Source organism: Equus asinus, chromosome 3, assembly GCF_041296235.1.
Source record: "Equus asinus isolate D_3611 breed Donkey chromosome 3, EquAss-T2T_v2, whole genome shotgun sequence".
Taxonomy (NCBI): Eukaryota; Metazoa; Chordata; class Mammalia; order Perissodactyla; family Equidae; genus Equus; species Equus asinus.
This window is the reverse complement of record NC_091792.1, coordinates 17,892,594-17,964,682: the sequence shown is the minus strand read 5'-3', so window position 1 is coordinate 17,964,682 and position 72,089 is coordinate 17,892,594. Positions and strand designations below refer to the sequence as shown.

The following is a 72,089-nucleotide window of genomic DNA, read 5'->3' as shown; positions in this document are numbered from 1 at the left end:
GTCATGTTTTCTGATCCACGTTGCTCAGTACGTTGAAGATGAGCTTCAATTCAAATTATTCCTCTAACCCCTAGCCCTCCCTTTTACTTTATTTATCACATTTTATTGCTGCCCCGCTGGAACTCTGTTATATTAACACCAAAGCTTTCCTCAAACTAAAGTCATATTTAAGCAATAATATAACCACTATTTTTTACCAGAAGACCCAAGTAAGGTGCCCTCGGAAACCATCCAATGTGTTTACTGGAAACATCTTTTTGAGGGTAGAACAAGTTACAAGTACATTACCATAGTTTTCCTGATGGAGACCACAGCAACAATTTCTCTCATGTATTGAAATTAGGAACCATTCCTTGCACTTTACCAGGAACACAGTGAGACTTCATCTCTTGAGCACTCTGACCTGTATACCTGATCATGTTCCTTTTTTTTCACATAGCTGTTTAGATGGCTTTGAGAGAGACACATGTTCCACTTCTAGAACAAGTACAGACTTTCATGACCTGTTCTTCATGCATCTCATCCTGCTGCATTGTATTTTTCTATTCTACCACAACCCCATGCCTCAATTCTCTCATCTTTTTTAACCATGTTTTGCCCTGTAGACACTTTTGTCAAGCTCCATTACAACTTTCTAGAATACAACAGCATATGTCAATTATATTAATTAAAGAAATTTAACAAAGGAACTTCTGAGGGAAGATCCCTGACTGAGCAGGAACAAAGAACATTAAACTGTGGTTACATCAACACTTCAAAATGTAAAAAGCAGTAAGTAGAAAAAATACAACTCCAAAAGGACACTCAAATTCGTGGGGAAATTCACACCAAACTCCTTAGTTTTTTGAAAACTTCATGATGTCTAGATCAGGAATTGGTGGGCTAAATCTAAATAAAGTTTTATTGGAAACCAGCTACAGTCATTCATTTACATATTGTCCACAGCTGCTTTCAGCCTAAAATGGCAGAGTTGAGGAGTTGTGACAGAGAGCATCTGGCCTACACATCCTAAAATATTTACTCTCTGGCCTCTTAAAGGAAAATTTTGCTGACCTCTGGTCTAGATGATTGTGTTAAACCTGCTGAGTTATTTTCAGCCGATAAGTGTTACACCTGTATAGTGCCACCTATGGAGAGAGAGCCCAGGAGGCCCAAGCTGGAAATGTATTATAGCATATCTGCTAAAGAAATTCCTGACTCTGGTTTCTCCATCAGTATTAATTACAACACAGTCCTCTAGGGTCAAACATACCTAATCATCAGGGACAGTTATTTATTTTAGAGAATGTGTGCAAACATAATTCACATATCTATCTTTGTGGGGTGAACACCTAGACAATATATAATAGATTTGTTATGGAACAAAACAATTTCCCTGTACATGGAGAAAATGTCCAATTTTCCTAGTGGACTTACACATTATACAGTTCATATTCTTATACTTAAAAAATAAAAAGTGAATTAAATTTGTCAGGAGACCAAAAATCCCCTAGTAGAAACAAAACGGATAACCTCTGTTTTGATCAGTTTAATCCAACTACATAGCTCACAAAAGTAAAGGCAGCTTTTTCCACCCATATCACATGTGTCTGTCTGCCTGTTTGGGAAAGGGCTGTGAAACCTAAGGGGAGTTATTATGTTACTGATGAAAAGCTCCAATCTGTAACACATATGTGCATTTCGGTATGTAGTATCTGCTTATTTTCATTAAATTGCATTAAATACTTCAATGTGTAGCAGAGTCATCTTCCTTAGGAAGCATATACGTGTGGAATTCTTTGTGGTATCCTTGGGAATCCCTTTACCATGTATCCATAGCATTCTGCCCCTACAGGGCTCATTTCTTCCTGTCCCCTGGTATATTTATTAAGATGGGGGAATTTTTCCTTTCTTACTCTTAAGATTTTGCTCTTGTCCCTAAGCTACTGTTTTTGAACTGAAAGAAAAGGCAAGGGACAATATATTTGAGGAAACAATATAACACTACTAGAAATTACAGCATATCTATTTTCTTACTTAAAGGCAAAAACAGAAGTTTTCTCTCATTTTTCCTTCCAAACTACTGGACTTTAGACCTAAGCTAAAGCTTGAAGTAGCAGAACAAAGCAAGCTGATATTTTCCAAGCTGGGACAATTTCACCATTCATACATATTCACCAGAGTAGGTATATGGGAATGAATCACCACTTTTTTACAAACTTCTATTCTCCGATACAAGGCATCCAAGTCTATACATGAACTTTAAAAGAAAGAGTTGACTTTAAAATTTCTTCTTTCAATGTACTTTGCTATGTTATTCCTGGAAAAATAAGTGCAAATGTACCTCAACATTTAAATATTATTTTATAAATATGCTTCTGCAAGCATCTGATAACATACAGGGGTTTTTCTCTTCACTTTTTCTGGTTAACTATCCACCTTTGTAATCACTTTGACCGCAGTGTGCAGATTGTAGATGCTAAGCAAGATTTCTTTTCAATCAAACTGAATGTCACATCCCCAAATCTATCTTATTTCTAAGTTTTTCATTTTGCTAGCTAAAAGTCATCATCACATTAATTTTGACGGCAAATAACTCATTTTTTGAGATATAAAAACCAAAGATACAAGCTGTTATTTATTTTTTGAATGCAGAAAAACAAGTAAGATGTCAAAAAAACAATTCTAGATGAACTTCAATCATTGCTTATTAATTTCAAACCAAACATATGGAAGGTTTTTGCTTCTTAGAAAGAACAAAAAATTGAGGAGGAGGGCATATGGCATACTATGGCTCATAGGAAGAATCAAGAAACTATCTGTAACTCTGGAAATCAAACACCTGTAGAGTTTGATTGCTTTCTCTCATCTGGATGAGTCATTATAACAAGAAAACTCACACTTACAGTTTAAAATCTTGTGTTTACACTCATCCAAGGATGGCTGCAGCTCTGTGGCTTCCCACCCCAGGTGTGGGGATCTCAGGAACGTGGCAAAGATGGCAGTCGCAGCATTAACCTGTAGGCACTCGTTAGTACCTCACCTTCTGGTTTTCTCTGCCCCACTTTTGGAGCAGGAGAATGCATGAGACAGCAGGAGAGGGAAGAATTTCCTTCCAAGTCTAGGTGCTTGTAGATATTCTGATGCAAATCAGCAATTCTTAGGAAGTTTAAGTGGAAGAAGTGAAATATGTAGTATTAAAATGATATTTGTTTTTTTTATAGGTTTAATTCTCCTAAAATAACTCACCTTTGTAAAATAGATAATTGAGAATTTGTTGTCAAGAGTAATGATAATGATAATTAATAGCATAATAATACAACATATGTCAGGCACTATTCTAAGCAATTTATGCATAATTAATTTGTTTAATCTTCAACACTTCACAAGTCCGAGGCAAGGAAAGGTTAAATAATTTGTCTAAGGTCACAGAGAAAGGATAAATAATCTCTATCCAGATCCAAACCATCTCCCCAAGCTCATATGAAAATAAATACGTATGTACCTTGAGGTCTCAGATTTTTATCAACATCCTTCTAGCATGAGCATTAAGCACAGGTTCTTTCATGAAAGAGCTACTCAAAAAGGAGTCGCATCGTTGAATGATTCCCATCTTATTTGAGAGGCTGTAGACTACAACGGTTAAAAGCACCAATTCTTCAGCTAAGATTTCGAATCCTGGATTAGTGGACTTGAAAGTTACAAAATCTCTGTACCTCAGTTTCCTATTCTGTTCTGTGGAGAAAACCATAGTACCTACTTCATAGAATCATTGTGATGATTCTACAAACTAATATGCATACAGTGCTTAGAATAGTGCCTGGCACACAGGAAGCACTATATAAATGTAATTGATGATTATGATTATAACTGTTATGAGTTGAATTGCATCCCCCCAAAAGATATGTTGAATCCTAAGCCCAATGAATGTGATTCTACTTGGAAATAGGATCTTTGTGGATGTAATCACGCTGAGATGAGGGCATACTGGGTTAAGGTGGTCCCTAAACCCAATACGGGTGTCCTTATAAGGAGAGAGCGATTGCAGATACAGAGGGACAGGGAAGAAGGCCAGGTGTTGTCAGAGGGAGAGACTGGAGTTATGTTGCCACAAGTAAGAAATGCCAAGGTTTGCAAGCCAGAAATTAGGAAGAGGCAAGGAAGGATTCTTCTGTTCAGAGGGAGCGTGGCCCTGCAAACACATTGATTTTGGACTTCACTCCAGAACTGTGAAGAATATTACTATTATTATTATATTATTATTATTACTTACTCTCAAGTGAAAGTTTATTAATTCAGTGTTATTACATCACATATCAGTCTATTAACTATTTCGCGTTAGACATCAAACTAATCTCAAATTATATGGCTTAAAATAGATTTATTTAAGCATGGTCTACTCATTATAAGCCTTGTCTGTCTTAGAATCAGAATGTAATATTTGGAAGGGAAAATGGAGTTTCTGAATTGAAAGTTGCTCACACAAGTCCTCTATGGATGTGTGTCCTCTAGAGAAGTATTTTGTTTCTGGTTCTCACATCACGTGTCACAAATGGCGATTATCAGGGTCTATCACTACGAGAAACCACCCGAAGAATTAAACTAATAGGAATTCAACACATATTTCTGGAGGTTAATGCCATTTTGAGATCTGGAAATTCATTTTATTACTTGGTTTATTCTGGTTAAATTATTTTAAAGATTTAGTCTCTTATCCACGTAGCAAGAATGTGTTTTCTGCTGTTCATTCCCAGGGCAAAGGCAATGAACAGTCCTGGCACAGCTTATCACTTTTGTTGAATTGTAATATGGTAAATTAAATATTGTGATTTAAATTGGACTACCAGATGAGATGACTTCATGCATTCCAGACCTGAGAATGAGTTCATGTTCTCTTTTCAGGCCATGACAAAAGAAAAGTATTTCATCGACGTGGAAGAATATGGAGAAATAAACTACTTTAATATTACAGAGCAGAGGTTGCTAGCTGTATCCTTCTGTTATGTTTGAACCGGTATATGCTTTGGGGATGAATTTGTCTGTCACTTAGTCTCTCGTAAGAAAAAACACACATTGCAATTCTCAGTTGGTCATTACACTAAGCAAGATACATGGTATGAAAACAGCTGGAATAAGAAAAAAATGATGGAAACATGCATATGAGTGTTTTGCATTCCCATTATAAGCTCTATTTCTTTGAATTAAGCCTTTAACATTAACACCATTATATCAAAATTTTAATTCTTGGAAAGCTGAGAAAGATAATTTGCACATGTGTGTATACTGTGTGTATTTGTGTGTACATGTTATCGGGTCTTTCTAAAATCAATATTATAAGTTGATTTGTGCTATCTAGAGAAAAGCTCTAATTCAATCTGAGAACAATGCAATGTTTTCTTTTTTAATAAAAGGTGGAATATTACTCTCATTTTTCCTCAGACATCAATTCAGATTTCATAATAATGATAAACCATTTGAAAATAAATCAGGCAGATTAAACTCTTCAGAAATTAATGTTGCAAAAAATGTCTAAAAATCAATATATATAAAATCGTGTAAATCTAAGGATAAACATGCTCACTATTTTCTGATTTATTTTTAAATATAAATAGGTCATATTTCAAGACATAATGAGAATAACAGCTAAACTCTTAATTTGGTTTTGCCAACCACCACAATTCCTTACATCATTCTCCTCTCTTCTTACTCTTTACGAATCCACTCTTCCACAATGAATAGAGAAATGGCATCCATCAATTCGCTTATCCATTCATTCATACTAAACCATTTATTAAGTTCCGATATGTGCAAGGCATTAGGGAAAATGAGTAAAATAGGATACCAGAGGGAACTGGTGTTGATTCAACAGGTATTACAGGAGCAGACAAGATCATCCGTCTACATGGAACAGATGATTCTGCTTCCCTGGGTGGTTTAGCTTTGACCCAGGTGGTCTTCACCTGGCCATCTCTTCTCTCAAAGCTATTCTCCCTCTGGAGTTCCCAGATCTGGGAAACAAGGCAGAGACACACCTCCCACATTGTGAAGGAGATGTACAGACTACTGTGAGCTACAACAGCAGAAAACGCTACCAAGCACACCTCTAGTGACTTTTTAGGAAAACCACAAATAAGAAATTGCAGTAGTCTCAAGCATCTAGAATTTGGATCTTTGATCAAAGTTACAAATAATTTCCTCTTTTACTCCTTCTATTTTAGATAGCTTGCATATTGGTCCGTAGAGGATCTTGTGATCTCAAGCTGGTCTTATTAACTAATCGGAAATTTAGGTCTCTAGGGATTGAAGACTTAGTGCTTTTCACTTTTAAAGGAAGATTATAGTAAGTCAGGGTGTAAATTTTAAACGATTTTTAGTCTAAAAGGTCATATTAGTTTTCTAGGACTACCATAACAAAGTACTACAGACTGGGTGGCTGATACAATAGAAATTTATTTTCTCGCGCTTCTGGTGGCTGGAAGTCCAAGATCAGCATGTGGCCAGGTGTGGTTTCTCCTGAGGCCTGTCTCCTTGGCTCGCACACAGTCACCTTCTCCCTGCGTCCTCGCATGGTTGTCCCTCTGACTTTGTTGTCTGTGTCCTAGTCTCTTCTAACAAATACACCAGTCACTCGTGCTGGATTAGGACCCACCCTGATGACCTCTTTTAAACTAAATTGTCTCTTTAAAGTCTCTATCTCCAAATACAGTCCCATTCTGAGGTACTGGGGGTTAGGGCCGCAACAGTGAATTTCGAAGGGACACAATTCAGCCCATAACAAACATGTATCTTAAACGTTCAAAAATTAGTGAAAAGTCAAATTTAGCAGCTAAGATGTGAAACTAAATACACATTTCAAAAATGAAAGGTGAAATAAAATTTTCCAAAATACTAAATTTAATCAGATTTCAAAATCTGTAGCTAATTAGTTTAGCTAGACTGATGTTTTTCCTGAGAATCTCCCAAAACTGTGAAGGATTCACTGTTGACAGAAATGAACTTCTCATATCTTAAAATTAAAAAAATGTCCCAAACCTACCAAATTGGCGGTGCTTGTTTGTATACAAAGAGGACTTTTAAAACATCATGTAATATTACTTAAGTAGTTTCCTCTTGCCTCATATTCAGAGAGAGATTCACTCTTCATGTAATCTGTAACTGGCCACAATTGTTTGAACTGTTTTTATGTTAATGATGATCCTGTTCAATATAAGATGTAAATAAAGGAAAACACATATTCTCTAAATGCTGAAGTCTACTACTAAGAATGAGGGTCATTCCTGAGGACAGAAAAAGGAAAAAAGGGGAGTAGTGTGTCATAGGATATACTTTTGTCTCCCAAATGTCTCTACTGTCCACAGGGAGAGGCTTTAGGGCAATAAAATTATAGAGTTTAACTTTTTTAAATTATTGCTTTGACCTATATTAAATTGGAAAAAAACTCCTGAGGGTAAGAATTTAGGCTACTTTGTGTCATGTGATTTTTTTTATCATAAGTTTTATAAAAGGGAAGAATGAGACATTAACACCAAATGCCTAAGTGAATGTGTGTTGGCGGAGGAGGTGGTGTTGCTGAGAGCTGTGAAGTCTGGGACATTGTGGGAGAATATTGGTTGGTGGATGTGAGGGAGGAAGGCAGGATGAAGGGGTGGAAGTGAGAAAAAGCAAGAATGTTTGAGACGTTGAACAAAATACCGACTTAAGTGTATTATTTCAGATGAGCTCTTTAACTTTACTGACATAAGAGTGCCAAATATTTCACTGAATCCATTTTTTATGCTGAAGAGTTTCAAAAATCTCTCCTCTTGCTGCTGAGGCCGAAATGAGTCATCACAAATTAATGCCAATCAGTTGGACCACTCAAGATTAGGCTCAGTCATTTGAAAAACAAAACGTCTTTTGTAAACCAAAGGAAGAGTAATATTCAGATAGTATTCTTCTATTTATTCAAAATAAATGTGTTAAATAAACCCAACACTACCATTTTTCTCTCAAAATTCTAAATAGTGCTTCATACATCTACCCACACAAGCACGTTTCTAAATGCTTTCGTACCTTTTGATGCTCTCATTTTGGGTTTTTAGATTACACTACTGTTTTCTCGATGGACAGAGCTTACTCTGCATACACTATTTTAAATTATGTTTTAATAACTCACAAAGTAACAGCACTGTTTCCTCTAATAGTTCTGTTACCAGAGAGAGCACTCAGCTATCAAAGACTACGACTGAATGTGTACTTGATGTGGATTTAAGCTCGCTCTCTGATGATGAGAAGCTCTGGAAAGCACACAGAGATTGTAAGGTGGACTCTGGGAAGCTGATTCCTGATAGGACCAACAAGCCTGAATACGCTGTCTTTCAGTTATTAGCTAATAGGAGCCAATTTCCAGAATAAGCAGCAGTGTAGAGAAAGACAGATTCCTCTGCAGTATTAGACTCAGTGCAAGTGGGGTGAGGTTTTGAAAGCCCAGGCAAGAAGCCTCCATGATGGTATCAGAATTGTAGCTGTTGCAGGAGGTGTTTGCAACCATACATGTGTTTGGGGATAGCAAACACTTCCTAGACACTTTCATTTAGTTGCTTTAGTTGGTGGAGTTGCAGCAATTAATCCATAGTTTCTTCTTTCCAAGTCTTTAGTTTGATTGGAAAGAAAACAGTAATACTGCAAAAGCAATGGAAGGACACCAGAAGTTAATATTAAAAAAAAAAAAACTATTTATAGGGCCAGCCCCATTGCCTAGTGGTTAATTTAGGCATGTTCTGCTTTGGCAGCCTGGGTTTGGTTCCCTCATGCGATTCCCCAGTGTGGACCTACACCATTCGTTGGCGGCCATGCTGTGGCAGAGACCCACATACAAAATAGAGGAAGATTGGCACAGATGTTAGCTCAGGGCAAATCCTCAGCAAAAAAAACACCAAAAAACTATTTTTAAAAAAGAGAATTAGTAATCCTAAAGTTGGGTTCGTGCAAGTGTTTATGTATTGGAAAATTGGAATATAAAACATTATATTTTCCAAAAATCTACTTAAGAATATAATTAATATTTATGATAATTATGTAATTAAAGAGAACCTTTGCTTGTCTGTTTAGAAAAGCCTGCACTGACCTCCTTGTTTTTCAGTTTTCAGTGCCAAGACAAAGATCTAATTTGCCCGGTTAGGAGACAAAGCACCTTGCTCTCCGGTGGATGTTAATTACTTGAAGGCAAAAAGCAGAGGTTCTAATCTTGGACCTATAGCCTCTCAGAATTTATTAGCTAAGTGATGTGTTTATGTAAACATTTTAGGGAAGAAGATCATAACTCTTACCAGATTTTCAAAATAATGGCCAAAAATTAATAAGTAACATTTACTTAGAAGGATAATGCAAAACTAAATGCCAAGCCTTTAAACTCTATTTTAGTGATAAAAACATCACAATGACTAATATTAGTTTTGCTAACCTTTTGTCTCTAAGATCATTTTTACACTATCCTCAAATAAGTCCAACTTTCCCTCATCTTTATTTCTGGAATTCACTCTTCTTAACTAAAAAATTACGTTTTCCATAATATCTACCTACTTCCCAGAATATCAAAGTCATTTTTCATTTCAACACTATTCTCTAAATTTAATTCTCACCACATTCAACTTTATAATATTCTGGCAATAATCACTAAAGCATTTTAGCCATACTGTTTATTCCAAGATCAAGCCACAACTGTTATTCATTTCCCCAAGAAGAAGAGTTAAGAATAAAATTGTACATGTATTAATTTATTTTATAATTTTTAAATTATATTTTATATAAAATAATAAATGTATACAATTATATAATAAATAATAATGTATTCTTACATGGTGTGAATTAACCTATTCAAATTTTGACCTCTGTCTTTGGCAAAGGCCATTGTCATCTCTAGAATCTCTTTTTGAAATATAAATCATAATACTTTAGCGTGCTTTGTTTTCATTTCCTTCTAAAATGTTTGGGATATGACAATTTTTAAATCTGTGTGTATTATAATTGCATGTTCTATCCCACATCACAAATAACTATTTATATTTGTGAACTCCACTATCTTTTTACTGCATCGCTTTTTTAAATGACTGTTGAAAGTCTTATTTGTAATATTCAACACTTGAAAATAATTAATACATCTGTATTAAATTTATTTTGTTACTTTTTTATGATTCTTTCAGATTATGTATATAAATATCTAAATATATACAAAAATATCTAAATATCTCTCCTTATTTATACTATTAATATTGTAATATTAATAAACATCTAGAAACTAGCAACAGTATGAGCCATTTTAGGTCAGTGTGTCTTCCCTGAGTGGTACTTTATTTATTTGCAAAAGACTAAGTACGAGAGCACCCAGGAATCTGAAAGATTTTTAAGAACCTAAAAAAGTAATTTCCCAAGAATAATTGTGGAAAAATACGACTTGGTTTATTTCGTGAGGTATAAGATATATAAAAGTTGGCAATCAGTTTATTTACAACATGAAACTCTACTAGTTGTAAAACTGTCTCCAACAAATGATTATTTCTTCGTTTTAACACACACAGCTGAATAACAATAAAAACCCAGAAATTTATAGAAACTAATCCACTCAGTGTTCCAAAGTTGACTTGATTGATACTCAAATACTTGTGCAAGTAACATTGGGGGAAAGTAGATCGTAGGGTACTTTTGAGTATAGCAAAGTTAATCATCTATGATACAATGCTCTATGTGGTATGATTTCTTGTTATGTCTCTGTTTTGCAAAGGCAAAATTTGTACCTCTATTTTTTTTCCTAATTATTCTCTTAGTTTCTTACATTACATTTGTAAATCCTTAGGAAGTTTTGAAATCAATTATCGTTTCTCTTTTCCTTTTTAATTGTTCCTCACAATTTCACATGACATTCTTTTCAATAAAGTTATTTAATGGCAATAAACTCTGGACATACCAGAATATATTTGACTTCAGTAATAATCAATTTGAATTTCTTTCACCTAGGACATCAATCAAGCAATAAAGTTTCTACTAGCCATTAACACTGAACAATTACCACCAATCCTTCCACATTTCTTACAATTACAAAGTTGAAAATGCCTTGACATAATATCTTTGAATCTTTATTGCATGTTATTCTCCATATTGCAGAAAGGATGACATAGTCATATGTAAACTCACAATTGAGGACGACGTAATTAAGAAGCCGTAACAAAACATTATATTCAGTCACGTCAACAAAGTTAGAGTACGCTTATTTTCCCATTTTTAAATTTCACCAAGTACAACTATTTTGAAGTGCAGGAAATTTCTATCTTAGAATGTTTTCTAATTTTCCTTCATGTCATCATTTCTATTACCAGAGTAGGATATCAAGAATGAGTCAGAGACGGGGAAATGAAGACAATTGTAGCACAGTTTATATGTCAGATTTGTAGAACCAAATGCTTTACAAGCCTTTTACGTGCATTCTGGTACTTTGCGAGTGCAGCTACAGTATCTCCAGGCCTTTAACATCCTTTCTTTAATCTCTCAAGTGGCCCATAAATGATGGTTAGGAGGACATAGACTAAAAACAACATCCCCAGAGGCATTTTCCGGTCACTTTTTCCAGTTTGAACATTTAAAACAAATTCCTTTTCCTTTTCATTGGTTCTGCTTATTTTAGAGAAACAGTTTATATTTTACGGAAACCCACAGGCTAACCAAATATCTAAGAAAATTCCACTCTTTCTTCTGGTGTTGACAGTGATTTTAAAGGACCTATGGGTATAGACAATGAAATTCTTGCATTGGGTATTTTATGAGCAAACAGTACAAGCTTCCCTCTTTCTCTCCTATCAGCAATGAAATAAGCCTAAAAATGGACTCGTTCAATTAGGGATTGTTTAATTGACCTGCTGTTGGGTCAATCCTGATTTTCTTCTCACAGACTTTAGCTACAAAATTTACAGTGTCTGAAAATGTTGCTTTTTACAATGTGTTTGAAAACTGTTTGAGCCATATCTCTCCAGAGCTGCTGAAATCGTACAGAGTGAACATTAACTTTACCCTCCACAGAGAAAGGACTTATCTTTCAATGTATGATCTACCTCCTCTTAAACATCAAAATAGTTACATTTTGCAACTTACATTTTTTTTTGCCTTTATATTTTAGGTTAAAAAAATATAATTAAGCAGAGCATATGGTCATTAACACCCAAAGGCAAAGGCACCTTGAGACCTATAACTCGATAATGAAAAGCAATATATAAATCCTTTTTTTCAAATAAGAAGCAAGCCTCATGACCTGGAAAATTATACCCTATACACTTGGTCTAGTTGTACACTCATGATCCTCCCTCACTGCGCTGGACAAGACTTCAAAAAGTCTAGTCAAGTATACTGCTTACATATAGTTAGTAAAGACTAAGCTATTCTTTCATTTTAAGAAGCTGAAAGTAATTTTTTTATTATTTACAGCCAATGCAAATCTGATTAGCATTTATTAATAGTAATCAATTCTAAATTATTATGCCATAAGGAATATTTCAATATGGTTTGCTTTTTCAACTTAAGCCCCCTAACCAAAACGTTAACATAAACAAATGAATAATGAAACATTCTCTATCAGCTATTATTATTGTACAACAAATCATCCCAAAATTTGGCGGACCAAGAAGTAACGAACGACGCACTATTGCTTAGGAGTCTACAGGTCAGGAGGGTGGTTGTTCTGGTCGGGCCAGGCTCCCTCCCCATCTGTGGTTTTCTGTGAATCACCTTAGCAGCTAGGCTTCTAGGAGTTTGCTGGATGTCGATTGAGGTGACTTGTTTCTCCTCCCTGTTAGTTGAGATTTATTCATCTGCTAGCTGAGCAGGATTCAAGAGAATGAAGTGATATGGAAAGTTCAAGTCACCTAAAAACTTTGTAGACTTCCTTTGAATCAGACTCAAGTCCATTCTAATAGCGAAATCCACAATATTTGGGAGACGTGCATCTCTCTAGATCTGTGTACAGCTGCTTTGGCTGTGTCAGAAGGCTGTGACACAAGACTCTTAGGTTTCTTAGAAACCCTGTTATCTCGCTGAAAGGGAATCCTAGGTGCCGACATATATTAATAAAGGGTCTTATAATAGCACGTGTGATTAGATCTTGTCCTCAGAACTTATTTTATATTGAGACTCTTACTGGTTGGGAAGACAGAAGATGAGAAATAGTTTTGTTTTTATTTTTTCATATGTACTTCTAAATTCTCCTTGAAAACTGGCCAGTTCTTCCTCTAGTTCAGAGGTTGGCAAACTAAGACCTAGAAGCCAAATCCAGCCCACCTCCTAGTTTTGTATGGACTATGAGCTAAAACTACTTTTTACGTTCCTTATGGTTTAAAAAGTTCAAAAGAAGGACAATATTTGTGATACATGCAAATTATGTTATATTCACATTTCAGCATCCATAAATAAAGTTTTTTGAAACATAACCACGCTCTTTTATATACACATTGTCCCTGGCTGTTTTTGCATTACAATAGCGGAGTTGAATAGTTGAGACAGAGGCTCCATAGTCACAAAGCCAAAAATATTTACTATCTGTCCCTTTATGGAAAAAGTCTGCTGACCTCTGCTCTAACTCGTATTGTCCCCGTACTATCTTACCATTTACAGGGAAAAGAAGCCAACTGACACTTCCAACATTTTGTCTGGAAATCATTTTGCCAAAGACCAACAATTTATGAGGAACATATCTATTGGTCTAGTCTTGCCAATTGTTTTGGCTATAACATGAGGTTCTATTTTTGCAGCCTCCAATAACGTCTCATGCTTTTCCAGCCTCTACTAAGTATTTGTTCACCATGTTTCCATTATCTGCTCCTTGCTTTGCTCTCAAACCAGAGTCTCTATTTTAAGTCAATAGCATTCCATTTCTATGTACCAATTTCTCCATCAGCTACCTCTTGCAGTATAAGAAATAAACACAAAACTCTGTGGCTTAAAACAACAAGGATTTGTTATTGCTCCTGAGTCTATGAGTCAACTGGGCCATAGTCCTGATCTTACCTAGGTTTGTTCATGTATTTGAAATTAATTTGTAGTCTAGCTCGTCTAGAATGATCTCTTTAACAGATCCCTTATTTGGCTGGCTGTTGGCTGAGGCCGCAGGAGTGACTGGGCTCTGGGCCTTGTGTCTTTAAGCAGACGACCTTGGGCCTGTAAACACATAGTGATGGGGAAGCAAAAGAATGAGGGCAAGCATGCAAGGTTTCTTGAGGCATAAACTAGGAACTTGTACTCCATAACTTCCTCCACAATATGTTAACAAAAGCAACCGAGGCCTGATTTAATGAGTAGGGAGATAAATTCTGTCTCTTGATGAGATAATCCTAAAACATAACATGATTTAAGAAGCTTTTGATATACAGAGTATACAAGCATGCAAAGCATACAGACAAATTTGTATTTGCTAACAGTCTTGGATTCTAAATGTATTGTTCACAAAAGAATTGTTCTATTTTTTCCAGTCCTAACATTGCAACGATGACAGATGAATAATGAACCACTTCCAACAAGTTTTTAGCACTGATGAAGATCATTTTTCAAAAAGAGAATTGGGAAAAGGACATGTAAAATAAACAAAGAAATATAAATCCAGGTAACTCAAAAGTCATCCTTTTCTAGGTACAGAGGCAAAAAACATCCATTTTATGTCAGCCTTGTGAAGCTCAGGCCAAACTTCCTACTGGGGTTATTAGGATACCTCTTGCTAAGAAAAATACATCAGAGACTCAGGGCCCAAGGGTCAAATAGCCAGTGGGTTCGATGGGCTTTCCTAACTGGGTTTCTTGAAGGGCCACAGAATTCATTCTCTTGGCTTCTTATGCTATTGTTTTCTTCAAGCATAGAGCTGTAACCAATCTGGGAAGACTACTTTCCTTTCCTGGAGACTCTTATGGGGAGCTCTGTCTGGGCTTTGCAGGGTGGCTGCAAAGGCACATGTGATGGAGAATCTTTCCCGCTAAACCTAAGATGGGCAAGAAGTAAAAGTTTTAAAAATTTGTCTGACTGCCACAGAAGGGAATGTATCCAAGGAAGAAGATTTTTGCAGGGGTTGTTTCCATAGAAGGCCTTATTCATAACTCGCTTCTTTGTATCCAAGGGATTACCTCTTTAAAAGAGGAACTTGGTTTGGGGGCAGCTCCGCTTCCTGCTGGTAGGGGTGAGATGGGTCTTACGCTTTACTCAGTTGCTGAATCCTAGTCCTTTCCAGTGTTATCCGAAATGTCACTTCCTCAGAGAATCTGTCCTACTCCCCAATTTTTAAAAAATTTTATTTACTTATTTATTTTTGAAGACCTTACTTTTTTATGGCAGATTTAATGACCCTTTGTGTGTTCCTGTGTAACAGCCCCCAACTTCCTGATTGACTCCTACTTTCTCCTACATTCACAGCCTGGTATTCATTGGTTACTTTAAAAAGACCCAGAAGACATGTTTATAATTTCCGATGTCCGAGGCTGAATCACCTCTCTGTGTAGGGTGTTTCCAGACTAGTCTTTACAAACGAAGTGGAAACAGTGAGAGGATTTATAATTCTTCTTTATGAAATACCTCAAACGTGGGAAGTGGGCATGTGAATTGATCTTCCGATTAAACCCTTGTGTACTTTCCTTCTAGTCTAATTCAGTCACATATGTATTCACTTAACTGCTCCATCTCACTCCTTCCATCTCCTTATCCATCCCCACATACGAGCCTTAATCTGCAAGGTCATCTAACTCTTGAAAATATTTCTGTGAATAATTCATTTATCACTTCCAGGTACAATTTGTCCAAGCCAATGGAATCCTAAGAATTTTAATATGATTTATGATCCCTGTTTATTCATAAGGTTTTCAGGTTCTTCAAGTATGTGGTAGTAAGTCTAGTCACATTTATTTCTCCTACTCTTCATCGTTAGTCTTTAAATAGCCGAGAATCTATATTTTGGTAGCACCATTAAATAGATAGCTTTAAAACTTAGAAGAAGGGATTATCTGTACTGAATCAGACCAAGTTTCAGCTGAAAATATGCTGGCAAGCTTATTAACTGTACTAAGCTTAAGAATTTTAAATACATTTAAAGATAGATAAATAAAACAATGGAAGCATTAGTATTTTTTTCCTTTCTAGCCATCGTTATTTAAACATCTAATCACTTTTTGAAGTATAATTATCTGTATAAAATGTACACTACATAAACGTGTAGCATGATGAATTTTCACAAACTGAACACACCTGTGTAACCAGGACCCAGATCAATCGGAGGTCAGTATTTTTGAAGGAAAAAAATGTAATGTGGGAGCAAATGTAGGGCCACCTGACACCCATCCGAGTTTTACTTTCTCCATCTGTAAAATGAGTGGAACAATAAACATGCTGAAAAACTGCTCTATTAAATGTGATCAACTCTATGCAAACATGTTTTAAACCACAGCAAGCTGCGCAAATGAACAGTATTATTTTAATTTTCTGTTACTACAAAGTACCCATTGCAGAGTTCACCTTGGAAAAATGATCAGACTTGGCTTGAGCCATGAAGAAGAGTGAGTGTGGCTGGGAACGCCAGCAGGCTGCCTTCCAGCAGACCTCTTAGAGTCTCCTTACCTTGGTAGACTTGCCTGGCTCCGAGTCGGGCCCTCAGCCTTTCCAGACTCTGAAACCTCATTGTCTATTTCTAAGGTGCCTAGTGATATTAAATAAGCTCAAGGGACTGATTTTAAAAAATCAAAGCCCTGATTTATTAATTTGCAATGAGGGGACCAGGCACTTGAGTCCTCTGCCAGAACATTCTCTCTCGGCTGATACTCCTTTGGGGAAGGCACGCTGTATTCATTAGCTTGCTCAGAGAGCATGGTTTCAGAATAAGAATTAGGCAACAAGAAGCTCCTCCTGTACTGTACTATCTTGGTTCACTACTTTTTTGTACTGATGCAACTCTGCATTTTTACTATTCTCTTCAGGCCGGCTCAGCTGCCAATCCTAGGAGAAAGCACTCTGAAGCCTCCAGCTTCCACAAAATGAATCATGTGACCTTTCTCACCCCGGAAGAAGCCTGTGTACGCAGCATTATTATCACAGAAGTCAATGAGAACGAGACCCTTACAGCGTTTGGGGCTCTCAATTTTAAAAACGATTTACAAGTCCTGTGTGGGCTCACCTGCTATGTAACCTCGCTGACCTGGCGCCCACTCTCCCCTCTGGCAGAAGGTATATATGCTTGGCTGTAGCACCCAAATGCTGTTGTATTTTCCTTGCCTTCTCTTTCTCTGTGTGATAATTCTGAATGTTTACTTCTGGGGTTAAACTTCTTTCTTGTGTGTAATTACTAGGGGGAAAGTAGAAGCTTCCCCAGTAGAGATCTGTGAGTAACTGAGATGGAAGCTTGTACCCCTGAAGTAAATGCTGAGCCATCATGCCCGCAGTTGGATACAAGATTCAGAGATTCACTAGTACAATGTTATGGTCACTTCTCATACTCAGCACTTAGATGGGTAATGGCTGCCACCTTCCTTTGTTTCTGATCTCTCCTATTTCTATGCTTTCCTGGTTGAGCAATCCTCACCCTATCCCCAGCCTCTAACCCATTGAGCAGCCATTTCTTTAATAAGGTTAATATTTCCAGTCAAGAAACTCTTGTGTCCTTCTGGAGACATTCTTGCCCCTTGTTAAAATAAATTTTTTTAAAGTCTGGATTGATCCACTATGCATTGATTCTAAGTTCTTGAGCTAATAATTGACAATACTTTTAATCTATTCCTGGTCAACCTATCCTTCTATGATGTTTATTTAGATCATTTGTAAAATGGGTGTTTGAGAATTTATTGAAATGATAAATACAAAGAACTTAGAACAATATCTGACACTATTTATGGATGTGCCCCCAAACCACATATTTGACCAAATGCAAAGTGGTTAATGTTAAAAATCAATACTTATTATTTGTGATTTGGGATTTTTTCCCTCTTCATGAATTTTTGAAGCATTAAAATTGATATTTTGCTTTAAGTTCATCCTCACAATATGTGAACAATTCCAAAATAGAATCGTTCTTTAGAGACTCATGACCTAAAAAGGATTAAATGACAAAATATTAGAAGCATAATTTAAAGGCTATTTTTTCTACCTATAATGCTAATATACCAAATAATTCTAAAAGACTGGAATTATGCTAATAACATATTTGGCACTATGCCATTGTATGATTTATACTAAAACAGAAAACATTTAATAGCTCAAAAGGATAGAAATAGTCTCCCTAATTTTCAAGCTAATACATTGTCATTACATCAATTATTAAAATACTTCTCAACTTGTCTATTTTAAAGTTCTTAAAGTTTTCAAAACAAAATTCACAGCATCATAAGCATTATCAAATATGACAGTATTTTTTTCCTTTTGCAAAACAAATGAATGTATACTTAAAACGACTGTTTGCATTTCAACATATAAAATACATAATGAGATTTTCACTTCAAGTTACACCAAGAATGATCTCAGTATTTGAAAATACATATTTAGTTATTAATAATAATAACCCAAGTAACATAATAAAATACTAATATCATTTTTAGTAATCAGATATGACAATGATCACATTATCATCGATGATGAACAAGTTCAGAGTTGTCAGAAAGGACACTAAATGGGTACTCAGATATTTGGGAATCCAAGGGCCAGGGTAAAAGCCAGGGTCAAATGGTAGGCTTTTGTGAATTTCCTGGGTTTTTTGGTTAATTTTATCCAAAAGCCAAAGTTTAGAGAATCCCTACTTAAGAAATATTCAATAAGCTCTCATAGTTACTAGACTTGTTTATGTGTTTCTGTATGTACATAATCTAATTTTCCAGTAATACTTAAAAATTAAGTGATAAACATACATTTCAAAGAACCGTAATTTCTTCTGTTTCGAGATTCACAAGAATCAAAATTTCACAAATCGAAAGCAAAAACAAAAAGTCCTAAATCCGGAGATGAGTGTTTTAAAAATGCTCCTCCTTATAAAGAAACTAAAGTGTTTCAGAAAGGATTGCTTTCAGATGGCATATTATTAATAATTCTAGTTGACACATTTTAAATGTTTAAATCTGAGAGAATCATATAACTGACCTAATATTTAATTATCCAATCATTTCTCCCTACTCTTGATTCCTTTTATTTGGAAAGAGAACATCACTCTTGGGATAATTTGATAAATGTTATGTCAGCAATTTTTAAAAAGAGTCTTCTGTTGTTATAAAAACTGGCAGATGCTAAATGGACAAAGTCTCAGAATAATTGACATGGACAACAGAAGTAAGAATTTTGACTCCCAGTAGGCAAACCACCTGTACAAACAACGCTTCTAGCTTCAGTTTGATTTGCTGGCTTCTGAACATTCAATTATTTAGGGCATTCGAAAGATTTCACTGATGGAAGTAATATCTGCAGGCCTGAATTACAAAGGTGTTTTTTATCATTAAAGATTAGGTTTCAATAATAAGTATTATTATTGCTATGTTGATGATAAATGCTTTTTTCTGTCAGAACTAGAACTCTTCCATTTTAATATATTATTAATGTTTTTGTTCAGAATGTTTTAATGCATTTTTGCCATGAAATCTTCAGTCGGATGTTTTTAGAGGCAGAATATAAAAAGACAGAAAAGGACCGTCCAGATGTTGCCACATTCCAAGGTTATCACTGCATTGCCATCCAGACAGAGTCTGTTCTGGATTCTTAAGAAATTAGTTTGGCTTAGAGGGGTGAGCCACTTGTACAATTGTTCTCTTTTAGCATCAATATGCATCACATAGCCTGTTATTACAACAAATTGACTTAGAGCTTCTGACTCATACTTAAGGGACAATAATGTTTTGTTTGGTTTGGTTTTATTGAGAAGTAGGGATTAAATTATTTTTAAATAAACTTTTTTATTTTAGGAGAGTCTTAGATTTGCAAAACATTGTGAAAATAGTACAGAGAGTTCCCGTATTTCTGGATCCATTTTCCCTTATTAGTAGTATCTTATATTAGTATGGTACATTTTTTACAATTAATAAGCAAATATTGATATATTACTGTTAGCTAAGATTCATAGCTTATCAGATTTCCTTAGTTTTTACCAGTGTCCTGTTTATGTTCCAGGAGTCCATCTAGGATATTACGTTACATTTAGACATCATGTACCCTGAGGCTTCTCCTGGTTATTGTAGTTACTCAAACTTTCCTTGTTTTTAACGACTTTGACAGTTTTGTGGAATATCGTTCAGATATTTTGAGAACTGACCCTCAATAGGAATTTTTCTGATTTTTTTCTCAAGATTATATTGGGGTTATGGAATTTGAGGAGCAAGATCACGAAAGTAACGTACCATTTTCATCATATCTCATCAAGGATAGTGACTTAACACCAATGAGGTTGATCGTAAGCACCTGGCTAAAGCAATGTTTTTCAGGTTTCTCTGCTGAAAAATGACTCTTTCCTCCTTTTCCGTGCTGCCCTCTTTGGAAGGAAGTCACTCTACGATGCACATGCAAGGAGTGAGGAGTATGTTACTTGAGGGCACAATATCTACACGAATTATCTGGAATTCTTCTGCACAGGAGATTTGTCTCTTCCTCCTATTTATTTATTTATTTAGTCAATCATTTATTTTTATCAGTATGGACTCATGAATATTCATTTTATACACTGAGCTATAATCTAATACTACTTTACTTAATTTGTTGCTCAAATGGTTCCAGTTTTGACCATTGGGAGCTCTTCAACTGGTTCCTGTATCCTTTTGATCTAGCTTATGTGTGTGTGTATATGTGTGTGTGTTAAGCATTTTCTTAGGTCCCGGCACTATAAGATGCTCCAGGATCATCTTGTGTATTTTCTGTCCCAGTCTTAAAATCAGCCATTATCCAAGAAGCCTCATTGCCTTTATTGGAGAACAATAGTAGAAACCAAGATCTGAGTGCTAGGTGTGCTTATTGGTATTGGTGTGTCATTAATTCTAGGTCCTCTCAGTCAACAGTGCAAGGAAATGGATTTATGTATGTATGCTAACCCCTGAATCTACACATATCTATAAGTATTTCCATATATAAACTTCTGTGCCTATATTAAACTAAATCTGAGTTCATTTTGATGACCCCAACTCTAACTCACTACCAAATGGATCATTCTAACCTGCTCTCCCTGCTTATCTGCAAACTACCACTCTGGCAGTGAGAAAGCCTGGATCCAACCAACCTTCACCCATCGACTTAATCAATCAATTTGAGTGCACATATGAAGTGGTCACAGAATTGTTAACCTGTACAGCCATAGGAAACTAGTTTATCGAATACAGCACAGTAATAATGTACAGTTCCTTTTGATTTTACTCTCAACAAACTCCACTCTTTTCCAAAGTTACTTCGGTTGCAACATTTTTTGAAGTAGTTTCACTTATTTGCAATACACAAGATTCTTCTATCACATTCTACATTCCATCCTGGGGTCTTCTAGTCTCCTAAATGATTTTTTTTTGGAAATTTGCGTACACTAAGGTTCATGTTTTGTGGTGTAAAACTCTATGGATTTTAACAGACACAATTTCATGTATCCACCATTACTGTATCATTCAGAAGATTCACTGCCCTAAGAAATCCCCTGCGTTTGACCTATTCAACCCTCCTTTCTTCTCCCCACCAAAACTTCTGGCAACCACTGACTTTTTACCTTTGTTATAATTTTGCCTTTTCTGTAAATTATGCAGCCTTTTCAGACTGACTTCTTTCACTTAATATGCATTAGGATTCATCCATTGCTTCCCATGGCTTAATAGCTCATTTCTTTTTATTGCTGAATAATAATCCATTGTGTGAATGTAGCACAGTTGATCGATTCACCTATTGAAAGACATCTTGGTTGCTTCCAGTTTTTAACAATTATGAAGAAAGCATGCAAGTTTTGGGGTGGACAAACGTTTTCAAATCAATAAGGTAAATAATCTAGGAGCAGGGTTGCTGTATCATATTGTAAGGTCATGCTTAGATTTGTAAGAAACTGACAAACTGTCTCCCAAAGTGGCTGTATCATTTTGCACTCCCACCAGCAATGAATGAGAATTTTGTTGCTTTGCATTCTTGCCAGCAATTGATACTGTCAGTGTTATGAATTTTAGCCATTCTTTTTTTTTTTTTAAAGATTGGCACCTGGGCTAACAACTGTTGCCAATCTTTTTTTTTTTTCCTGCTTTATCTCCCCAAACCCCCCCTGTACACAGTTGCATATCTTAGTTGCAGGTCCTTCTAGTTGTGGGATGTGGGACGCCGCCTCAACGTGGCCTGACGAGCGGTGCCATGTCTGCGCCCAGGATCCAAACCCTGGGCCGCCGCAGCAGAGCGCAGGAACTTAACCACTTGCCCACGGAGCTGACCCCTAGCCATTCTTATACATGTCTAATAACACCTTCTTGTTATTTTAATTAACAATAATGTTGAACATCTTTTCATATGTTCATTTGCTGCCAGCATGTCTTTTTTGGTGAGGTTTCTGTTCAGATTTCTTTCTTTTTTTTTAAGATTGGCACCTGAGCTAACATCTGTTGCCAATCTTCTTTTATTTTTTTCTTCTTCTTCTTCTCCTCAAAGCCCCCCAGTATATAGTTGCATATTCTACTTGTAGGTCCTTCTGGTTGTGCTGTGTGGGACACCACCTCAACCTGGCTTGATGAGAGGTGCCATGTCCAGGCCCAGGATCTGAACCAGTGAAACCATGGTCTGCCAAAGCAGAGCGCACAAACTTAACCACTCAGTCACAGGACCAGCCCTTGTCTGTTAAGAATTTTGCCCACTTTTTTTAAATGGTTATTTTCTTCTTGTTGAATTTCAAAAGTTCTTTGTCTATTTTGGATACAAGTCCTTTAATAGGGAAGTATTTTGTTAATATTTTCTCCCAGGCTGTGGCTTGTCTTTTCATTCTCTCAACAGTATTTTTTGCAAAAAAAAATTCTAATTTTCATAAAGTGCAATCTATTTTTTTCATGTATCATCCTTTTGGATCATGCTTTCTTTCTGATGTTTTATATAAAAATGCATCACCAGGAAAATATTTTTAATGGCTATATATCTGTTTTTGAATAGTAGATGCTTAGAAATAGTTTTCAAATCTCTCTCTTTCTTTGTTCGCCTTTCTCTTTCTCACTCTTTTTTGCTTTCTTTTTTCTGTATTTCCTTATTTTCTCTCTGGCAATAAGTAACTAGAATACAAAAGTGTAATTAAAATAAGCTAGTAAGTCAATAAAGGCTGTAATTTATCCATTTTCCTCTATGGATTTTTTCCCTTAATGTTGTTATAAATATTCTTGTTTGATCTAGAGATCGTCTATATGCCAGCTTATTGGTAGCAAAACATACTTAGCAGTAATCAGGGGATGCTCTAGTCATGCATCAATGAATCAAAATCTATATTTGTAAAATACTACAAGTTAATTACCAATAGAATAAGTGCATGTTGCTATCTTCTCTATTAAATATTTATTCAAAGACAAATATGTTCTCCGAAAGGATTCCCTATGAATGACCTCAAAATTAGCTTTTGTCCTAGTTCCTTCCCCTCAGTTTTGGCTCTCAAAATCTAATGAAAGAAGACACATGCAACTCAATTAGTGAATTCCAAAACCTACATTACATAGAGTTTAGTTAAGTGAAAGACTACCATCTAGATGCTCCATACAATGTGGTGATCGACAAACGTAGAGAGCAGTGAGTGCTGAAGTATTCATGGAAGCCTTTATGGAGGAAGCAGGGCTTCTGCTTGTCACCGAGGATGATTATAATATAGATACAAAAATAATATACAACACAACACAAGTTAAAGAGGAAGGGGTGCTCCAAATGAAGGAAAACACAAGCAAAAGCATTGGTGTGAGATGACTATGTCATACTTATTGCACAGTTCTAACACAACTCTAATTAACCAAATAGCTTTTAAAGTCGAGATGTCAAGTAGATTAGTAGATTACGTGTGGTTATCCAGAGGACTTAAGTTTCTGAGTAGATGGTTGATGCAACAAAAAGGATTTTTAAGACACGTTTGGAGTACTGAGTCCACTGTTAGGACACTCTGAAGCCCTCTCAGCATATGGCATTCCCCCGTCCCTTGTGATTGGCTCACGTCTAGAGATATAATCTAATTGCATCTGACAGAGGGAAGTTTATGATTTTCATTTGACGGCATTTGGAAGAAAAGTTCTCCCTTCTGAATAGTGTGCCGTACAGATGGGGCATCTGAAGGTAAGGCCCACCGATAGGGGATGATAACGCCAAGAGGATCATGAAACAATAGAGCAGAACACTGATCATAGGTCCCTGGAGCCTGGTCTCCTTCTGGACTGTTACACTAATTGAGCCAAGAAGTTCCTATTTTGTGCCTTCTTCCAGGAACTTAGAAAATGTTTCTCTCACATCTCATATACAGTCTCACATAAGGGAATTATTTTTGCTCTACTTTCAAAAGTATTTAGATTCTACTGCTTCACACCTCTCTACCCGGTCTCTCTAATCCAGACTGGCATCAGGTAGCAGCTGAATTAACATAACAGGCTCTTAGCTAGTCTCCCTTTTTCTACCCTTGTTCCTTCCCAGTCAGTTAACTGCACAGTTGGCAGTGATCTTTCAAATACAAAAATGAGATCTAACCACTTCTCTGCTCAGCCTTCTCTAAAAGCTCCCAGTTTCATGTGGAATAAAATCCAAAGTGCAGCCCGTGGTCTACGTGGCCGACGTGATTTGGGGCCTTGCTGCTTCCACGGTATCATGTCTTACTCCTCTGCCGCTGGTTTCCTCCTGCCATATGGCTGGTTTTTTTTCTGCTTATCAAATGCACAAAACACACGTTCATCTTATGGCCTGTGCACTTGCTGCTTCCTCTGCCTGAAACACAGTTTCACAAAATATTATTATGTCTTTTTCCCTCACTTCATTCATTTTCCTTATCAGAGAAGATTTGGCTTCCATTTAAAACCACACCCTGTCCTCATCGGTGCCAGATAATATTTTCATCATCCAGCTTTATTTTTCTTCAAAGTCCTTTTCGCTACTCGAGATGCTGGTTCTTTGCTGGTCTTCTATCCCCCCACTACCCCCTGGAATGTAAGTTTCCCAAGAACAGGAAGGTTCTGTTTTCTTCATTGATGTCTCTAGAACCCGGAGCAGGGCAAGCAATACATAGCATATGCTCTTAAATGGAATCAAACTGTTCTTCAAGCTAATGAGAGTTGTTCTTATTTCTTTTATGTCACTTTGGTACTAAAAGCACTTTCATTAGGTAAATGCCGATCTAATTAGTCTTTTCTAAAGTTTAGTAAAGAGAAGATTACATGTCCACGTGCAAAGAATACATTGTAAATCACATGATAGATCTTTAAAGTGAACTCTTTGTATTTAATATTTTCCATTAAAAGAAGTGTATTATACAGCTAAGTAAAACTGAAATAACAATTCACGGAAATCTTTTGTACTGGGAAAAGAAAAACAGCCAAGAATGAAATACTTCCCACTATAAAAATGTGGAGGTCTTTACTAAAAAAGAAAAAAAAGCCCACCACATTACTCTACAAGTACTAAAGTATAGTTTTGTATTTCACAACAAACAATAACAATGATGTGATTTACAAGGATTCAGTTACATAAAAGCGAGAACTGAGGGACTATACGTTTCCGGAACTCATCCTAAGAGTCAAGGTCTTTGCTGACTGCTTTACAAATATTACGTTATTTAACATCTTCAAACTTCTTTCTAGTGAATATTAGTTATTATTTTTCAGAAGAAAAAAGTGAAGTTCTGAAAGAAAGAAAAATTTCCCAAGGGCCCACACTCATACTTGACATTCAAATCTAAAGCTTCAAAACTCATTTGAAAAATGCTTTTTCCAATAAATATGGAAAGCTATTGGTATGCATACAAACATCATTAAAGTATTGTCTGCAAGGCCCTTTTTTGGAAAATATTAAAATCCTTTCATGGTTTATCAATCTGAAGTAGTATATTTTGTTTATTGAAAAAACTAGCTCACTGATGTTGTACAGATAAGTAATGTTAGCTCTGCTCTAATTACTTAAAAATTTATGTAATTATATGAAGCAGATGACTAATACAAGGGAATAAACTTTGCATACAAAACTGTGTTAGCAAGTGCTAGAGCCCTTTGTTAAAGTAAATTATATCAAGGATAGAGAGAGGACTAGAAAGGCAGACAAGAAACAACAGTGATGTTTATAGTTAACAATGACAAAGAGGTGAACTTTAAGTCTATTTACATACTTCTGTAAAGACGGAAGCATCAAAGAAAATGTCTTTTTACCGCAAACCAGAAGTATGGAGGAAACAAAAGAAAATTACTCAACATGGAGAAAACTTTACTCAAAACATTATGTGATAACAGAAAATATACGGTGACCTAAAAAAGAAAATTATAGACAGATAAGCAACAATAATGGCATTACTAATGTCTTACGATTACTTACTATTTTAGAGACAAGAATACTAAAAGTTAGGTGATATCTGCGTTAAATTTTTACCAGTATGTGATACAAAATAAAATCAGCATGTGTTCCTAGTTGTGGCTTTCCACACTGGGGCTGGAAGATTCTGACAGCTTGGGTCTGAAAATGTGTGAGGCTTTGAGCTTTGAGGTGTGTGAAAGCCTGGTCTCAAATCCCTTGCAGCGAGAACCCAGCCAAGTTCACGGGCATCTGCATCACACTGGGCTCTACCACCACAGCCACCCGTGAGACAATCATATCTGGGACAGAGGAGGCTAGTGCCACCACTCTTCCCCACGCTGTAATCATTCAAGGAGTAAAGACCCACTGAACAGACTCCTAAGTGCCAGGGTCTGTTTGAGCTTCTTCTGGCGGTTTCAATTTTGGAATTCTACATCTGCAACTTCAGCATCCACGTTTGCTCCTTCAAAGCTTTGGGAACTGTGCTTTTTGGATATGAGCCTGCCACTGGGCTCACTCTAGAAGGAAAAAATACAGGAATGCCAGTGACTGTAACTACTGGCTTAACTCTGGGAATGGCCAGACACAACATCTGCAGCTATGACATGTTCCAGTTTAGGAATCTGTAGGCCTGCAGCGAATGCTGCACCATTTACTCCACTTTTTACCTGCGCTCAGCTGGTGGTGGCACTGTTTCACCTACTCTGTTATCAATTCCAGAAGCTTCCATGGGATTTACTCCACATGATTTGGGTGGAACAACAGCAAAAACAACAACCACATCAACAACCCCTTCTCTAGGGCTGGCTAGACCTAGACTTCGATTTCCACGTGTGCTCACGCTTACACTCAGCCTTAGCTGCTTTAGGAGGTTTGCTTTTCCAAAATCCAAACACAGCAACATCCAAATTTGGACAGGATGCTATCGGCATGCCACTGGTAACTGCTGTAGCTATTTCACTGTGGCCAATGAAGACCTTAGTGATGTAGATTTTAGTAGTTCATCATATAAAAAGTGATAAAAAGGGAACATGATCAGATGATAAAAAAGTACCAAAGGATGAAAATCTCCCTCACGTCATTGTCCAGGATGTGGAAAATCTTCAGAAGTTTGTGAAGGAACAAAAATGGATACAAAAAGAAATGTTTAAAGCAAGGATTAAAGTATAAGAAGGTACTAAGGCTTTAAAGCAACTTCTGCCATTGGCTGCCAGCAGATGAGATAAAAAGGCAGAACTCTCAATATCAACAACTTGAAAATAGAAATTACTCAGGGGCTAAACAAGGCAGACACAGCTTTCAGAAGCCAGGAACTATTATCCGGACTTCAAAATGAAAATACATAGAGCTTCTTCAGACTGCTTCACAATCACAGCTCAGCAACTTCAGGTGCAGCTTTAGCAGCACACACAGCAGACTGAAGAACTGGAAAACTGTCCTGCCACTTAAACAAATAATTCACGCAACCTCCCAAGATTTGTCAAGGGCTCTGCAGGAAACTGAGAAAAATTTGTAGCTTTGACTGTACAACTTCAGCCTATTATTAAACATGTGAAGGTGTGGGGCTGGCCTGGTGGCGCAGCAGTTAAGTTCGCACGCTCCGGTTTGGCAGCCTGGATTTGCCTGTTCAGATCCCAGGTGCAGACCTATGCACCGCTTATCAAGCCATGCCAAGGCAAGCATCCCACATATAAAGTAGAGGAAGATGGGCACGGAGTTAGCTCAGGGCCAGTCTTCTTCAGCAAAAAGAGGATTGGTGGCAGATGTTAGCTCAAGGCTAATCTTCCTCAAAAAAAAAAAAAAGGTAAAGGGGCTGGAAGAACATTACCTTCACTACAGAAAAATGTTGGGAGATGCTATAGATCTGTTTGAAGTCAGGCCAGCAGAAGCCAAGAAGTGGCAGAATGCACCCAGGGTTACTATTAGACCCACCCTTCTCAGTGACACACAATGAAGCAGCCATCACCAGCACTCCAACACTTAGGATAGCAAGGCTGGCAACAGTGCTTCAGCCACTTCTGGGGTGTAGTTTAACACAGATTCAATGCGGGTATTGGCATTGAGTTCCAGGTAAGTGGCTTAGGGTCTTCAAACTGAAAGTTTTGGAACTAGTTCTCATTTTAGAAACAGCACCATTACGGCCACAATTGGATTTGAAAAAATAAACTGTCAGTAATCTTAGTGCAAGCTTTGGCAGCTCAAGCCCACCTGCATTAGCTTCAGCAGCTCTAGCATCACAGTCCCGAGCGGCTGGTCTTACAGGGTGCCCGGTCCTCCCTGCAGGTTTTGGAACAGGAGGGCAGCTTCTTCACTTGAAGAAACCTCCAACTGGAAAGAAAACAAGAAAAATGATATATATATGAGCTGATGTGTTAGAAACCATGGCAGCATTGTTCACTCTGTGACTCTATTTTTCTAAAATTGCTGCAGTAATTAAATTGCACCTCAGGAGACTTATAACATTTTGACATTTTTCCCTTCTCTGGAATTTGAACTCCTTTCATATTTGCCACACTGAACAATTCATTTTTCTGTGAATATAAAAGCCAGTTGCATATTTTTCCTTCTTTTGTAAGCCATATTCTGATTACATCTCTGACCAGGAAAGCCTATCATTTAGCCAAGTGTCAATAGCTGTGTTTTTGTTGATATGGTTGACACTACGTAAACATATGCATAGTTGTTTCTCGTACAGATGGAATGATCTCTAGTGTTTATAGTAGGATCAACATGTTCTTTGACAAAGGCCCCTGGAACCACACTGAAGGACATCTTCTGTACAGAGTACTATACACATTTGTGCACGAGTATAAAATATGAATTCATAGAAAGAAACTCTTGGCTCAAGCTATTTCCCTTTTTTAAGGGTATTCCATTTTTCATGGTTTAAACTCCAAATCTTCCCTGCCTGTAGAAAGATGAATTAGAGACACCAAGTTACTGAAATTGGTTGCTTAAAAACTTGTTGAAATACTTCCTGGCCTAAATGTTTGGCGGACTCAACTTCACTGTTCCTAGTCTTTTCCATTTTTGTTTCCACTTTGACCTTTGGCAGCCTCTCCGAAGGGAGAACTCTGTGAATTTTGTCAAATAAACTTTTATTATCCTATGTTGGTCACCGTTATGATGTGATGTGAAGTGGGTTTTTTTTCCACCTCTGAGATGAATCTTCAGAAGCGTATTTGCACCATAATCATATTGATTGCATGTGGGAGAAGGACGTATTTCTACTTTAGGGGAAACTTTACAGGTTCTTCCAATGCAGAGTGATTTCTTAGACAGCGATTAATGCTGACTCTAAATGGAGCAGCTTATATGTCTCTTAACATCATAATGGCTTAGTACAGATTTTAGAGAAGCAACACATTTAAAAAAATATTCTTTGTACTGTCTCTGACCTCTTCCCCGTCTTCCCAGTGACAAGAGAGCCAGGTCGTAATGTGCAGGCAGGTCAGGCTGCATCTGTGTAATGTGCCTGTGATAACATTAACAAGAGAAGCAGAATTGGTAAAAAGGAGAGCCGTGGAAACAGAAACTGCCTTATCCCTGGTTTAAGAGAAAAGCAATTAAATTGACCTATTTACCTTTCAAGTGCAGTTTCCCAATGTAAGCTGAACGTGGAATGTCATTGAAAATGGTTTCATTTTTTATATGGGTTTAATAATATGTATTAAGCGAACACTTTCAGAATCATTTTCACAAAGACACTAATTTTCTAAAATAGATATTGTACATACGTAAATGATTTTTAGTAAAGACTAGCTGGTTTTGTTTATAAAAGTGCTGTAAAACTGTTTTATTTATCTGCTTATAGCAATGGTTGGCTTTTCTGAATGAAATTTTTGCACCTTGATGCATTATAATTAGAAAAGATACTTGTTTCTGAGCACTTAAACTTGTTTTTATTTTTTCATACCTCTCTATTACTGCAATCTCCAAGTCTAGATTGTGGAAAAGGGCATGAAAAAATGTGATTTTTGTGAATTACTATCAGAATTAACTGCATGATCACATCAACATTTTTTAAAAAGACATTGCATTGGTCTGCAAAAATCCAAATATATTTCTTACTTAATGTAATTCGCATTTTAATGTATTAAGCTACTAGAAGTTTTGCAATACAGTGATTCATGACAGGAGTTTAAATGGGTTGTCATTATCCTCATTGTCTTCATTTTGTCCAGTCTACCATAATGTAAACAATAAAGCTTAGTGTGTCAATTGTTGTTAAAAAATAAAATCAATATATTCAAGGCAGGCATATGAAAGGATTTGAAAGTTACTGAGATAAATTGTGCATTCTCAATATGGCTTTGCAATCTTTACTTTCTGATGACATGGAAGTCATGGTAGTGACCCAGGTCACTGGCCAGAGGACCTGTAGGGCTGATGTGGTTGACCACCTTGTTTGACCTCATTATTCCACAACCAGTGCCACAAATCCCTTTACCGTTACCATGGGCTTTAGCACTGATTTACCATAGAAAAGTCAAAGAATTATATAGTTCAGAAAACTCTACTCTTCTCAAAGTGGTATATTATTTAATATAGAAACAACTCTTTTCCATTACAAACTCCACAACCTTCAAGGGCTCTTGGCATCTTATGACATTGACTGTGACATCTGCTCTAGAAGGCATTGCTTCATTTTCCCTTGTGTCAAAAATCGTATAACTTCTACATATGAGCTGAGAAATTTGAAATAATCTGTGACAAAATGAGTATGGCTTATCAAGGGAGGCCCGCATCACCACCCCTGTTTAAGAGATAACAACTTTCAAGTGACAGAATGCTGTACCATAGACTGGTTCTGCATAATCACGGGAGAGAAACTGCCCAGAGCAGCTTGGTCTCCAGATCCCTGCTGTCTGGATAGTTCTGCCATCTCCATCTGAAGTCACTCTCAATATAGGCAGTTTCACTTTCAAGTAGGAATAATCAAGGAAATAACAAGAAAGCAGTGCCTAGCACAGCCTTCTCTGTTAAATCCTTGTAGAGAAGGCTAAAATGGGGCTTTCTGCTGCCAGCACATTAGGACTTAGATGCACAGAAAGGTCTTGATTAGAGAAAGGAGAAGGACTTTGCAATTTCTGTTACAAGAGAGGTGGAGCAGATAGTCTGACCGTGGAGATTTGGGTCAGGTAAGGGCAAACACACCGGGCAAACTGGGAAGTCATTTCTCCCTACTTTATTTTCTCTGCTGTTTCTCTATTACCAACCTGCTTTTTGTTTGTTCACTCATTTATTCCACAAATGTTTATTTTTTAAAACATTTATGTTGACAATTGGACATCAGGACTACTGAACATGTCATCAAGTAATTTATAATAAATGTTTTGCCACTGCCAAAAAATTTTTAAATTTGCTACCATCCACATTTTTTCTTATATAAATCATATATCAGTGCTTCTTTACTTTTAATGTGTGTACGAATCACTCGAATGTTTTATTTATATGTAGATTCTTATTTAGTAGGTTTCCAAGGATAAGGAGGGGTTGAGTTTCTGTATCTCTAATGAGTTCCCAGGTCCACGGTTGATAACTGTCTGTAGACTATACTTTGTGAAGCAAGAATCTAAATTATCTTTTCTTCCTCTTCTATAATTTTCTTTTGAGTCTCATACCTCTATAATTCCAAGACTCAATACCTTATTGTGATCATTGAAAAGGTTTATCTTTGACTTCCCATATCCAATTGGTCCCCAAACTTGCTATACTCTTCCTTCTCAATGCCTCATACGCCTGTTCTCTCCTTAACACTGTACTCTCCTAACTCTAATTCACATCACTTCAGGTCACAAATGTTTATTGATCATCTACTATGTCTCAACCACTGAAACCATATCAGAGAATGTCCCTGTTATCCTAGATTTCAATCTTGCCTCTCTAATTTCTAGTGTTTATCTCCAATTTCTTTCTCTCACTTATTTTCTCTAGTCTTATTTTCTCCCTTGCTCATTTCAAACAGCTTTATAACTCCTTCTCCATGCACGTGCCCCCCACCACCCCATTAGAAACTTGGAGGTATAAAAAGTAGAGATCAAGACTACTTCTCATAATCCAATACATGTTATGGCTAATGGACAATATTAGCAAGAGACGGGATGATTCATCTTATCTCCTCTACTCTGAAGAATCAAAAAGACTTAAGCTACTCCCTAAGATATAACCAAGATGGCATTTGAAGCATGGTTGAACTTTGAGGACCTTGGTTGTACATAGAAGAAACAGGACCAGTGTGCAGGGAAGAGAGGGCATTGAAGAAACAAACAAAAAAGAGCTTCATGGGAATAGTTAAGAGGGAGGAGGAAGGAGAGAAGAAAGAGAAGGTATTTCTGAATTTCCACCAAAATAGACCTTAAAGATAACTTGATGCGATAAATGAAGAAATTTAATGCATAAACTTTTGGATTCCATGTATTTTTAAGATAATTAATATCAAAACGCCGTCTAGAAAGTAATGAACAATCTAATTCATAACAATGATATAATAATTAAAAGAATGAAAATGTTTTAGAAAAATATAGGTAGGCCTTAGATTTAGTGGGATGACATATTTTCTAATAGAGTCATAAAGAGGAGGTGCCCAAGGCTGCATGCTATTTGAAGTTCTGCCCCCATTATTTAGTCTCTGTTAAGTACAGCTTATCTTAACACAAATTTTCACAATCTCTTCTAGAATATAGAAGAACAGGAAACACTTTCCAGCTCATTTTACGAGGGCAGTATTATCATGATAGCAAAACAAGACAAAGACAATACAAAAAATAAAAACTACTGACCAATATATTTTATGAACTTAGATTAAAAAAATGCTCAATAAAATATTAATAAATCAAATGAAAAATGTATAAAAAATTATAAACCATGACCAAGTGGGATTTATTCCAGGTGTTGCAAGACTATTTCAACACTTGAAAACCATCAGTGTGATCCACCATATCAATAGGCTGAAAAAGAAAAATCATATGATTATTTTAGTTGATGGAGAAAGAAACATTTGACAAATCCAACATCCATTCACGATTTAAAAAAAGTCTCAGTAACTTAGAAATAGAGTGGAACTATGTTAACTTTGCAAAGATCACCTACAAAACAATCTGCAGGATTCTTAAGGATGAAAGACTATGATCAGAAAAAAGATGGAGATGTTCAAACTCAGCATTCTTATTCAATATAGTACTGAAAGTTCTAGCCACTGTAGTAAGGGAAAATAATCAGTAAAAGGCACACTAATTAGAAGGAAAAAGTAAAACTGACTCTGTTTGAAGATGCGATGATTGGCTATGTAGAAAATACCGATGAATCTAAAAACAACAATAACAACAAAACCACTAGGACCAAGAGTGAGTTCAGCAAATTTGCAAGATATAAGATCAACACACAAAAATCAATTGCTTTTCTATTTACTAAATATAAGTTTGTGGAAACTAAAATTAAAAGCACAGTAACATTTAACATCACTCCTAAGAACATGAAATACTTAAATATAAACTTAACAAAGAATGCGTAAGATCTATATGCTGAAAACTATAAATAGAGAGAAATACCATGTTCATGGATTAGAAGACTTAACCTAGTAAAGACATCAATTCTCCCTAAATTAATCTGAAGATTAAATGCATTTTCTATCAAAATTCCATCAAGATATTTAGTAGGTATAGACAAATTTAATCCAAAATTTATATGGAAAGCCACAAGCCATAGAATAGTGGGAAAGAATCTTGAAAAAGAAGAATAAAGTGGAATGAAGCACTCTACCTGATCTTAAAGTCTAATATGTAGCTTCAATAATCAAGACTGTGATATTGGCAAAGGGATAGAAACATAGATCGGTGAAACAGAAAAGAGAACACATAAATAGACCCTCACAATTATTCCCAACTGATTTTTGACAAAAGTGCAAAAGCAATTAATGAATGAAGGATAGCCTTTTTGACATTGACATATGATGCTAGAGCAATTGGACATCCAAAGGGGAAAGAAAAAATGAACCTCCAAAAGGGATCATAGACATAACTATAAAACTTAAAACTTTTACAAACGCGTAGAAGAAATTTTTCAGAGTCTTGGGCTAGCCAAAATGTTATTAGACTTGGCTTTAAAACTCACGATCCAGGGGCCAACCTGGTGCTTCAGTGGTTAAGTTCGCACATTCTGGCTCAGTGCCCCGGGATTCACCAGTTCGGATCCTGGGTGCGAGCCTATGCACCACACATCAAGCCATGCTGTGGCAGGCATTCTACATATAAAGCAGAGAAAGATGGGCATGAATGTTAGGTCAGGAGCAGTCTTCCTCAGCAAAAAAGAGGAGGATTGGTGGCAGATGTTACCTCAGGGCTAATCTTCCTCAAAAAAAAAAAAAAGAAAGAAAGAAAAAAAGACTCATAATCCATCAAAGGAAAACTTATGAATTTAGCTTCATCAAAATTAAAAACTTTTACTCTGTTGAAGCCCAAATGAAAAGGATGAAAAGACAAGCTACAAACTGGGGGAAATTATTTTTAAACTGCATATCCAACAAAAGACTATATCTAGAATATATAAAGAACTATAAACACTCAACACTAAAGAAAAATCCAATTGGATCATGGGAAAAAGACCACAAACAGACATTTCACAGAAGAGGATATAATGACAGCAAATAAGTACAGCCATGCATTGCATAACAACATTTTAGTCAACAACAGACTGCGTATATGATGGTGATCCCATAAGATTAGTACCATACAGCCTAGGTGTGTAGTAGGTTATACCATCTAGGTTTGTGTAAGCACGCTCTATGAAGTTTGCACAATGACAAAATTACTTAATGATACATTTCTCAGAACATATTCCCTTCATTAAGCGACACATGATTGCATGTGGAAAGATGTTCAACCTCATTAGCCATTATAGAAATGAAAATTAAAACCATAATGAGACATCACTACACACTTATCAGAATGACTAAAATAAAAAATAATGACGATACCAAATGCTGGTGATGACATAGAGACATTGGATCCCTCACATATTGCTGATGGCAAGGTAAAATGACACAGGCATCTGGAAAACAGTTTGACAATTCCTTATAAAACTAAACAGGCAACCACCACCCAAGTTGTGTGCACTCTTAGGCACTTTTTCCCAAGGAAACAAAAGCTGCTTTTCACAGAAAAATTTGTGCATGAGTGATTACAGCAGTTTTTTTCATAATAGTCAAAACCTGAAAATTACTTGATTGTCCTTCAACAGGTGAATGGTTAACAAACTGTGTGCATCCATACCATTGAATACCACTCAGTATAAAAAGGAATGCACTACTGATGCCTGCAACAGATAGGATGAATTTCCAGGGTATAATGCTGAGTGAAAAAGTCAACCTTAAAAGCCTGCATACTGTATGATTCCATTTATATAACATTCTGGAAATGCCAAAATTTAAAAATAGAGAACAGGTTAGTGGTCAAGAATGCTTAGAGAACTGAGGAGAGGAGAGGGAGGTAGATGTGACTACAAAAGAGATAGTTTTAATGATAGAACTCTTGTAGTGATGTCTGGCTGCCATATTGTACAATAGTTTTGCAAGATGTTACCTTTGGAGAAAGCTGGGTAGAAAATGCATGTGTGGACTCTGTATTATTTTTTACCATTGCGTGAGAATCTACACTTAAGTCAAAATCAAATGTTTAATTTAAGAAATTATCTTCTTTTTTCTTCTTTTTTTTAACCCTTCTCCCCAAAGCCCCAGTACATAGTTGTATATCCTAGTTGCAAGTCATTCTAGTTCTTCTATGTGGGATGCCACCACAGCACGGCTTGACGAGCTGTGTGTAGGTCTGCACCCAGGATCCAAACTGTCAAATCGCAGGCCACTGAAGCAGAGGGAGCAAACTTAACCGCTTTGCCACAGGGCTGGCCCGCATCGTTTCTTTTTGTATTAGTTGTTTTATGTTGTGGCAAAGCTTAAAACTATTTTTAATACAGGTATATTCAAATGACATGACTTTGTCCAGCACTGTGATATACATGTTTCCTTCAAGATTATTTGTTACCAACATATCTACTGATTTAATCTGAGAACACAAATGTTTGTAAGATGTGCCTTTTAAATGATTCTTTTTTTTTTTTTTGAGGAAGATTAGCCCTGAGCTAACTACTGCCAGTCCTCCTCTTTTCTGCTGAGGGAGCCTGGCCCTGAGCTAACATCCACGCACATTTTCCTCTACTTTTTTTTTTATATGTGGGACACCTACCACAACATGGCATGCCAAGTGGTGCCATGTCCACACCCGGGATCCAAATGGCAAACCCCAGGCTGCCGAGAACTGGAACATGCACACTTAACCGCTGCACCACGGGGCCGGCCCCTAAACGATTCTTAGTGAAGAAAAATAAATATCCATGGATCCTCTCAAGACAGAATAGTCAAGATTCAAAGATTAACCTTATGACAACCATGAATTATTAACAAATGCCAAGAACCCTTCTTCTTTATACCTCCACCAACTAACAATAGCAAACTAGCTATCTGAATGTCTTCTTGTTCCCAGAATAATTTTTTGTTTCCTTTCTGAATTATTACTTTCTATTTGTAGGTTTTCCCCTAAATTTAAATAAATAATGCCACCTGTGCTCCACCCCCTACTGATTTCTCAATGCACCCATATGATTTCCGCTTTTCAGTGTCACATCATCACCGTAAATCTAAATTATGGAGGTCACATGGGTGCATTTTTATAGCTGACAAATGATTCTGAGTCATTTCTGCTCCTGCTGTGTCACTAGAGATATACATAAAAACCAAAGTTCAGATGAAATTATTAATTTTCCCTCTTACATAGTAAGATAAATGAAACTTGGATTAAATAACACAAAGCAGCCAGTTTTCTTTTTCTGTAGGGGGAAGGGTCAGAGGTTCTATGATTGTAAAATTACTCTAGCAGCATCAGGATCCTTCTATCAATTCAAGAAAGAACAAACACTGAAATCCATTTTATAGATATTAACCCACTGATTCTGATGCTATTTCCTAGATTTTTGCAAAAGCCACCTAATTCTTCTCTTTGCATCTGTTCTTTCCATGTTCCTACAAAACTTCTAGAATAGAAAACAAGTATCATATGATTCCTCTTTTTACAACTTTCCAATGGTTTCCAGTGACATTCAGAATGAAATTCACACTCTATAGCAGGGTGGACAAGACCCTACCTGACCGAAACCCACTCTCGCTCTCCTTCACTACATACTATGCGCCTTGACCTTTGCGTCATTACTCAAACACTGCAAGTTTATTCCTACCTCAGATGTTTTACTTGTTATTAGCTCTGACTGGAACCTTCTTCCCTCCATGTTCATACAATTTGTTTCTTTCTTCTTAATACCTGTCTGCTTAAATATTCTCTCCTCAGAGAGACATTAACTTATATCCTAGACATTAACATGATATTTGTAATATTACTGCCTTTCTTTTCACTTTCTTTTCCATTACTCTTATTTTCTTCAGAGCTTTTGTAAATATCTGGAATTATAGTGACTCTTTAACCTACTTTCTTATTATTTTTCTTCATCCAAGAGTCTAAAAGCCCAGAAGAATATGAACGTTGTTTATGGTCTCACCGTTGTTTTCCAGAAGCTAGAATAGTGCTTAGTGCATATTAGATGTTTACTAACTGTTTCTAAATGAGTGAATGAATAGTAGTAGGAATGATGAGAAGAGATTAACAATGCTTCTCATGGTAAGTGATTGTTTAGTTATTCAGCCAAAGAGAAGAGATGGGATTGGCATAGTGACTGAATTTAAAGTAGCTTCGACATTCATTAGCCCAATGACCTTGAATAATAACTTAATCTGTTCAAATCTCAGTTTCTTCAGCAACAAAAATGAAATATTATATCTATCTTTCAAGGTTAGAATATTGTAAGAAAATGACATTAAATATTAGTTATTCAATAGCTGTCAATTGTAAAAGTTAATGTTGTTATAGTCCTGGAATAGAGAAATGATGGGTCCAGTAAGGATTCTGATGTGAGGTTGACAGGATAAGACACAAAGAAGATTTAAAATTTTCAGAATAAGAATGATGATAGAGGAAATTCCTGAATAGAACCCGTATTGAGACACTTAGTTAATGGATCCTCAGTAAAAATTTCTGTAACTCCTTGGTGGCAAAGGGCTGAAGTTAAAACAGAACTTTATACTGGTATATCACACTGTTACAGGTGGGTGCATGTACATATGATTGCATGTTTCTGTCATTTAGTAAATTATATGCATTGGTTCAGGACCTATGAAATAATCATTTTCGGAAGTATTGATTTTTATTCATTTCAGGGATTATTAAAGGAAAGTCCCTGAGCTCAAATTGTAGTTAACGAATGGACAACATATTTTTCCTAGAATCATGCCTGAAACCCATCTATATCTGATTAGGTGTATCTTGTGTCACATATTACTTAAGTCAGTCTGGAGTATGTCATTTCTGTGGTAATTTCTTTTACCTTCTTTTCTTGAAATGTTCTAGCCACTTGAAGAAGAAAGCCAGTAAACCGCTAGAATTTCACCCAGTGCTCTTTTTCCTGTAAACTATGCTAAAATCTCAAGTAAAACGATACTCCAAGAAAGGAAATTATTTTACCTGCTGGCTAAATTAGAGCAGTAGAATAAGATATTGTACTTTATAATAATATTAATACGGAAAATTTATTTTTTACTAATATACCAAGTGCTGTGTTGATATATGAACCATCTTATTTAATCCTCACAAAATCCCCATGTGTTGAGTAATGTTATTATGCTCATTTTTACTGATCGAAAAACTGAGACTGATAAAGGTCAAGTGACTTGCTCATGTTTACCTGAGACAGTGTCTAGAACCAGGGTTTGAAGTGAGAGTTCACAGACTTTTCAGTTTGACTTTATTTAAATCTATGACTAATTTAGCCACTGCCCGGTCACTATTAGACCTTCTCAGTTTACAGTATACAATCTCTGATACTTAGCCTGCTCTAGCTACTTTAAATCCCATATTAGAGTGAGAAGGAAAAGAGAAACAAGGTTAATAACATACAAACAACTGGATTACATAACGAAGCGAATGCCAACAATGTTCTCATTTGCCTCAGACTCAACCAGCACTTTGTCAAAAAATCAGTTAATTTTCCATTTTGTAACATAGTTTAACTTCTTTCGATGATTTTTTTTCATGTTTGATATTTACAGTAATTCACCTTATTTCTGAGGGAAAGGTGGTTGAGATATTCGCTCTGAGACGTTAGTCGCAAAGGGGAAAAGTATGTTCTATCTCACAGTTGAAAGTGAAACTCAAAATTCAGAGGCAAGAGTTACTATGGAAAGATGAGAGAGAAAAAGACTTGCTTCGGGACAAGCAGTAACATGCATGGAGTTTTGCTTCAAAAAAAATCAGAATCTTGACTTGGAATTCCTCTTAAAATTTGAGATGAAAGTGCAGCTTCTGCTAGACTATTCCTAGATATTGAAAGCTCCGCTCTTAAATAGGTCTAATTACTTGAAAACTATGCCTTATTCTGAATTTACTTTGCCAGTCCATAAATTTCACTTCTAGGCCCTACATCTATATTCCAGAAATGAACCAAATGAGTCCATTGCCTCTTCAACATGACAGCCCTACAAACAATGGAAAATTGCAGTCTCTTCTTATTCTTCTATAACAGGCCTTTTCTTTAGGAGGCCTCTTCCAAATTCAAGGAAAAGAAGGTCAGTTGGAATTCTCTATCAAAACTTATTAACAGAGCCTTTTTAAAAGCAGCTGAAAATAAACTGAATACAACTGAGTCAAAGTATATTAAATATTCAATAAGAAAGGGTAGCGGCTTTCTTTTACTTTTTTTTTATTGCTTTATATTTTTAATTATGACTGACAAAGTAGATTAACTTAAAGTTCTGTTACAGTGAATAACTGTTCTGTAAGTGGACACTGGTGTGATATTTTCATATGGATCCTCTGTTATTTAATTCCACAGCCCAACTCGTAAACACAGTGACCATAAAGCAGAAATGTCACCTAGAGACATGAAAAAGGGAAAAGTCACAGGAAAAGAAGTATCTACCCTTTAAGAACTTTGTTATTTATTTCAATTACTTCCCCAAAAGGTAGCATTTCACGGTTTACCTTAAACTTCAATTAGATATCATATAGGTTCTTTTTCCCCATCTTCTTCCCCTAACCCTGCTTAAAATCCTCTAGTGACTTTTAGAATAAGATAAAAATCCTTAACACGGATTGCAGAGTCCAGATTTCAAGATGCTACATAGTCTGATCTCTCCAATTTGCACAGCTTGAGTTCATTCAACACTCTCCTTAGCTCTCAGCAACAATATCACACTGGCCTTCTTTCAGGTTGTTGATCGTGTGTCCTCCCACCACAGCGGGTTCTCATGCCTGGACCCTCAGCCCTTTTAACCTGGTAGACACCTTCTCACCCCTTAGATCTTGGTCAAATAACGTTTCCTACAGAAAGCCCTCCTGGACTACCCTTTCCTTCATATGACTAGCACTATTTATTTCTGTGATTATTTGGTTCATAGTTTCCTCTCCCAAGAGAGGGACATTGCTGGTTTGACGTTTCATTTTATCCCTACATAAAACACATTGTCTGATCCATATCAGGTACTCAATAAATATTTCTTGGAAGTATAAAGGAATAAGCAAGCTGGATATTATGGACTCTGTCTGCTGGTTCTACTGTAACTTGATCCTCTGTTATTCTGATAATTATAATGAAATTTTATTGCTATATTTTTCATATGAAAGTAGGAAAAGAGTCAGCAGTCATATGAGTTACTGTTCTATGATGATATCTTCTAAGGGTGTAATTTTTGACATGTGTGTTAAATAGAAACTTAAGTACTTTCAAACATTTCCTCCTTTTTGGCAATCTGTTTATGTGACATTTTACTTTTAACTAGTTAACTGAGTCATGAAGAATGCCTTCACTGATACGTGTACACACACACACACGTAACATCAGTAGTCTATGATATGAATGCTTGAATATAATATGCCTCCAAATCAAATTTATCTTTTATTCTTAGCCCCTGAACCCTTGCCTGAAAGAGACAGATATGTGTGAAACTGTGCATAGTGTGCAAATGAGTGGTAAAAGGAGTGAGGGAAACTCTAATAAACTGTTTACTTACTATGTGTCAGAAACAGTTCAAATTGGGTTTTTTAGTTTGGGGTCTTTGTAATATTGTCTATTTAATCCTGGTAACAAATTTATGATGTAGGTATAAGCACAGAGAAGCAAATGATGCACAGAGAAATTAAGGAACTCACCCAAAGCCCCACAGCTAGTCATGAAGAAGTGAAGATCCCCATGCTGGCATTCGAACACCAACAGGTGGTCTCAACTCCGAGGAAGAAATCATCTTCTCTCAAACACAGCCTTCCGTCCACATTAATATGACTTTTTGTTTTATTTTGTTTTTTGTTTTTTTGCTTCCAATATGTGGTTTGTTGTTTACCAAACTGTCATTAGGTGGCACATGACTGCATATGTAGCCATAGCTAAACAGACAGATGCATACTCTATACTGCCTTTTTACATATTTTGACATGTTCAACAGCACAGAAAATAAGCATTCTGAAAATGTCTTGATAATACTACTTCATTTTTGCAATGCCAACAAACTCCTTTGCTTATAGTCAAATGCTATTTTAAAACTCAGTTCTAATTGAGTTTATGAATGGAGAGTGAAGCTATGTAAGTCGCTACAAAATGATAGAAGAATTTACAACACACTAATGTAGAGTTACAATGGTGTGGTAACACAGGAATAGAATTTCTAAATGTAAAGTCCAGTTTAAATCCTGGTCAATTCAGTTTTCACCATGATCCACTTCATGGATACTGTGTTGTGCCACCCAGATAACACTTTAAGAAGAAAGGGCTTATTCCCTAGTTGCTGGGAAGGCTACCACACAGCTGTCCTCCACTGTCACCCTCTTTGGGGATCACCATGTTGAGGAGATAAAGTCCAATGCCCTGGCCACATCTGACCGCTGAAGTGTCATGCCAGATCCAGAACCCTCCATGGTGTCTACTGAGGCCTCCATTAAGACTGCATTGCCGCTCCACTTTTCCCTCTGCCTATCTTGCTTCTTTCTCCTCCCTTCCACAGATATTGATCTCAAGTACTCTTCCTCATAAATGCCATGCCCACAAGTCTCCATGTCAGAGGGGTGGGAAATTCAACCTATGATAACCTTAATTTTCTTACCTATGAAATTTGGCTAATAGCATTATTAGGCTAATAATATTATTACCTATTTTATAGGCTTTTTTTTTTTTCTCCCATGGGAAAGTGAAAATATTTTGAACTGGGAAGCATTATTTAAAATCAAGTTATGGCCATTTTTATGATTAGTCTTATCCAGGTGTTTTCCCTAAACCAACAGATCTCATAAAGCCCTTAGTCAACTTAATAGAAATTCAATCGTTATGTCAGTGAAAAAATATGCAGCCACCATCTATGAATGACACTTCACATCAACATTTATGTGCCTACGTGAATGCTCAAACATCCTCAGGGTGTGCGTAGGATAGTCTTTCCCCGACTAATGAGCTAGTTCTCAAAACGTAGTAAGTATTTACTTTGCATCATTTTGCAGCACATAGTACATATCTAACTGTAGGCTATTTGACCCAGTTTCGGCACCACAGAATTAAAATCACAGTTTTAAGGTAGACGCAATGTGTGATCTTTAGAGAACTTTTATCCCCTTTGCGTTTTTAATAAACTCTCTGAGCTATAGCCCAAACTCTTTAGCTGGATTTGGTTGTCTGCCCCTTTGCGCAATGAAGTCCTTTAAACAGTATTACCAGGAGTCCCTTTCCTGAAGCCCGCCCTGCTCTGGAGGACACACATCAAAGACAAGACATATTTTTGTGTGTGTAAGTCCTCGGCTAAAATATTCAACCTTAAAAATACATATCTCAGATCTCCAAGTAATTCATTTAGAAGGTCATTGTAAGAACTTTTTCTGAAAGCAGTTATGTTCACATTATAAAGCTATTCAAATTAGTTTTTTAAAAATAATCAATCAATTCTAATTGTTCAATCAATTTCTGTTTGTTGCTATGGTAATTAAAGAATTAATATCTAATTGCATCTGCTTGACAATGAAAAATAGAAATGAAAAACTAAAAAAGAAATATTCCCGAGTCTTCAATTAATACAAAATTAATCTTTAAAAGTGTAGATATTTTAACTGAAATGAAAACCTGGTACTTAAAAGCATCTCTAAAATTGCTTTGTACAGAAAATAGGCCCAAAATTCCAGACAACATCCCTGTTAGTGAACTGCTTTCAGGACCAAAACAACCACACAAAGATAAAATGACAATTTGAACAGAGGGAAGTAGAAATGTTCTCTCAAATCTTGTATTTAAGTGAAGATACAGGTCATATGAATGCGCTGTTTTTCAGATACCAGTGTGATGCTTCTGACCCACTGTGGAAAGAGTCTGCACTCTGAGGTCCCTTCTTCTCAGTGGCAGGTACTTGTTCTAAACCACCCGAGCATCTTTAGACTCATGGCACCAGAGGGGCAGCCAGTGCACCTGGACTTGTCTGATTTGCCTGTACGGTCTGTAGGAAAAACTTTATGATAAAGAGTTAAAAATGAAGTTCCGTACTATGATAAAAAATATTATAAAGTCAAAATAAAACAATGATGAATTGAGAGCAATATTAAGATAAAGCGTTAGTTTAAAATGTTCAACAATTGAGAGTTTGTAAATAACCAACCTATGATCAATCTCTGGCTCTGGAAGACGTGATCATATTTGAAGAAATAAGACAATGATAATATTATTATTTTTAATGTAACAATATACAAGAGTATATACCATATGATGATACTTTAATGCAAATTAATATATAATTATAATAAAACTACTATTATTTTGATATAACATTTAAAAGTTTCCAAAAAGCTTTGAAATATTTCCCTTTAGTTTCAATGTCCCTAGAATTGAATGGACAGGTGAACGGACTCCATGAGAACAATGATTAGAGATGGGCAATATCCTTTATGCCTTATCAAATCTCTCAGGAAGTTGGAATTATTGAAGTGGCCTAGACCCGAGTGTGACCAGCTGACAGTGCTGGACGCGTCTCAGCCTCTGATACAGCACGATTGAAGGGACTGCCAAACTGATTGGGCCCTTCCCAGAAATAGTTCGTCAGAGATCACACAGAACGTTGTGCTTCTGCGGCTCAAGATGACAAGCTGCTTCTCACATCGGACTTGTAGAGTGAAAGAGAACAACTCAGCTTAATGAAGTGACAGATTTTGGCAGAATTCACATCGTGAGGAACTTGTGAGAAAATTTTAGAATTTAAACAAATGCCTTGGATGATGAAAGGATGTAAGAACTTAATGGAATTAAAAGCACTTCATAAAATATTACAGAAACCCATTTTAATCACATTAATCGAGCAATCTAATGCTAGACTTTATGTGAGAATTCAATTGGAGTCTTTTCTTTTTGTAAGGGAAATCTTTTGAAGTTAGAATCAGACACATAGAAAAATTGTGTAGCAGTGTAGGAGGGAATTAAAGATAATACAATTGACGTCCTCTTCTGATTCTGTCAGTAGGCTATGTGACATGGTAAAGTCTTATAATATAGCTAAACATTTGTCTCTTGCTAATCTGCAAAATGAAGATAATCTTCTAGAACCCAAGGGGAATCATAACTTGGAAGCATCAGGCAAATTTTAATTAATTTATAAACTGTCAATTATTTTTAACTATTTAAGTAAAGAATTTATTTTGCCTTTCAGTTAACTGTACATGTGAAACCACATGGAGATTGCAGTCTTTCTTCCCTTTCCCTCTGGAGCAGAGGTTCCTCACGCCCCCTCTGTGACACAGAAAGGCTAAGTGCAGTTTCAATGAGTCACTTAAAGATTAACCTGAGTTAGATGACATGCCCTAGGGCTGTTTTTCAAACCTTCAGGGAGTTGTTACTTGCCTGACCTTGTATGCATTTTCCTAGAATCAAAAATTAACTGTGCTCAAATAGAATAAAATAGTAGTGCTAAAAAATTGATGAATGTGACAAACATATTGTTCAAAGTGATTTCTCTTGCCAAATAAGTAGAGTGCACATAAAGAGAGGGGAATTTTCTTAACCTGATAAAAAACTATGTACGAGAAAGCCAGAAACATTGCATTTCAAAGTAAACTGTCAAATGTGTTTCCTTTAAAATCAGTAACAATTTAAAGGTGCCAGTTATTAACATTTCTATAAAGCATTATACTAAAAGTTTGAAATGATACAATAACACAAAAAAAGCAAAAGAAGTAAGGGTTGAACAGAAGAAACAAATTGTCATTCTTTACAAATAATATGTCTTCATTAAAAAATCTACATATACAGTTCATCAGTAGCTGGGTAAAGCATTGATATCTACAAATCGATGCCATTTTTGCACACAATCAACTATCAGCTCAAATATATTTGTAAACTGAGATACCATTTAAATCATATGTAAAATATATAGGACTATGTCTAACAAATACTTAACATCTCCTTTATAAAGTAAAATAGAAAACTTTATTCAATCATTAAAAATACTTAACTAAATATTGGAAAGACGTCAATTTTGCCCAATTTGATCAATGTAATTGAAATCAAAATCTCAAATAGGGTTTTTGAAGCAGATGCACTTGACACAATTATACAAAATGTATATAAAAGAAAAAAAGGCCCAATTTATAGTCAAAAGACTCTTTAAAGAAGGAAACGAGATAACTCATCCTGTTAGATATTAAGATTTACACTAAAGCTATAGTAATTATGTCAATGTGGTATTCAACACTGGGACATATGAGGGCGTAGAAATAGGCCTTCCTATTTATAGATCACTTACGATTGAAGGAATGATACAAGTTAGGTGGGAGAGGATGGGCTATTTAATATATGGTGTGTTAAAGTTACATATATATGGGGGCTGGCCTGGTGGATCAGCGGTTAAGCTGGAACGTTCTGCTTCTTCCCCGGGGGTTCACTGGTTCAGATTCCCGGTGTGGACCTATGCTCTGCTTGTCAAGCCATGCTGTGGCAGGCGTCCCACATATAAAGTAGAGAAAGATGAGCATGGATGTTAGCTCAGGGCCAGTCTTCCTCAGCAAAAAGAGGAAGATTGGTGGCAGATGTTAGCTCAGGGCTAATCTTCCTCAAAAAAATCCAAAAAATTTAAGAACTACATATATATGGAAAAAATAAAATTGAATACCTACTTTCCACTGTGCACACATACACAAAAATTAAAGTAAATTAAAGACTTAAGTGCCTAAGGTAAAACTTGTAAACATTTAGTTGGCAATATCTTTAAAATCATTGGGGTAGGAAATAATTTCTTAAATAGAAATTTGACAGCACGGATCATGAAAAGATGATTAATTTGGCTACATTAAAATTAAGCATGTCTATGCATCGTAAACTGACCATAAAGAGAATGTAAAGACAAACTGCCTGATTGTGGAGAGGATGTCTGCATCACATATAACCAATTAAGAATTAACATGCAGAAATTTAACCCATAACTATATACCAGAGAATTAATCAAATGAAAAATTCATTAAAGACAGAAGCAGGCATCTTACAAAAGAGGAAATGGGACTCCCTAAGTTACTAGTAGGACAATAAACTGGTACAACCACGTTGCAAAACAGTTTGGAGTCACTTAATGAAGTTTACCATGTGTCTACATTATGTTCCAGAAATTCCGCTCCTAGATATATACTCAGAAAATCATTGCACATATGTGTCCAGAAGATGTTTATAATAATGGATATAACATCATCTTTTTTATCAGCAAAAACTGTTAACAGCCCAAATGTCTGTCAATGGTATAATGGGTAAATAAGTTATTGTATAGTTGCAACAAAGTTCTTATAACCCAACTACATACATCTAAAGTTTTTAATATTCAAAAAATTATACCATGTGAAACAACAAAATCACAGAACAAAGATAAATATTTGTCTTTACATGTAACACAAAATAGGGAAAATTAAACCATAATTTTTTCAAGGATACATATTTACATAATAAAACTAAAGAAAATAAGAGGATGGTTAGTTAAGTATCCATGATGATATTAACTTTTAGTGGAAGGAGTGAGGGGATCTGAGCAAGGATTGATATGCTGAGCCCTCAAAGTTACTAATAAATTTGTTTTTAAACTGACTTAGGTCAATCAATACTTTTATACTATTTTTTTTTCATTCTACCTGCATTCTTATTTTATGTAAGGTATGTTTCACCAAAAACAACAGCAAAATCTAAGATGCATTTATCATCTAAAGCGATAAGATTTGGTCTAATTTTCTTCCAGAGAAATATCAATTTACGTCTGTGAGATGGTTTATTTTTGAACACTAAATCAGAAATTTGGGGAAGAAGGGGTTATTTTGCAGACATAAATCACTCTTAGGAATCGAGTCATGAAATTCTGCTCCCAGAGTTCTGATCTATGAGGAATTTATTTTAAGTCTTTCCACAGTGACCACCATTCATACTTTCTTTTCTCTCATTTTCTTATATGGTAACTGCAGGGAAGAATTGCATCAGTCCCAGGCAGAGCTTGGATATTGTGGTGTATTTCTTTTTCTTTTGCTTCATCTTCTCTTCTCTCTCCTCTTTCATCTCCAGACACTGAGTTTGAAAACAAATGAACTCTACCAAAGGTAGATGTCACCACAGACTGGAGAATTATTTTGTCTTTTACTCCCATTTAGGCTGACGGTATTTCTTCTCTGAAGAAGGGAGAACCCTTAATTAGCAATTAATTCCCTTAAGAATTTACTTAAAAAGACATGATAGTCATCATTAATTACCTGAAATTTTGACAGCAGAAGAGACAGGATTAAAGGAAATTAGTACTATGGCAGAATCTTCATAGCAAACTTCTAACCTTAATACGTAATAATGTTTTTAGACTGTTAAAATAATTCAACCCTCTAAATCTTAAGACAGGATTCCTTAAAGACAAGTAAGATAAAACAAACAACAAAACAACAGAGTTTAGGCTGATCACTTGTCTCCTCCTGGTTCAAGAGCAAATGGAAATGCGGTAAATTATGGGACTTTTTCCATCCAGCAGAACTGCTCAGCAAAGCCAAGAACTATATGGGAGTAAGCACTTAACTTCTCCCATAGAGCGAATAGGTTGATCAGCAGAATACTGTAAAAATGTATGGCAAAATGATTTCTTTTTCTCCTTTCTCTACTCTTTGCTTTTCTTCTCTCCTCTCTTTATTTTTAGGGAAAAATAAATAGAGAAGGAAATGAGTCATTAGCCTTCATAGTCTTTCATCCCTTTGAACTTCCCTGGGCCTACCTCCAACTGCTATACCTAAGTAAAACAAACTGCAATTGTTAGTTTTCCCAGCCACTCACATGCTATACACATATCAGCCAGAAGCAATTAATAAGTTTCTAGTGTCTATGACTAAAACGATAATGTCTGTCAAATGCACAACACAATCTCTGGCATGTTGTAGGTTCTCAGCCTCCATTAATCTTTTATTTCTCACTTTTTCTTGTTATTCATTTTGTATTCAATCCAATAGCTTAAATACATCTCAGGGATTTGGTTTAAAAATTTATCAACCCTTAAAGAAGCTCTGAAGATAACGTGAGTGGAGTTTCTAATTATTATTTATTGTAAATAGGCCTCCCATAAGATTCTCTGGTATTTGATGGGGCACAATATGTAATTTCTTGGATAAACAAAAATGTTTGCAACTAAAAGAAGTCACTGCCACACACAAATCCTTGAACTTGCAAAAGTGTGGACTGAAACCCAAGACTGAGCCGCCTGACCTGTGTCTTTTCATGAGCACTCTAAAAGCATAACAATAATAAAGTGGAAAGCAAGTCTTTTCCTTTTTAGCTCACTTTGCTTAGCATTACATTGGTACTGGATTTACATCTCCCCTGTTATTTCTTTCAAGGGACTGAAGCAAATTCAGTGCCAGGTGGCTCTGTGGATTTGCATTGACTACCCAAGCTATTTTAACTTGGGATCGTTTTTTCTAACAATTGACTGCAGTGACAGCAGGAAATTGTCCCTACAGAAAAATCTAGACATGGTGGAAAAAAGAATTTAGTTTTGGAGACTTGTGCTCCCTTTTCACAAATACTGCAGTGATTAACATGGATCATATAGTGAATGAAAAGCTTGTGACAACCAGTTGAGAAGATCTGCACTGGTCATTAGCAAGTGAAGGAAATCTCCAGGAGTCTGCATGAGTAATTTGTAAGTGAGACAGTACCAAATGATATGTCTACCCCCTAGCTTTTTTTCCAAATGGCTGAAAATCCCTTGGTATAGGCATCAGTTTGGAAGTAGATGTGGAATTTTACTTAAACTACGTATAGTGAAGGATTGACCCTTTAGGTGTGAGACTTGGCAGCTGAGCTATATGGAAAATATATAAGTAGTGGAAGAAGAAACCCAAACACGAGGGAGAGGTGGATGCCAATGTATCCTTCCCATCTGTGGCAGTGACTGTGGAGTGGTCGCAGAGGTTCAAAAACAGTGTACAAGCACTCAGTGCATACTGAGTATACCAACAGGCAGGATGCTGCCATGTTAATTCCCAAATGCAATTTGAGAGATTTTTTTTATTGAAATCTTGGCAGGGATAACAGCTGATTTTCTTTTTGTATATCAAGCTGCTCAGTTTGTATATGTAAGCTTTGAAATCGATGATAAAATTAGAAATCAGAGAATTTCAGATGAAATTCCAGAATGGACCACCACTTTCTAAATGTTAATCACACTGCCTTCCAAATATAGGTATTCAATAAATATTTGTTGAATTAAGCTGAATTCCAAAACAAACAGTTCTGCAGTTACTATTCAGTCTAAGAACTACTTAGGCTTATTCCCAAGGAAAATAAAAGGGAATACTTTTAAATTTTTCCTATACAGATGAGAATCACATGAATAATTTAAGTTTTAACAAGCTGAGAATCTGATAGTTTGGAAGCAGTAACCTGTTCTAACTATAGAATGTGGAGCAAGTCCTCGATATAAATTCTGTTATATTGGTTTTCTTTTTAATCTTGATGCTGTGATGTTTGGAAAAAATAGCATAACCATGTGATTAAAGGTAAATGGTTGGAAATATGTTAGGTAGAACATAGTGCTATGCATCTCTGGACATTTGCTATTGAGAAAAGATTGGGGGGAGTGTGTGTCCTATGACTCCGTATCCTTTCCGATTCAAATGAGGGGGTTGAACTTGATTATAAAGAAGAAACCCAAGCACTTCAGTTGCTCCAATGCACTGCCTCTCTCAGTACAGCAGGCAAATGTAATACATTTCAGTCCACTGCAGACAAAGGGAATGTGGAAACTAAGACAGGCTGTAGAATATTATCTTGGGCAGCAACACAATAAATTGAACTGTACCAAAAAATGCATATTTAAGCTAAACATTTTCTTTATAAAATTGTGTCATTTTTAATTATCAATAATCATATAATTATTGATTAATTTGACTAATTATTAATTATAAAGATTAATTATCTTTCTCAGTGTTAGTTTCTTCATCTGTGATATTCAGTTGTTATTGAAAACAAAGGAAACAGTTTATAAAGCAGCTTGCACAGTACACAGCACATTGTTAATAGTCAATGGAGGCTAGTTACTGTCCTTCCCTCCTTTCTGACCTCTTATAAGTATTTTCCTGTTCCCTTCCATGGACATCTGCAATTATTTTGCTACACATGCAAACTGACCATCCCTTTTAACTTATTAAAATGAATAAAGAGCTAAAAGAGAGGATGAATTATGCTATAAAAAAATTTAAGACAAAAAGTCTGTACAATAACAAGACAGGGTCCAATCAGCTATTGAGGATTTAATTCTAAGACTACAAAGATGAGAAGGGAGATACTACAGAGTTTTTAAAAGAAGGAGAAATACTGCAAAATTTTGAATAGTTTATTATTGGCATTGAAAGAAAACATAGATATTGATAGCGGTTGTTTTCTATCGGTAGAATCAGGAACAGCCAGTGACAAAAATTCTCTCCTTGACCAAACTCTGACTAGGCTCCTCTCAGCCCTTTCTCAACTAGACTCAGGCTTGGCCTATAAAGACTTGAAAAAACCACCAGCATACTTTCTAACAACTCAACGCCACATGCCCAGGATGACCCTAGCCCCTCTTACAGTGCCTACTGAGAAAACACAAGGCTGCCAAAAGAATTCACTGTTTGTTCCAGCAACACCTGAATATAGGCCCCTGCCTCCCAGTCTCTGTGGGAGCGTAAAAGCCTAACTTTGACAAGGGCCAGTTGACAAACAAATCCAGATGGGTTTCATATGGACCAACTCTCCTTGTCCCACTTTTTTGTAAGTTTTCACTTCCCTGACTCTTCTGAATCCCAGCTCACCCACTTCCCTGTTCTTTCACTCTCCCTTTAAATCTCTGACTCACCTCTGTACAAACTGAAGTTCAGTTTAGATCACCCTGGACTCCTTTCCCTATAGCAACAGTATATTACAGACTAAACTCTGTCCTTATCTTTTTAACTAGTGTCTGTTTTATCTTTGACACCATATATAGACCTAATATGACTAACTAGGATCTTTGATATTTTCCCAGAACAACTACCTGTGACAAGGTGTTATAGACTAAATGTTTGTGTCCCCCTGGAAATGCATATGATGAAATCTAATCATCAATGTGACAGTGTTTGGAGGTGAGTTCTTTGGGAGGTAATTAGGTCATGAATTAGATCATGAATAGGGTTAGTGTCCTTATAAGAAGAGGACAGAATTAGCTCACTCTCTTTCTGCCATGTGAGGATACCAAGAAGTCAGTAGTCAAACCCAGAAGAGAGTTCTCAACAGAACCCGACCGTGCTGACATCCTCACCTTGGACTTCCAGCCTCTGGAACAGTAAGAAATAAATTTTCATTGTTTATAAACCACCCAGTCTATGGTACTTCATTGTAGTAGCCTGAACTAATTAAGACATGAGAAACTGCAAATCTATCAATCCCATCAGCTACTAAGTTCCTCTGTGATATATACTGTCAGAATAAATCTGGAATACATCTTTCATGACATTGAAGGAATTTGAGGATTAGGAAACACAGATGGTGTTTACATCTCTTCTTACAATTAACACTCACATGTTAAAAGCAAGTAAGTTTATATTGGGAGTGAAAAATAGTATTGGATTTGACCTGCTGTATACAAAACCAGAATGATGAGCCTCTTATTTACAGAGGACACTGAGGCCATCAGGTGTAGTTACCAGGACTTTCCTCTCCCTTATAAGCTTTCCTGCCCCCTGGTACCAGCATCTACGGGCATCCCCTCTACCAGCATCTGTCTATAACTTTTCTACAAATTATCCTCTATTTGTGATCTTGAGCACATCCTCTCCTCAGTCCTCCAGGACCTTACTCCATTCATGTCTTTCCCCTCAATGATAAGTCAAGACGCCACCACTGAATTATATTCCTTAACCCATTTGTCTTTTTTCTATCACCGAGGATACTCCTGAAAGGATTATCTGCTTTTATAGATAGTCAATTCCTAGGCATCACTCATCACACTGTAGTCCCCATGCCAACATTCAGGTGGGTTGTAGAATATTATTTGGGAGGCAATATGGTAAATTGGGGGAGAAAAAGAGAAAAAGAAAAAGAAAGCCTCTTCCTAAGACACTAACTGAATCTATTTTTTTAACCACCTTCCTAGGTGGCCTCCTGCAGTATTTGACACTGTGGGCAATCCTATATTTTTCTTCTACTTCTTTGGCTTCTTAGACACCCTTCATTTGTGTTTTCCTATTACTTTTCTCTGTTTTCAGTTTTTTTTTTAATCTTGAGTCCCATTTTAAATAATTTCAGAAAGTCTGTAAACATTCTGATCACGGTCTTTGTTTTTCATGGGAGATGGCCCATGAATTTGATCAGAGTATTAAAAGGCCTATGAACCTCCAAAATTTTGAGGCCTTCTCAACACACTCTTCATGGATAATCTTGTATTTTAGTGTCAAATTCTCTCCTGAGCTTTATTTCCATCCATCTGGCAATCTCTTCCCAAATGTGCCACAGTTATCACAAATCAAATATCCTCATCTCTGCTAGTTCCTTCCCCTTGTTAAAAATAATTTCTCCTAGTTTTTCAATATTTCTTTTCAGTTTATGGTGTTGGCTATCCTAAACTAGAAGATTTGTACTACTCTTTGACTCTTGCCCTTTTCCCTCCTGTATTTCTCATCAGTCACAGAGTTGCTAATTCTACCTCAGCGATATCTTTAAAAGACATGTTCATTTTTGTATCCTCATCAATGTTTTTTATTTCAGTCCATTCTGCATTCAGAATCATTGTTGAATTCTTTTTTGTAAAGGGAGGGATTGGGGAGAGGGAGATAAAGGAAAAAGAAAAAAAATTTGATTTGACAATGCCCCTCCATTTAAAAATCCCCTGGTTCCTATGTGCTTTCATGATGTCTTAGTTCATGCTACTGTAACAAAATACCACAGACTGGGTGGCTTATAGACAACAGAAATTTGTTTCTCACAGTTCTGGAGGCTGGGAAGTCCAACATCAAGGTGCCAGCATGGCCGCATTCTCTGGTGGGGGCCTTCTTCCTGGTTCTTAGCTGGTGCTTTCTCACTGTGTCCTCACATGGAAGAAGTCAACAAACTCTGTAGTTTCTTCCAAAAAGAGGGCTAATCCCATTCATGAGGCTCTATCCTCATGACCTAGGCACCTCCCAAAGGCCCATTTCTAATGCCATCACATCGGGCATTAGAATTTTGGAAGGACACAAACATTCAGACCATAGCACATGATAATACCCAAACTCATTATTAAGACATGCAATCATTTAACATGTATCCTTCTATAACAGGAAGGAACACTAAGGATGGCTGGCAACATGAGAAGCAAAGAGAAAGGCATGGAACAGATTCTCTCCTAGAGTCTTCAGAGCGCTAGATTTTGGACTCCTAGCCTTCAGAACTTAAGAATGTAAATTTCTGTTGTTCTAAGAGGCGTGCACACACACACACATACACACAGCTAATCCAACTCCTTGTATCCTATGCTTCAATTACTCTTAAATGTCTCTGATGCACCAAGTCACTATGATTACATCATCGAAGTCCTCCTCTCTGCCTCAATTCCTTTGTATCTCTCCCCACTAGACAATCAATTACTATACTATAATTAGTGAGTAAAAGGTTCTGGGAGCCAACTCCAACATGTGTCAGAGGAGTTTCCCCCATACCAACAGTTCTCCAGACACCAGCTGGTTGTCCTACAATTCAACTTAATTTTAACACTATCTATCTGGAGATAGTGTCAAATTCCACAGGTTAAGGGTTCAGATCCTACAAAACTGCTCCCCTCCCCTGCGTCGGATGCTAGTTGCAAGCCCAGGTGTCCCCTGTACTTCTTACCAACTGGCTGTAAATCCGAGGGAGCCACAACGCTTCCTTGGGTTCAATAACTTGCTAAAGTGGCTCACAGAACTCAAGAAACATTTTACTTACTAGATCACCAGTTTATTATAAAAGGATATAGCTCAGGAACAGCTGGATGGAAGAGACCCATAGGGCATGGTATGGGGAAAGGGCAGAGCTTCCATGCCTTCTCTGGGCACATTACCCTCCCAGCACCTCTGTCAACCAGAAGCTCTCCAGCTTTTGAGTTTTTATGGAAGCTTCGTTCCATAAGCATTATTGATTAAAGCATTGGCCATTGGTGACTGAACTCAACCTCTAGTCCCTCTCCCCTCCCTGAAGGACAGGAGGATGGCACTGAAATTTCCAACCCTTAATCACACGGTGGTTCTCCTGGCAACTAGCCTCCATCCTTAGGTGCAGTGCAGAAATCCCCTTATTAATGTAACAAAAGACGCATTTGTCACTCTCCTCACTTAGGAAATTCCAAGGGTCTTAGGAGCTCTGTGCCAGAAATGGGATAAAGACCAAATATATATTTCTTATTATAAATCACAATATCACAGTCAGGATAAAGAATGACAATGATTCTAACCAAAACTCAGTGCCTTAACACATTACAGACTTATTATTTGCTTGTTTTATAGCTCTAATCAAGTAAAATGATCCCACTAGTCCTCTTAGTACCAGCTTAGGGACCCAGGTTCCATACACTGTGTGACCCACCGTACTAGGGGCCTTCACTTCCATCTCTTAGAGAAAAGAAGGACCATGGAAGAAAATAAGTGAGACTCTTAAAGGCCAGGTCTGGAAGTGGCCTAAATGACTGCAGCTCACATGTCAATACCAGATCTAGTCATATAGACTCATCTATGTGCAAGAAATATAGCCTTCCTATGTGCCTTGGAGAGAAGGCAGCCAATGAAGATGGTTCAAGGACCATGTGGCATTACTTCTACCACATTTACTCAACCCCAACGCAGTTCTAATATAAACGCCACGTCGAAATTTCTCTCACTTCAGAAATGCTAAACATGTCTATTACCACATCTCTCAAGCTTATACCTCTATGGCACTTTAACACACAGTTTATTAATTTCCTCATTAAATATTTCTCTGCAGTTTTACACAAGCCCTCCAAAATAAAGTATAGCTTTTACTAATCTTCATATTTTCTAATTTGTAGTACATGGTAGTACTCCAAAAATGTTTGTTGGATATACCCACTTGCTTAATATTATATTATAGGAGCTCTTCAGGTAATAGCAATTGTTTTTAGCCATTATCCTGACTGTAATTAATATATATAAATTATCCACAGTTGAATGGTAGATAAAGTTTAACACAATATTCTTACATGAAAAGTGAAACATAAGTATGAGTTATAAAAGTGACTCTATATTTTGCCCATGTGACCCATAACAAAACACTATAAAGTGAATCGACTCTATACACTTACTAATGGAAATACCAAAATGCTATCTTAATCCAGTCAAGATGAGTAATTTATATTATTTTATTGAGAGAGTTTCTATTTTCCACAAATTAAAGACCACACAAAACCTCAAGTAACATTTTCAGCTTTCATTCGTTTCAGAACAAAGCAGTGTATAAATATACATCTTTGCAAAAAAACACATTGATTTCTCTAGTTGCCACAGATTCTCAGCAGGTGCGAAGCAGACAAAATAGCAGATGGAAAAGTCAAAGAAGAGAAAAGAAACTGGGAAATGTTGCAGATAATTCTATTTACTATAATAAAATATAGTGTTAAAAGAGTGGCCTATTTATTTTTACTTTTCTCACTGAAATAATTAACACGGAGCACAGCTCCTAGCATTTCCTGGGAACTGAGAATAAGAAATTATTTTTTCTATCTTGAATAAAATTCCATTTTACTTTGCATAGTTTTGAGCGCCAACAGAACAGAATTTATGCAATATATGTTTCATAATAAATATTTATGCCCACAACTCAGTCTTTTAACAAATAACTTTATTTTTTAAATTTTTTTAAGCTTTATTGAAGTATAATTGACAAATAAAGTTGTAAGATATTTAAAGTGTACATTGTCCTGATTAGCAAAGGCCAACTTTAAATGTTACACCATCATGGCTGTACGTTTATTTCCAAATATAAGTAAAGGAAACTTTTAAAACAATGTCCACATTTACTCATCAAAAAATGGATGATTGTGTGGAAAATTTTTTAATTTACCTAAATTAATTTCTTTCCAAACACGATAATAGAATAATTGATTATTTATAAAATAATCAGTTTTTCATATAAACTACATTTTTTTAAACTTAGTTTGCTAACGGCACCACCGCACTTCCAGATATCTAGATATGAAACCTTAGAATGGTAATCAATAGCCCCTTTTTATATTTTTTCCACATCCAGTCATGTTCCATATCTTAGTACTTTTTACTTAAAAAGCCCCCTTGCACTTACTTTTTTCTTTCCACTCCAGTTAATTTAGGTGCTTTCTTTTTTTTAACACGTGCCTTGGTCATGGAAAATCCTTCTAATAGGTTCCTTTCCATTTGGTCCCAAGTAATCGACGCTTTACACTTGTTCCAGAATTATTATCATTATTATTTTTTTTTTGAGGAAGATTAGCCCTGAGCTAACATCTGCTGTCAATCCTCCTCTTCTTGCTGAGGAAGCCTGGCCCTGAGCTAACATCCATGCCCATCTTCCTCTACTTTATATGTGGGACACCTACCACAGCATGGTGTGCCAAGTGGTGCCATGTCCGCACCCGGGATCCGAACCGGCAAACCCTGGGTCCCTGAAGTAGAACATGTGCACTTAACCGCTGCACCACCAGCCAGCCCCCAGAATTATGTTTTTAAAGCTTTGGTTATATAGCTTGGCTGGACACTTTACATGGCATATTGTTTACAAAAAAGTACAAATCTCATTAACTATCTTTCAAAATCTATACATCATCTTTATTTACAGATTTATCTCCAACTATTTCCCCAATACAAATTAGCTGTACTACAAACACTCTTCTTATTTTCTAAATATCTCCTATATCTCCTTTACACAAACCCAGTATCCCATAGACGTGAGAGTGTCTTGCATTATGCCAACTCTGGAAAGTTGCTCACATCAATTTTTCCCCTTGAGATGCCCCTCACAACCCATTTTGCTATCTTACCATTTCTCCAATGCCTTATTCTGATATTATGTCTTTTATGAAGTTTTCCCTGCCAGCCCTGACAGAAGTATTTTTCTACCTCCTCTAATCTGTCCTTGTACTTTATTTAGGAGCATCATATAATACATTATAGACAACTTTGAGCCAGGTGTCTGAGCATATTCCCCCCAAGAAATGCTCAAAAATTTTGTTACTTTACCTTATCAGATACTATCACTTATATATAAGAAGCACAAATATTATTTTAATGTTGTTACAATGTCTAATCTCACTAATGTACTCACATACATGTATGAAAAACTTAAAAATAAATTACCATTGTCACAGATAAAATGAACAAAAATGAACAATGGCAATCAATATCAGTCCCTTTAACACATGGCTAGTTGGGTTATAAGGTAGGGGGAAAATTTGGGAAAGCTATTTAGCAATAGATACTTAGGGCTTTAAAACGTGGTACCTGGACATGCAAGTTTAAGATGGCACCTGATCAGAATCCCTGGCTCTCTTCTCAATTCCTGCCAAAATAACAACCAAGACAGAATTAAAAAAGGAAGTCACACACACACACAGAAAATTAGGACCTAGAAAAAAATTAGGCTAAGAGCAAGGCTGAGACAAGTGAGTAAAAACAATTTCAGTTCATTCGATTTGGTTCGTTACACTATGCTATACCTCAGGAAGGAGTACAAGCCTATATAAAAATGTGTAAGGAGAACCTGTATCTTCCTCCCACTGGCTTCTCTCTGATTTAGAAACACAAGATCTATAGCAAACTGAAAATTATACAACTGCCCAATTATTTTATGAGTGTTCTTAATAATACTGCCTAAATCCCAAAAGTCCCTTTTCTCTACATATAGACAAATTGCCATTTCCAGAAGAAACTTGGGAGGAATTGGGAGTGGGGACATGCCTGTTAGCGGAGGAGCATCAAAAGTAGGTCAATCTTCTCAAAATAAAGCAAGCACAAGTACTCAAATGCTTCCCTTATAATAGTATATACATGGTCTTTATTCTTCCAGGAACTTAATCCACTTTGTCTTTTAGGAGCCTGAGGACTGGAGAATTGAGAAGATGCCTAATTTTTCCAGCAGTAAAGGATTCTAGCATTGGAAATCTGATTAGATGGTATTTCTGCCCAACTGCATATCCAAAAAGAGGTTTTGACTTAAGCCAAGGAAATAAGTGAGGGAAAAAAATCCAACAGCATATTTCTTAGCAAATAATCACTGAATCTAAATACATATCTTTCTTAATGGATGAGTAACAGAAAAATAAGAACTGGAGGCATGAAAAAATATTGACGATTAATAAACAGGGAATATCATTTTGAATAATCAGAGGAAGAACTAATCTCTGAAAATAACTTGCTTCAGGCAACTGAAGGAAATGTTGAAAACTCTAAAGCATTTTGAATCACATGTGTTTCTTTTAAAAAATGAGGCCAGGGTGGAGTGGTCGTTCCAAAATGTTTGTTGCATAGAATCACTAAAAAGGTAGACAGGGGAAATAACGGTTGTTAGTAAACTATGCAAAAAGACCCACAAAACCCCACATTGAAGGTTATAAAAACCAGAATTAACATTTATGTTGTGAGATATAAAATTAAAGATAAGGAATAAACAAAATAGAAAGACAACTGATGAATTGTAAACATTTTTCAGAAGGCAAAAATAATAATCATATCCAAAGCAATAATCAACAATTTAAGAAAACTATTTTATACATAAAAAAAAATTATCTGGAAAAAATAGAAACAATAAAATATCAAACAAATTTGGTAAAAATAGTTATTCAGAGGACATGTTAAAATTAGATATATTCATTTGTGCTGGTTAATTTGACAATCCAAATGAAAAGAATGTTTTTCAAAATAAATATAAATTATCAAGATTTCCTTGTGGAGAGATCATATCTGGAATAAAACAATAACCACGGAAGGAAATACACCCAAATGTTGGCAGTGGATTTGGTAGGTGCCAAAAAGGAAATAAGGAGCTGTGATAGAGGATACAGGGAAAGGGACCTATTTTAGATGGAGTGGTCAGGGAAGTTCTCTCTGAGGTTATCAGCTGGTGACAGAATATAGAATTGTAGGAGAATTTTATGCTCTTATTTAAAATAAAAATTTATTATATTATATACTTTCAAACTTATACAATGGACAGCAGAAAATATATATTATTACTTTAAGGGTTGTTTCCTTTGGTAAAGTATTTTTGGGAAATGATACAAAGGGTATTAACAGTTTTTTCACAGTGGTGCTTATTACTTTTTAATGGAAAAATAATAAAAGTAGCATAAAGGTTAATAATGCAGAAAGTTCTATAATTTTTACAGAATATGGCTGGAAAATGTTAATATTAATTATAATGATAGAAACATGGGTGACTTTCTTATTTTACTCTTTTGTAGTTACCTATATATACTAGGATAAGTATTAATATAATCAGAAAATAGTAATATAAACTTTATTTTTGAAAAATAAAAATTGCCAATTAAAAATGGAAATGTTCAAAAAAGAAATAAATGTCTAAAAAACTGTAATTTGTTAAAACTACCCAAAATCGTTCCATTTTTCTCCCTTTCATCTTTTATTAAATGAATTTATGTTTCCTAAGTCACAAGTGTATCTTTTTCTGAAAAACAATTAATTTATTTAGAGGACTCATTCACAAATATCAGAAGATAACAGTGTTGAACTTTATCTGAACCCTGTGTTCTCGGAGAGCGACAATGGTGGAGAAAGCCCCCACCTACCTGTGTTCCTAGAAATGTCGTCTGCACAGGACAACAGAGCTGTCACATCCTTTGAGATAAGAGCAATCTCTACCCCTGCCCCAATAACTCAGGTAAGACCCATCTCTGTCCTTGCTCTGACTCGCAGAAGACTCTGACGACTCCATTGTTTACTGCTTCTATAAAACCTAGATGCCTGTCCTTTACTTTGACATGTTCCTCATTTATGGACATTTTTCCTATCGCAAAAGTCTGAATAAAGTAAACTCTTTAAATATCCAGTGTACATTCTTTACAGTTCAGGTACCGTGTTTCGAATGGTGTTGGACCTCACCTTCCAATCCCCCTTTACTCCACCCGCAGAACACCGTTTGTGCTTCATCCATTCCTGACTATTGATCTGGGCACCTGGTGATGAGTCCAGCTCTTGATTTTGTGTTCCAGACGTTTGTCTATTGGTAACGTGGTAAGGATTTGATACTGATTCTTTTTGAGTACTCACTTGATTTCAGGTGCCAATTTCATTTGATTTCATGGTCTGATCATTTCGTGAGTCCAGAAAATGGATTAACGGTTTATACAACTCTTGTCTCTGTTGGGGGTGAAGGATGAGAATCTAGTTTGTTAGACTTTTCTGTGCATTTTGGCTCAAATCAATTAAGAATTTCATGTCCATTTGATGAGGATTTTAGGCTGGTTAATTTTAAAAAACTGCAGATGAGAAGCAGGCTCTGAGGACTGGAATTTGCTTGCTCTTTTGAGAGACATTTGCATTTGTGAAGGAAGGGGGGATGACCTTGTAGGGACCTGAAATTGACCACCCCAGGATATGTCTCTTTGGCATCGGGATTGTTTGGGGCTGATTGCTTTTGATAAACTGGGACAGGGAAGGAGGCTCTGGGGAATGGAACTTGTTGGGACACATTTACATTTGTAAGGTAAATCTCTATCTGTAAAAGGTGCCTCCCTCTCTGTACCAGGAAGAAGAAGAGAGATGACCTTGTCCCTAGAAACTCTTAATGGGGAAGGCAAGAACTTAAGTTGGTTGCTGTCTGGCAATCTCATGTAACTGATTTAGGGTGGTGGCTTCTAACCTTTCTAACCTTTACTTAATCCGATTTGATTCTTGTCTAAAAGTCATGGGATCACCCAATGACCAGACCCCACCAGCACTGATACCATTTTAACTTTTTCATATTCTTTCCTTTGTCTTGTAAAGAGATAACTCACATACCTATGCCTTAAATTTAGCTCTAACCCTCAACTTGGGGCAGCAGAAGCTCTGACTGCCCATGGGTCCTGTCCCCATGCTACACTAGTCTCTAAATAAAAGAGCACTACTGCCAGATCTTGAGAGTCAAAGAAATCTTTCTTTCAACTCCTCGGCTCACCGGCCCCGCATCACATTGGGAAGGAGATATCTAAACTGGTAAATTTTGTGTTTCTGTTTTTATGTTTGACTCAGGCTGAAATGTTGGAGTCGAATCTCTAAACGATCTTTCTATTTGTGTCTGTCTGAATGTTTGTATGATTGTAATTCAGAAAGGCGTTTACCTTTTATTGTGTAAGTATGTAACATTTTCCTACCTCCAGATGACCTTACCAAGGTAGACTATAAAATCTCTTAAAGGAGATCCATTCTGATTGCCTTGGAGATAAAGAAGTGCTTGTATAACTGTGTTCCTTAAAAAAAAACCCAGAAAATAGGAAAATTGAACTTCTAATATTTTCAATGTGCTAAAAGATATATTCTTATAGAACCTAACTCAGAAAGATTTTAAGAATTCACATTCGTATAATTTAGGTGCAACTTTGGCAAACAAAATTAGTTTAATATTTCTGGCTTAATGAAAACAACTATGTTTGCTCTGACGTAATATTAAATATTAAATATAATACAAGTGCACATTTTTATTCTACATGGGTATGTTCTTCCTAAACTTATACAAGTTTACTAATTTAATAAGGTAGCAGTAATTTCATTAAATGTTTAAGATTATTAAAAATGTATATTTGTATTTAATGAAATTGAATACTTATTCAAACTTTATTTCAATAATTATTATGTTTTGTAGTATGTCAGCTTGAAAATAATTTTCAAAATCCCATCAGATAAGCTGATGATCTTCTTGCTTGTCTGACCTTATAAAACCCAAGGCCTCTTGCTTTTCTTTGAGATGGTCCTCATTAATGAATGTTCGTCCCCATTGCATTAGCCTGAATAAAATTCTCTCTTTAAATGTCCAGTGCATTTGATCTTTCACAATATCAACTTAAAGTACTTGAAATATGAACTCATAAAAAATAAATATATTCACTTTTTAAAATTTCTGACTGGGTTAGCTAATCAATATGTATTTCCTTTAAAACAACTTGAAATGTTCTGCCCAGATCAAGAGAAACATAAAATACCATGTTCTTTGCTTGACTGATATCATATCTTTTTTTTGCCAAAAATCAATTCCTTCTAATAAATGCTGAATTTGCCACCAGAAAAGATCTCTAAATTAAACACCTTATTAAGGAACCCTTTCAGTTATTTTTATTCAAGCTCTAAAGATTCTTTCTAAATCATCTAAACAACTTGACATTTATCACTTGGGCTCTGATGCTTGTTTATTGCATTCTATCCTAAACTGGGATCCACCAAGTTTGAATCCAAAATCAATTACATTCCTTTAGTGTGTTTGTTAACATAACTGATTCTGAATAGCATAAATCCTGCAGCTTTGGAGAAAAGCTGGAAAACTCTCAATATAGATAAAGCCGGAAGTTCCCTCACCAAACCTGTAGAGTGACATTTTTATTGTGTAATTTATCGGAACCTTCTGGACTGGAACAACAAGGAGGAACCTGTAGTGTCACTCCTCTTAAATTAGTTCTAAAAATGAGGTGACGCTATTACCTATGCTGAGTACATGTCAGGGTTTTCGTGATGAGGCACTGAGATGATAATATGAGGACATAGGACAACCCAATTTTCACAAAGCCACACAGTATTATTTCAACTTTTTTATTCTTATCATACAATAATTCATGACACAAATTCTGTCCTACAAAAATGATCTAAGCCCAGTGTCCACGTTGAATTTTGTAATTTCTAGCTTCTGCTTTTGCCAATGCTATTTTTTCTGTTTAAAATGTTGAACTTTTCCTCTAAGTCAGCTTGAAAGCCACCTCAAATCATGTCTCTTCCACTAAACCATCACTAAATGAATAGCTGATATTTTCCCTCTGTCATGTTTTCATTATGTATTTACATATGCAATTATTTTCTTCTGAATTATACCAGTATTGGCGAATTTCCGATAAAAAACGAGTTTTTCAGAGAGAACCACATTGAGTCTATCTATTCATGATCATATTTTTATGTAAGACAATGAAAAAATACTGAATCTTTGTAAAATCCTTATGAAAAATTGTTCCAAATTGTTTTCATTAGGTCAGTTTTTGCTTTTTGAGTATTACAATAAAGATTTGACAATGTTTCACTCACATACATTTTACTAAATATACTGATTGCTTTATTTTTATTTAACTTTTATTTTTGGTTACATGTAATTTTAAAAAATCCTGCAAGATTTGTATGAAAATGGCAGTCATTGGCCCCACAACTTCCTTCCAAAATTCCCTTTCCTCAGTAACATCTTTCAACTCTTTTCACTGTTTCTTTTTTTCTTTACTTCCATATGTCTAAATAATATATTTACCTCCATTTTATAAATAATTACATTTCAATGTTTTTGTAAATTACAACACATACTAGGATTTAAAGAAACTGTACGACTTGACTAAAACTTGCATCCATTTTGTTTGGAGTCCTTAAAGACAAACTAATACACATAAGACAGAAGAAGATTCTTTGTCATATCCATCACCTTTGTCCCTCCACATTCTTACTGGGATGGGACAGGATTTTTTTTTGCTATTACAGAGAAAGAAAACTTTTTATTTCGATGTCTCACTCTGGAAGCTCTCATAGGCCAATGTCCATGAATCACATATCCCTTTCGAAAGTGGACCAAAAGGAAGCATCATCCTAGCCTTGAATCAGTGGTCACAAGGTGGGGCTGGGTTCTTGGGGTGATAGTGAATAACACTTTGGGAGAATAGGAAGGTGGAAGAAAAGCCAAGAATATTTTAGCCCATCCTCTAGTTTATGAATGTGTTCTTCATTAGCTGATGGTAAGAATATATTCTTTTAGTTAAGACCTGTTCCTGTTTGCCCTTGCAGATACCATGGGGGCTGTAACACTTGCATCCATGCCTAAGCTGGTCACAAGCACCCACCACTGCATTTTGCAATCTCCCAGTTTGCTTATTCCCAACTGCTTTCACCTTAACTTTGTTTTTACCTTATTTGGCTTTCCTCAACTGACTTTGAAGTGGTTAGCTCCATGAATCTCAATGTCCTCATTGCCCTGAGAAAGAATGCTTATTTAAATTCTAGGCTCCGAGAAAACTACTCCCTGACCGTCTACAATTGCTAAACTCTCTGACTGGGCCAATCTCTGCCTGGAATAGGAGGAATGGATGGTGTGTGAAATTTGGAAACTCTCTCAGAACCATGACACAGGTCTGCTCTTTTTGTCCTAAATTCAGTGACATTGGGATTACTTCATTCTGCCTATGAATCTTTCAATGGAACTTGTACAAAAATTAGCCTGAGAGACTAGAGTATTAGCAGAAGGAAGATTTGAAAGAAAATCTCATGGAGAGAGAAGATGAGTTGTGTTTTCAATCTCCTAGAGTATAACACTGAATAAAATCAGAGTAAGGGAGGGATTTAAATGATGAATGGAGAGAGATTGGGACTTAAGATTATCAGAAATACTAAGTTAGAAGAATCAATACTAAGAATCTCAGACACATGTATTATACACAATATTTAAAAACTCTTATTCTATCTTGCTAAAAAATTTAGTTTGTTCTTAAGAAGTTATCCAAACCAGGCAGAAACTACTTGCTACTGTCCTTTAATGTTAACTAAATTTATGGAAATCTAAATATTCGCAGAGTCAAGAATAAAAAATTATGTATATTTATATTTTTATTTTATTGAGGTCATAATAGTTTCTAACATTGTGAAATTTCAGTTGTATATTGTTATTTGTCAGTCATGATAAATATTTGCCCCTTTCCCCTTTCACCCACCCCCAACTCCCTTCCCTTCTGGTAACCACTAATCTGTTCTCTTTCTCCACGTATTTGTTTAACTTCCACATAAAAGCGAAATCATAGAGTGTTGGTCTTTCTCTGTCAGGTTTATTTTGCTTAAGAAAATACCCTCAAGGTCCATCTATGTGGTTGCGAATGGGACAATTTTTTTTATGGCTGAGTAGTATTCTACTGTATGCATATACAGCATCTTCTTTATCCATTCATCAGTTAATGGGCACTTGACTTGCTTCTATGTCTTGGCTATTGTGAATAATGCTGAAATGAACGTAGTGGTGCATAAGTCTCTCTGAATTGTTGATTTCAAGTTCTTTGGATAAATACTCAATAATGGGATAACTGGGTTGTATGGTATTTCTATTTTAAATTTTTTGAGAACTCTCCACATTGTTTTCCATAGTGGCTGCGCTAGTTTGCATTCCCACTAGCAATGTATGAGGGTTCCCTTTTCTCCACATCCTCTCCAACATTTGTTGTGTTTTTGTTGGTGATTATAGCCATTCTAATGGTTGTAAGGTGGTATCTCATTGTAGTTTTGATTTACATTTCCCTAATAATTAGTGATGTTGAACATGTTTTCATGTGCCTGTTGGCCATCTGTATATCCTCTTTGGGAAAATGTCTGTTCATACCCTCTGCCCATTTTTTGATTGGGTTGTTTGTTTTTTTGTTGTTGACTTGTGAGAGTTCTTTATATATTTTGGAGATTAACCCTTTTTCAGTTATATGATTTGCAAATGTTTTTCTCCCAGTTGGTGTGTTGTCTTTTCATATTATTCATGGTTTCCTTTGTCTTGCAGAAGCTCTTTAGCCTGATGAAGTCCCTTTTGTTAACTTTTTCTTTGTTTCCCGTGCCAGAGTAGACAGGGTATTTGAAAAGACCCTTATAAGGCCCATCTTACCTTCAAGTCTTTAATCCATTTTGAGCAAATTTTTATGGATGGCAAAAGATAGTGGTCTACTTTCATTTTGTTGCTTGTGGCTGTCCAGTTTTCCTAACACCATTCATTGAAGAGACTTTCCTTTCTCCATTGTATGTTTTTAGCTCCTTTGTTGGAGATTAGCTGTCTGTAGTTGTATGGTTTTATTTCTGGGCTTTCAGTTCTGCTCTATTGATCTGTGTGTCTGTTTTTTTTACCAGTACTGTGCTGTTTGGATTCCTACAGCTTTGTAGTATATTTTGAAGCCAGCTATTGTGATGCCTCCAGCTATGTTCTTTTTTTCTCAGGATTGCTTTAGCTGTTCAGGGTCTTTAGTTGTCTATATAAATTTTAGGATTCTTTGCCCTATTTCTGTGAAGAATGTCATTGTGATTCTGATTGGGATTTCATTGAATCTGTATATTGTGGTAGGTATATAGGCATTTTAACTATGTTTATTCTTCCAAGCCATGTGCATGGAGTATCTTTCCTTTTCTTTATGTCATTATCAATTTCTTTCAATAAAGCCTTATAATTTTCAGTGTATAGGTCTTTTACTTCTTTAGTTAAATTTATTCTTAGATATTTTATTCTTTTTGTCGTGATTGTGAATGGGATTGTATTCTTAAATTCTCTTTCTGTTAGTTATTAGAGTATAGAAATGCAATTCATTCTTGAAAGTTGATCTTGTACCCTGCAACTTTCCTGCAGTTGTGGATTATTTCTAATAGTTTTCTGATGGATTCTTCAGGGTTTCTATATGTAAAATCATGTCATCTGCAAATAGTGAGAGTTTCACTTCTTCCTTGCCAATTTGGATACCTTTTATTTCTTTTACTTGTCTAATTGCTCTGGCCAAAACCTCCAATATTATGTTGAATAAGAGTGGTGAGAGTGGACACCCTTGTCTTGTTCCTGCTCTCAGAGGGATGGCTTTCAGTTTTTCCCCAATGAGTATGATGTTGGCTGTGGGTTTGTCACATATGGCCTTTATTATGTTGAGGTATTTTCCTTCTATCCCCATTTTGCTAAGAGTTTTTATCATGAATGGATGCTGTATCTTGTCAAATGCTTTCTCTGTGTCTATTGAGATGATCATGTGGTTTTCATTCCTCAATTTGTTAATGTGGCGTATCACATTGATTGATTTGTAGATGTTGAATGATCCCTGCATCACTGGTATAAATCCCACTTGATCATGGTGTATGATCTTTTAAACGTATTGCTGTATTTTGTTAGCCAATATTTTGTTGAGGATTTTTGCATCAATGTTCATCAGTGATATTGGCCTGTAATTTGCCTTCCTTGTGTTGCCCTTGTATGGCTTTGGGATCAAGGTGATGATGGCCTTGTAAAATGTGTAAGGAAGTGTTCCATCTTCTTTAATTTTTTGGAATAGTTTGAGAGGATAGGTATTAAATCTTCTTTGAATATTTGGTAGAATCCTCCAGAGAAACCATCTGATCCTGGACTTTTATTTTTTGGGAGGTTTTTGAATACTATTTCAATCTCTTTGCTTGTGATTGGTGTGTTCAGAGTCTCCATTTCTTCTTGATTCAGCTTTTGGAGGTTGTATGAGTCTAAGAATTTATGCACTTTTTCTAGATTGTCCAATTTGTTGGCATATAGTTTTTTATAGTATTCTCTTATAATCCTTCAGATTTCTGTGGTATCCATTGTAATTTCTCTTCTTTCATTTTTAATTTTATTTATTTGAGGCTTCTCTCTTTTTTTCTTGATGAGTCTGGCTAAGGGTTTGTCAATTTTGTTTATCTTCTCAAAGAACCAGCTCTTAGCTTCATTGATCTTTTCTACTGTCTTTTTTGCTTCAATTTCATTTATTTCTGCTCTAATTTTTATTATTTCCCTCCTTCTGCTGACTTGGGGCTTTGTTTGTTCTTCTTTGTCTAGTTCTGTTAGTTGTAGTTTAAGTTTACTTATTTGAGATTTTTCTTATTTGTTCAGGTGGGCCTGTATTGCTATGTATTTCCCTCCAAAGATTGCTTTTGCTGCATTCGTATGAGCTGGTATGCTGTATTTTCATTTTTATTTGTCTCTAGACATTTTTTGATTTCTCCTTTAATTTCTTCATCTACCCATTGGTTGTTCAGTATCATGTTGTTTAGTCTCTACATATTTATGATTTTCCCAGCATTTTTCTTATTGTTGTTTTTTAGTTTCATAGTATTATGGGCAGAAAAGATGCTTGATAAGATTTCAATCTTCTTAAATTTATTGAGGCTTGCCTTGTTTCCAACCTATGGTCTATCTTTGAGAATGTTCCATGTGCACTTGAGAATAGTGTTTATTCTGCTGTTTTTGGATGGAGTGTTCTATATGTATCAACCAAATCCGTCTGGTCTAATTTTTCATTTAGTTCCACTATTTCCTTGTTGACTTTCTGTCTGGATTATGATCTATCCATTGATTTAAGTGGGGTGTTAAGGTCCCTTACTGTTATTGTGTTGCTGTTAACATCTCCTTTTAGGTCAGTTAATAGTTGCTTTATGTCCTTTGGTGTTTCTGTGTTAGATGCATATGTATTTATAAGTGTTATGTCCTCTTGATGTAGTGTCCCTTTTATCATTATATACTGACTCTCTTTGTCTCTCATTGCATTTTTTATCTTGAAGTCTGTTTTGTCTGGTATAAGTATAGCAACACCTGCATTCTTTTGTTTGCCATTAGCTTGGAGTATCATCCTCCATCCCTTCACTCTAAGCCTGTATTTATCTTTAGAGCTGAGATGTACTTCCTGGAGGCAGCATATTGTGGGGTCTTGTTTTTTAATCCATCCAGTCACTCTGTGTCTTTTGATTGGAGAATTCAATCCATTTACATTTAGAGTGATTATTGATATATAAGGGCTTAATATTGCCATTTTATCACTTGTTTTCCACTTGTTCTGTATTTCCCTTGTTTCTTTCCCCATGTATTTTGGACTGCCTTTTCAGTTGGTGGCTCTCTATGCTCTCTGATAGTTTTCTCTTTATTTATCATTTGAGACTCTTCTGATTTTTTGTTTAGTGGTTACCTTGAGGTTCGTACAACAGATCTTGTAGAGGAGATAGTCTATTTTCTGATTGCCTCTTATTTCCTACCATCTATTTTCTCTTCTCCATCTTAGTTATTGTTGTCACAAGTTATTCCACTTTGTATTGTGAGTTTGTTTACAATGAAATGATTATGTTTATTCTTGATGTTTTCCTTCCCTTTATCTTTAAAGTTATAATTAAGTTCTGATAGAGAGTTGCAATTTTCTGATTTTCTCTGCCTGTTTATCTCCTTGCTCAAAGCTTTGTAAACTCTTTCTTTTTTTTTTTTTTCATGTATGAGGGCCTTCTTGATCATTTCTTATAGTTGGGATCTTGGGGTGAGGAACTCCCTCAGCTTTTCTTTATCTCAGAGAGTTTTTATTTCTCCATTATATCTGAAGTATATTTTCACTGGAAAATGTATACTTGCCTGAAGGTTTTTGTCTTACAGTATTTTGAATATATAATTCCATTCTCTCCTGGCCTGTAAGGTTTCTGCTGAGAAATCCACTGAAAGCCTGATAGCAGTTCCTTTGTAGGTTATTTTGTTCTGCCTTGGTGCCCTTAATATTTTTTCTTTGTCAGAGAATTTCTTCATTTCTTTTTAGTCTTAGTTCCCTCTCCTCCTCCATCTGAAGCCTTTTTATAGTTGTGTTCTCTAAATCGCTAATTCTGTCCTCCAGAATATCAACTCTGCTATTTAAGGACTCCAGGTTTCTCTTTATCTCATTCATTCTGTTTTTCATCACCAACATTTTTAATTGGTTTTTTTTTACAGTTTCAATCTCTTTTGTGAAGAATTCCTTCCATTCATTAATTTTATTCCTGATTTCATTGAACTGTCTTTCTGAGTTTTCTTTTAATTCGTTTAGTTTTTTTATGATAGCTATTTTGAATTCTCTGTCATTTAAATTGTAAATTTTTGTGTTTTCATGATTGATTTCTGGGTGTTTGTCATTTTCCTTCTGGTCTGGCATATTAATATACCTCTTCACACTATTTGATGGAGTGGATTTGTGCCTTTGCATAGTGATAGTATCTGGTCACAGATTCCACCTATCCTCCTGATGGCCAGGGGTAGGAGCTTGTATTCTGAACCAGCTGAAATCCCTGGCAGATGTGCCTGTCTGAGCCTGGGTCACTCTTTGGGTGTGTGGTGGCACTGTGGGCTCTCCCACCAAATGGGAAAGTGATCACATGGGGTCTCACCAAATGGGAAAGTGATCACATGGGATCTCAGGGCTGCTGCCACCTGTTCCCACAGACCTACTGAGGCATGCTTCCACCTTTGGGGCTGCAGCAGTACTATTGGCTTTCTCAGCAGCTGGAAGTCATTTGCCTGGGTGTGCAGATCTGCCACCACCTCTCCCTAGGTTACACTGGCCATTGTGCTTGGTGGATGGGGCCTCCCCACTGATTCCAAGCCTGGGTCACTCTCTGGGACTGCAGTGGCAATGCGGGCTCTCCCACTGGATGGGGAAGTGGTCATGAAGGGGCTCAGGGCTGCCATTACCTGTTCCTGCAGTCATTCCGAGGTGCTCTCCCACCCTCAGGGCCACAGCAGTGCTATGGGCCCTCCAGCCAGGAGAGCAGTCACATGCATGCACAGGGCTACCGGAGGGCTGGAGAATGCTCACCTATCTCCACCACCTCCCTAGAGGTAGTCTATCCACCTTCAGATGTATAGCTGCACGGGTCTCTGAGAAGTCCTATTGTGCTGTGTGGATATCCTCCATTGATCAACGAATATCCATTTAGTTGTAGTTCAAAGGGGGAGAGATAAAAAGAAAAGTTTACTCTGCCATGTTGCTGATATCACTTTCTGAGAACAAACCTACAATTCCTTTAGCATTCTCTGCTGCCTTGGAAGTGCCTCTGGCACCCAGCAACTGCTGTGGAGACCCCACACCACTCTGGGAGAAGCTGCCATGACCAACTCCCATGAGTGTTGCCAAAAAAATTTTTATATTTTTGAGGAGCCCTGAAATTTTAAGCAGACCCTAGATATCAAGAGGACATTGTGAATCATTTTTTTGCTAAAAGAGAAAAACATAGCAGGGAAAAGTACTTGACATGTGGTAGAGAATAATTCAAGTGTGTCACGTTAGTAAGTGG

At 36.2% G+C, this 72,089-nt stretch overlaps 1 pseudogene; it reads left to right on the top strand.

Moving 5' to 3' along the window:
• Window positions 1-17,000: 17,000 nt before the first annotated feature.
• Window positions 17,001-61,256, top strand: LOC139044913 (nucleoporin p58/p45-like; annotated as a pseudogene).
• The last annotated feature ends 10,833 nt before the right edge of the window (window positions 61,257-72,089 follow it).